The sequence below is a fragment of the Zingiber officinale genome, chromosome 1B (assembly GCF_018446385.1).
Source record: "Zingiber officinale cultivar Zhangliang chromosome 1B, Zo_v1.1, whole genome shotgun sequence".
Classification (NCBI taxonomy): Eukaryota; Viridiplantae; Streptophyta; class Magnoliopsida; order Zingiberales; family Zingiberaceae; genus Zingiber; species Zingiber officinale.
Genome location: NC_055986.1, coordinates 116,168,182 through 116,240,270, shown reverse-complemented (window position 1 = coordinate 116,240,270; position 72,089 = coordinate 116,168,182). Strand labels below are relative to the sequence as shown.

General features: G+C 39.9%; 2 protein-coding genes, 1 long non-coding RNA gene and 1 pseudogene across 4 annotated transcripts; 1 reads left to right on the top strand and 3 right to left on the bottom strand.

Moving 5' to 3' along the window:
• Window positions 1–11,908: 11,908 nt before the first annotated feature.
• Window positions 11,909–13,220, bottom strand: LOC121989360 (40S ribosomal protein S25-4-like). Its single transcript, XM_042543394.1, has 4 exons — window positions 13,106–13,220; window positions 12,943–13,017; window positions 12,709–12,843; window positions 11,909–12,146 (listed from the first exon to the last, which is right to left on the bottom strand). Exons 1-4 carry the CDS (start codon window positions 13,106–13,108, stop codon window positions 12,033–12,035), a joined length of 327 nt encoding a protein of 108 aa, XP_042399328.1. The 5' UTR covers window positions 13,109–13,220; the 3' UTR covers window positions 11,909–12,032.
• Window positions 13,221–33,054: 19,834 nt separating this feature from the next.
• Window positions 33,055–58,564, bottom strand: LOC122041164 (annotated as a pseudogene).
• Window positions 45,209–46,326, top strand: LOC121974798. The gene is made up of 4 exons (XR_006110094.1): window positions 45,209–45,257; window positions 45,405–45,762; window positions 45,854–46,073; window positions 46,268–46,326. It is a non-coding gene; the product is annotated as an uncharacterized LOC121974798 (long non-coding RNA).
• Window positions 58,565–59,169: 605 nt separating the features above from the next.
• On the bottom strand, window positions 59,170–64,989 carry LOC121974784 (DIS3-like exonuclease 2). 2 transcript variants are annotated; one of them, XM_042526015.1, is made up of 7 exons: window positions 64,493–64,989; window positions 64,063–64,379; window positions 63,916–63,969; window positions 63,756–63,824; window positions 60,710–62,956; window positions 60,115–60,186; window positions 59,170–60,033 (listed from the first exon to the last, which is right to left on the bottom strand). In XM_042526015.1, exons 1-7 carry the CDS (start codon window positions 64,611–64,613, stop codon window positions 59,653–59,655), a joined length of 3,261 nt encoding a protein of 1,086 aa, XP_042381949.1. In that variant the 5' UTR covers window positions 64,614–64,989; the 3' UTR covers window positions 59,170–59,652. The 2 variants fall into 2 exon arrangements, with proteins under 2 accessions (XP_042381949.1, XP_042381957.1); XM_042526023.1 differs by having other exon boundaries at window positions 64,063–64,373.
• Window positions 64,990–72,089: the final 7,100 nt, after the last annotated feature.

Genomic DNA, 72,089 nt, shown 5'->3' with positions numbered 1-72,089 from the left:
AAGAACTCGATAATATAATCGAGAAATACCTCATTTTTCGAGCATGTGTTTCTATATAAGATCCGAGAGAATGCTAACTTCCCAAATGGACATATGAAACACAAGACAACGAAGATAATGATGAACTAGTTGTTGGGGTCATTGGGCCGATTAGAAGGGGGGTTGAATAGTCCTGCACAAAATAAAATAGAAAATACTCTTCTCGGGCTTAAATGAACACTTGCATAAAATAATTAGAATAAACAAAAACAGAGACTCAAGAGATTTATTTGGTTACAACCGGGGAGGTTGTTAATCCAAGAAAGTGAAGCGTACTAAATACTCCTTCAAGCGGAGAAGCCTCTTACAGCAGTGAAAGCACAGAAAGATGAAGCTAAACTAACAAATAGAAGCGTGCAAGTGTTGTAAATGAAATTGCTTGTTATTGTAGCTTCTTGGACCAAGGCTATCTAGACGCCTGGAGGGGGATAAAACTTTATCCCCTTGCAACGGATCGTGGTCAAACACAATCTTGATATAATCGAGTTTTGGGCGCCCAGACTGGTCCGGGCCCTCTGCTCCAGTGCTGCTCGCCTCGGTCCGAGTCTTCCGCTCCGGCTCAGCTCACTTGGGTGATTTAGGCCAACCGAAATAAGACTCACCTGAACCCAATTTCGGCCTTCTCCTCGAGCAGGTTTTCGCTCCGGCTTCTCGTCCCTCGGATGTCTCTCACGTTCTTCTAATCCACTGGTGTACTCTTCTGCGGCATCTCGTCCCTCAGACGCACCAAGTCCGTCGACTCTCTCTCGTGCCGTCCTTTTCGCTAGCCGCGTCTTCCGCTCGACTTCCTATGCTCCTAAGCTCTTGCACACTTAGACACAGGGATCAAAAACAATAGGACCTAACTTAACTTGTTTGATCACATTAAAACAACCTTAGGGTTCCAACAATCTTCCCTTTTTTGATATGAACAACCCAAGTTAAGATAGAGTAAACAAACATAAAGTAAAGTAAAAAATAAATTTTACAATAAAGCGCAAAAAATAGGGAATTTAATTTTAAGTTTAATTTTAAGGTACCTCCCCTAAACTTTATCTTTTTCTTCTCCCCCTTTGATCATTTAAAAAATGGGATTTAATACAAATCTAAGGGTAACTTTTATAAAATTCTGAATTTTCAAAAAAAAAAATTTAAAAATTTCTAAGTAAACTCTGATTTTGAAAATATAATTTTGGAAATATTTTCTAAGTAACAAAAATGAAAAATTTCCTAAAGAAAATTTTCAAGAATTAATTTTTTTATAAATTTTGGTAGAGTAAAATTTTTTTTTTAAAATTCTAAGTAAAATTCATTTTTTAAAAAAAAACTTAAAAGAGAATTTTTTTTAAAAATAATTTCTAAAGAAGTTAAGGAGATTCATAAAAAAAAATTTAGAATTTTAAAAAATTGAATAACTATTCAAAGCATTATCTAATTTTAATTTTAATACTTTATCAGTTAATCAATTAAACTTTTTATTTCAATATTTGACTTCCAGGCTGTAGCGAGACACTAAGCCTTCTTGGTTATTGGATCATCAACCACTTATAGACAAAGCTGCATAAGGAAATTAAACATTTAATTTTCTCGCTGAAAACTTAAAGTCTAAATTAAGTTCAAGTTAGGCAAGACTTGGGAACCTAATATAGCTTCCAGCCAACTGGATTGATTAGATATTTCCTAGGGACATATTTCTTTGAAATATTTCTAATTTGTCATTTGTGATATCTAAAATACCAATTTAGGTTATTGAATTTTCTAAAACTTATGTTATATGAGCATGCATTATTTTTCAAGTTACTTATTTCTTTTTGCAAAATATCATTTTCCAGTTTAATTTTGTCAAATTCTATTTTGATTTTATCAAAATCTTCTAATTGAGAGGCTGTAGTAAGAGTACCTTTTAATTCCGTATTTTCTTTTAATAATTTTTTATTCTCTATTTCTAATTTGCAAGACTCTTTCGACAATATTTTTATAAATTTAAACAATTGATCAGGAGGTAGAGACCGTACCTGACTTATCTTGTCGATTTTTGATACTCCCCTGTAGAGCTACTTTCCTCCATCGTTGCTCCCCCTTCATCGATGCTTTCGATGTTCATTGAGGAATAGTTGATTTCGTCTTCTGGTAGGTACTCGGCAATGCGAGTTGTTTCGATAATTTCCTCGTTTTCAGCTTCTGATGACGACTCGGTGTCCATCGAGGAGTTGGACTCAACTTCAACTGGTTCCTCATAGAGTTTCAAGAACTTTTCCCAAAGTTCTTTTGCACTTTGGTAGTTACCGATTCTGTCGAGATCTTCAGCCGGTAGAACACTTATTAAATGATATTCGACCTTACCGTTTGACATGAAATCGTCGCATTGCTTTTTGGTCCAGAGGTGTTCTTCAATTTCTTCTCTGTTTGTGTCCTTTGAAGCTTTATAACCCTATTTCATTATTAATAAAATATTAAAATCTGTTTTAAGAAATACCTCCATTCGCTGCTTCCAAAAAGCGAATTCCCCCTCGAATGTTGGTGGATATATGTTAGCTCCGGCCATCTCGTTGCTTCAGTCGGCGGTTAGTCCTTCTGAGGTGTCCAGGCTCTGATACCATTTGTTGGGACCGTTGGATCAGCTAGAAGGGGGGCTGAATAGCCCTGCACAAAATAAAACAGAAAATATCCTTCTCAGACTTAAATGAACACTTGCATAAAATAATTAAAATAAACAAAAATAGAGGCTTAAGGGATTTACTTGGTTACAACCGGGGAGGTTGTTAATTCAAGGAAGTGAAGTGTACTAAATACTCCTTTAGGCGGAGAAGCCTCTTACAGCAGTGAAGGCACAGAAAGATGAAGCTAAATTAACAAATAGAAGTGCACAAATGTTATAAATGAAATTGCTTGTTATTGTAGCTTCTTGGACAAAAGCTATATTTATAACCTTGGTCGGGGCACCTGGAAGGGTTCCAGGCGCCTGAAGAGGGATAAAACTTTATCCCCTCTACAACGGATCGCGATCAAACGTGATCTGGATAGAATCAGGTTCTGGGCGCCCGGAATCACTCCAAGCGCGCTCGGAATGGGTTCAGGCGTTCGGACCCTTAAAGTCAACACGGTTGACTTTTTCAGTCCGGGCCCTCTTCTCCAATACTGCTCGCCTCGGTCCAAGCCTTCCGCTCTGGCTCCGCTCACTTGGGTGATTTCGGCCAATCGAAATAAGGCTCACTCGAATCCAATTTCGACCTTCTCCTCGAGCAGGCTTCCGTTATGGCTTATCGTCCCTTGAACGTCGCACACATTCTTCTCGTTCATCGGTGTACTCTTCCGTGGTGCCTCATCCCTCAGACGTACGGAGCCCGTCGGCTCTCTTCTGTATCGTCCTTCTCGCTAGCCACGTCTTCCACTCGACTTCCTGTGCTCCTAAGCTCCTGCACACTTAGACATAGGGATCAAAAACCGCAGGACCTAACTTAACTTGTTTGATCACATTAAAATAACTTTGGGGTTCCAACACTAGTTGAGATTGAGCTTAGATAGAGCAAAAGCGCTCAGGTAGAAAAATCTTACGGATCGGATTTTATCATTTTCATGTTAGAAAGTGAGCCCCGAAGTTACTCAGAAGTAGTAAGCTCTTCTGATGGATCTCAATGGAGAGAGACAATTACATCTGAAATAAAGTCTATCTTGCAAAATCACACTTGGGAACTTGTGGATCTTCCTCCGAAAAGTCAACTACTAGGGTGCAAGTGGATCTTCAAGAAGAAAATAAAATCAGATGACACAATTGATAAGTACAAGGCCAGATTGGTAATCAAAGGATACAGACAATGATAATGCCTTGATTACTTTGATACATATTCTCTGATGTCGAGAATAACTTCCATAAGAGTATTGTTGGCTATAGTTGCTCTATGGAATCTCGAAATACATCAGATGGATGTAAAGACAATCTTTCTAAACGGAGATTTAGAAGAGGAAATCTACATAGAGTAACCTGAGGGGTTTTCTATGCCAGGACAAAAAAACAATGTTTGTAGATTGGTGAAGTTGTTATACGGCTTAAAACAAGCACCAAAGCAGTGACATAAGAAATTTGACAATGTCATAAGGAATGTGGATTCAAAATTAATAAATGTGATAAATGTGTCTACATGAAAGCCACAAAGAATGACTATGTCATCTTATATATATATGTAGATGACATACTTATCATTGGGAGTAATGATAAGATAATCAAATCTACTAAAAATATGTTGAACTCAAAATTTGACATGAAAAACATGAGGCTAGCTGATGTGATTCTAGGAATTAAAATTCTTAGAACTACATAATGACTTGTTCTTAGTTAGTTTTATTACATGGACAAAATTCTTAAGAAATTCACCAAGGGTGATACTGTGTTGGCACGAACGTCGATAGATATGAGTCAACATCTATCGAAAAAGATAGAGTACTCTCGAGTGATTGAAAGTCTGATGTACCTGATGAGTTGTATACGACTAGACTTGGCCTACTTAGTAAGTAAATTGAGTAAATACACGAGTAATCCTAGTGTTGAGTATTGAAAAGGGATAACAAGAGTACTGAGGTACTTAAGGTATGCTTAAGAATATGGACTGCACTATATGAGATATCCTGTTGTGATCAAAGGATACAACGATGCGAGTTGGATATCTGACATAAAAGATTCTAAGTTTACGAGTGGATATGTATTCACTCTTGGAGGTGTAGCCATATCCTGGAAATCTTCTAAGCAAATGGTAATAACCAGATTCATGATGAAATATGAGTTTGTAGCTCTTGACAAATGTGATAAAGAGGCTGAATGACTACGACAATTCTTAGAAGATATTCTGAGATGACTGAAACTTGTGTCGATAATTTGCATACATTGCGATAGTCAATCGGCAATCTGTCGGGCATAGAGTCATCTATATAATGGTAAGTCTAGGCATATACGTCGCAGACATAATATCATTAGACAATTATTCTCAACGGGAGTTATCACTGTTGACTATGTGAAGTCAAAGGATAACCTAACAAATCCACTAATCAAGGGGTTAAACATAGAATTAGTTGTAAACTCATCGCGAGGGATGAGCTTGATGTCGTTGTCAGCAATCAGTACAGAAGACACCCAACATATACTAACTGGAGATCCCAAGAACTAAGTTCAAAGGGATAACTAATCTGCACTGACTAGATACACTGTGAGGGAAAGTCCAATAAAATAGTGACCGGACCAGAGTAAGCCGATGGGTTATTAATGATCAAGAAGAGTAGATGACTACTCTCGAGGGATCACCTATGTGAGAAAGAAGTAGGGTTGCTTCGTACAGAATTGGAGGCACAATTCTTAGAGCTTCTCACAGAACCAAGCGTGTTTATGACCAAGAACAAACACATTCATAAGAACTGAGTTATATCAAGAAGAGTCTTGGGTGAGATATGTAAATGCTTACACAGATGACAGAATAGTTCAAGGACATCGTGTCTATTATCAGCTAGTAATCAAACAGATCAACACAAGGGAAGGTTCAAAGGGTAAAACCTATCTGTCATATACTGAACTCAACTGTTGAATGCTATCAAATACCCTATCTCCATTCATGTGGGGGATTATTAGATATAAGTGATGTGAATAGAGAAGAGGTGGAAGAAGAAAGAGACTCCATTGTGAATGAAACTTTAGTCCCATATTGGAAGTTTCAAGGCATATTGGTTGATTTATATTGATTTACATGCATTGATAATGTGAACAAATGTATTGGAAGAGGCTCTCTCTCACGCGTGAGTACGCAGGGGGTACAAATCCAAGGCCCGAATTGTACTAAATCATGTTGACTCGTGTGCGAGCACAACGCGCACAAAATACTGAACTAGTCGGGGTAAAATTTGCCCGAGTGGAACAACTAACATTTTACCACGTAAACCTTTTTGCTGCTTGTGTAACGGATGCACTAAAGTAAGATTAATGCATAATCAAAATGGTTAAGTGAAACACTGTCGTTTCATAGCTCGATGAGTAATGATCATTTATCGATCATTAACGTTGTCGTTGATCTGAGCTCCTATATAAGGAGGCTGCGATTATAGATAAAGAGGCACACAAAAAAGCAGCAGAAGTTCTCCACCTACGTTCCCTCTTTCTCTGTTGTGTAAACTTCTGCTCAACGAAGTGCCTGTGATAGCAGTCGGGTACCACTCAGTTTATCGTGACCACCAGTACTTAGTATGCGCCACAGTTAACCGTTGTATCCTGAGAAACATACGACCCGAGAAAACTTCAAAGCATAGCCGAAGGTGGGATGAATCTGTTTCAAGAAAACTGCGACTCTTGCAAGCCTCGGTCCATTCGCCCGTTTGGATTCTTCGACCGCTCGATTTCTCTACTCACTCGGTTGCCTGGCTCGCCTGGTCAGACGCTCAGCTTCTCCACCCGATCGGCTACTTGGCTGCTTCACTCGGCCTCACTACCAGGCCAGTCACACGCTCGCTCGGCCTCTACGTCCGTTCGGTCACTTGCCCGATCGGCCTCTCCGTTCATCCGGTCGGTCTCTCTGTCGGCCTGGTCGACCTCTCTATCCGCCCGATCGGCCTCTCTGTCCACCCAGTCGACCTTTCTGCCTGCTCGATCACACTGCTCGGTCGACCTCTCTGATTGGACGGTTACTCTACCCGATCAGACTCTGTACTCTATCTGTGACTTGATCATACTGCTCATTCGATCACTCAGCTCCACACTCACTTAACCGTACTGCTCGATCGGCCGCTCAACTTGCTCGGTCGCTCCGCTGCTCTGTCCTATCGACCACTTGGTTGCTCGATCGCTCGACCCGATCAACCGCTCTAACAGTCCGGCTGATCTTCTTGCACGATCTTTCTGCTTGACCGACCTACCCGCCTGACATCTCAGCCCTCTCCGCCGCCACTGTGCAGACTGCCTTCAGCACTTCGTAGAAACTAGCCCCTGCTAACTGTTAGAGTGTATACTGAAAGCCTAAGCTTTTGTAAACATTTATTTTGAATAAAGAATCACATTTGGTCAAATTATCTACATTTGTTTGTAGTTGTTCAATTAATTTATATTATAGATAACATAGTATGTGGTGTCACATACAGAAGATAATGTTATCAGTACCTTATAAATTATAAACAGTAGCTCACGACCAAAATGAAAAGGAACAAACCATTGGAAGGTCGTAGTGTAATTAGGTATTAGTTTATCTTAACTATATAATTACACTAGTACACTTAGAGTGTATTGAGTAGGACCATCAGAGATCGTTTCTTTTATACTGACTTTATAAAGGAACAATACCTCAGTTATTATGGAAGTGAGTGCTCTTTATCCTAATATAATAACAAGCACATATATTTGATATTTATTTCTTTAATTTATCAATGGGTGAGATTTAGTTCGATAAATCAATAAGCCTGATAAGTTGGGAAATGATATCACTTATAGTGTGTGTTGTTGATTATAGAAGGAAACTGTGTCCTAGTGATCTAGGTTGATAATGTCCCCAAGAGGAGCTCATAAGGATTGTTATGTTAAACTCTGCAGGTGGACTTAGTCCGACATGACGATAAAGTTGAGTGGTACTATTCTTGGACTAAGATATTAATTAAATGAGTTGTCAGTAACTCACTTAATTAGTGGACATTCGACATCTTAAACACAGGGAGACTAACACACTCATAATAAGAAGGAGCCCAAAAATGTAATTTGGGATTGGTGCGATAGTTCAATAATAGTTCTTTAGTGGAATGAATTATTGTTGATAAAATTAAGTTGTGTGTTCGGGGCGAACACGGGATGCTTAATTTTATCGGGAGACCAAAACCAATTCCTCCTCTCGGTCCCTATCGTAGCCTCTTATTTATAGAGTACTATACCCACCTATACCACCTTCATACCCATGTTGTAGGGGCCAGCCAAGCTAGCTTGAGGACCAAACTAGGGCCGACCAAACCTTGGTCCATGGGTGGTCGGCCTAGCTGAACCCAAGCTTAGGTGGCACCATTAAATTAGAAAAGAATTTTAATTTTAAATTTTTCTTATGTGGAAGATATAATTTATTGGAGAGATTAAAAATTAAAATATCTCTTTTATAAGTTTCTACAAAATATTAAAGAAAGAGATTAAATCTCTTTCCTTATTTATAGATTGGAAGGATATTTTATTTTTCTTCTTTGTAAATTATTCACATGTTGAAAAATTAAAATTATAGAAATTTCTTTTTATCAACCGTGAAGGGATTTTAAAGGGAAATTTTATTTTTTAAAATTTTCGAAGACAAATAAGGAATTTTAATTGTTGATTGAAAATTACCTTGTTTGCTCTCCATGAGGTGGCCGGCCATGACATGAACAATTAGGAAATTTTGTTTAATTTTTCTTAATTAATTCGTGTCAAGGAAACTTAAGGAAATTTTATTGTAATTAAATTTCCTTATTTGTCAAAGCTAAGGATTATAAAAAAAGGGGTTTTGGGAGCCTTCAAGGGTAACAACCTCTATTATTTTTCTCCCTCTTTTCTTCCTTGGTGTGGCTGGCTCTTCCTTTTCTCTTCTCTCCATCCTTGTGGCCGAAACTCTCTTCCCTCTTGGAGATCAAGTGGTGGCCGGATTCTAGCTTGGAGAAGAAGGAGAGAAAGCTTGCATCCCTTGGAGCATTGGTGGTGGTCGAATCTCTTCATCCTTGGAGGTGCTCTTGTTGTGGCCGAACCTTTCAAGGAGGAGAAGAAGGTGCTTTGGTGGTTTCTCATCTCGGAAGATCGTTACCCACGCAACGTCCGAGGTTAGAAGAGGAATACGGTAGAAGACCTAAAGGTTTTTGCTTGCAAAAGAAAAGGTATACTAGTATTTAATTTCCGCATCATACTAGTTTTATTTCTTTATAAAAATACCAAATACAAGAAGCATGCGATTCTAGTTTTTCGAATTAGTTTTCGATGTTGTGTTCTTTTATTTTTCTTTTCCTTGTGAATCGATTGTTCTTTTTGGTTAACCTAGAGTTATTTAAGGAAATTAAATATTAGCTTTCCTTAAAAGGCTTTGTCTAAGCGGTGGTGGCTGTTCCCATATCCAAGAAGGTCATGTGCCTCGCCATGCAGTCCTATAAGTCAATTTTGGAAATTAATATTTAATGGAATTAATAACCTAGGTGATTTGGATTGAACGTGTTAAGTTCCGTAGGAGATCCAAGTCAAAACCTAAAAGAACAAATAAATTAAACTTAGGATCAAACGTGTTAAGTTCCGCAGGCGATCCGAGTTTAATTTAAAAGAACACTTGGTAGTTAAGAAAATGTTCAGACCTTTGTACAAAATTTTTGTACAGTGGAACCATTAGGTTTTCCGAGTAACAACCAACACTAACAGCCTGAGATTATCTGCTCAGATCATTTTGACAGATAAATGAATTTAATTTAGTGTAATTTAAATTCAGCTAATACTCTATAAATCTTCGACAACAGATTGTCTTTCTAACAACCCTATCCCCGAGACTAGTAGTAGTAATAACAATGGTAATAAAAAAAAGTGGAATCCTGTATCCCAGTGGTCTCACACAATCAACCTTATGATCATCTATGATAACATAAATCGAAAAATTATAATTAATCAATATGGAGAGAGTTTTTCTTTTAAGATTTACCAAGATTCAAACTCTTATTCTAAGATAATAATTTTATCCCGTATTAATCAACTCAATCCTGCCCGAGGCCAGCAGCAGTAATAACAATAACTGTATGTTTATGCTAATTTCATGCATCATATATAGTGATGTAAATGAGCCAAGCCGCTCGTGAGCTATTCGAAGCTCGATTCAATAAAAGCTCATTTGAGCTCGTTTAATGAGGCTCTTTAAGATAAACAAACCAAGCTCAAGCTTCACAATATTCGGCTCGTTAGCTCGTGAACATGTTCGTTAAGCTCATAAATCAACTTTTAAAAAAAAATAATAATAGTTTTGATATTGAATTTATAGATTTTACACTCTACTTATGAAAAATATATTAAATTTATTTATTAGAATAAAATTATAAATTTTAACAAGAATATTATAATTATTTTAAAATATATAATTTAATTTTTAATGAATATTTAAATTTATAATTTATATTTATTAAGCTCGATAAAAACTCGAATAAGCTCGTGAGCAATGAATATATTCGTTAAATAAAACTCGAGCTCGGCTCGATTATAAACGAGCCAAACTCAAACATCCAAGAGTTCGGCTCGGCTCGGCTCGATTACACCTCTAATCATATAATGATAAATTTGATGGTCTCGAAATACATGTAATGTTTGGTTAATGTACGAATCCATTTATTTCGAGAGCAGATCTCTTGGATCACTTTTTATGGTCCAGGGGATGTGCCACTCGTATTTGCAGTTGAATCGTGACCATGATCCAACCGCAATTGGTTGCGATCTCTTCCTGCGTTCACCGTCCCCACCAGGTTTTGGTTCGGAGCAAACGGTCGAAGGTCGTTCGAAGGCCTCCGGTGGTGGATAAGTGATCAGGTTACTGGGCGCCGAGCGAGGGTATCCTCTGGGCGGCCTCTGACCGCTCGCTCCGAACCCAACTATAATCTTATGGAGACGATCAACGCAGAAAAGGATCGCAATCAATTACGATCAGATTACGATCACGATCCAACTGTAAATATGAATGATACATCTTTTGAACTATAAAAAATGGTCAAGAAGATCCTGCCTCATTTATTTCGGTTTCAGTCAGTTTATGTTAATGTAGGGCTCGTCATTTAATATGCCATGTCGTTAGGAGTTCAACCCGGCATATTAAATGTCGTTATGTTAATGTGTCGCTGGGACATATGCCGGTGAGCCCAATACAAAGACTAACTGAGCCCCATTAACCAACCCAACGTCCGTCCATTTTTGTTGCCTCTGTAGAGCCATTTAGAGGGGCATGGGAGGCACATGTAAGAGGCTCAACAAGAGCCTACACGAGCTGCACTTCGTATCGTAATGGGCTCAGCCAGGCCTGCTTATGAGTTGTCCAGAGATTGTATTTACTTTGATGGATTGTTACGTGATCTTCAGGCCGTAACATAGTTAGAGATGCATGGTTTTATGAGCAAGAGGTCCAGGATTCGATCCTCGGGGTATTATGGTATGGGATGTAATTTCAACTATGTATCTGTATTTACCTCCCTCTATATTAATGGGACCGATTCTAGGAAGACCGTTGATGTGATAATTTCATATATTTTTTTAATGGATTGCTATGCCCCTAAACGTAGGTTAAAGTAATAGATCTATCTTTGTTTTTTAATGGATCCTTTGGGCGGCTAATTGTCTCTTAAATACCGTTATCGGTCTCGCCAACAGTCATGAATGGGCCACTCATGTGCAATGCTGGGCCAATAATGGGACGTGCTGGTGAAGATTAATGGGCTTAAAATTGGAGGCCCTGGGCTTGTTAAGTAGACTAAGCAAGGGATCTCTTATCGGACCTTGTTAGGCTTTTAGTGGACCGAAATAGACTACTACCGGATCTAACTACAATGGACCTAAAATAATGGGCCACTAACGGTATCTACTACGCTAACACTTGACAACACTATTATTAATGAGCCACTGACTTCTATGGGCTTTACTGGATAGAATATCTATTGGGCCACTGACTACGCTTCTAGATCACCGATCCTATGCAAAATTAATGGGCCATGCGGGCTTATAACTGTCCGCAATAGACTAGACTAATGATTAATTCTGAGAATCTATTACGCTGCATTAGTAGGCCAAACTAAGGGCCCACTGTCGGCCTGATAGTGCGTAAATGTGCTATGTCGTTGCAAATTCACCAAAAAAAAAAAAGAAAGAATCACCATCAAATTATAGTAGCAATTGCTACTCGCGAAATTGAAATAATTTTTAAAAGCCATTTTCTATTTTAATTATCGCAACTGAGCAACTAAAAAATCAGCATACCTGCAGAATTGTAATACACATAGTGAGCAAATATATAATAAAACACGCAGCAATTTAGCACTCAAGTATTGGTGGCTCTGGTGTAGATTTGTTGGCTTGAATGAGCAGATACCATTCTAATGGCACCCCTGGCCATCAGGTCCTTTATTGCCCTCCTTGCAAGGGATCCATTAATCTGTAGAGAAATATCATTTTTCAATTTCTACAAACGTTCTGTAAAATATGCCCACATCTCTGGGAGAAAAAGAAAAACTAAGAACAGTGAGGAAACTATTTCCTTTTTTTCCTAAATTGATTGATAATCTATTCATGTAATTCTATCAATCTATAATAGATTACTATAGCTTAGCTATGAGAACAGAAGCAAAAGAACACAAGATAACGAGGATCTTCGATGAAACAAAATAAAATGCCGTGAAGGTGCTACGAAAGAATCGATTTCGGAGCACTGATTAAATGATCATCAATAATATGCAACGAAGAACAATCGTCAGTCAAACAAAGTTACCATATCTAAGTTCGATAAGAGCCAAACTAATGGAATAAACTGTAATGCGATGGTAGATCCACAGTTTGCAAGAGTAGATGGCATGATAGACCAAACAAACGCATGATCAGATTGCCGTAGAAACATTCATCCAAGAGAAATAAACTAAACTCCAAAATAGGTGCGAATGAAGTCTCATTTGGATTCCATCGCAGATAAAAGAAAACACTAAAAAGGTGAGAGCATTTACCCGTAGTCTCTCGGACAGCACGGAAGGCGTGATCTGCTTGTATTTGGGGACTTCGGAGAGCATTTTGTCGTAGTTCGCCTGGTCAAATAGAACTGCATTATTCACTTTCTCCTTCTGCTTTCCCTTGCTCCACTTCTGCGATCACACACACAAGGGCACAAATCAATTAAACCAAGATTGTAACAAAACACACACACAAGGGCCCTATGTTTAACCCTAGAAAAGGTGCCGCACCTTCTTCTTCTGTTTGCCACCGCCAGATTTTACCGGCTTCGAAGACGGAGGCGGAGCCTTGTCCTTCTTCGGCGCCTGACGCATAGATGGAAGAACCCATTCGTAAATCGAATAGCCGGAGCATCGAAACAGTAGAAAGGAAGAGGAGAAGGGCATAGCTTACCATTTTCTCGATCGTCTATGCGGCGCTTGAGTAAGGCAATCGCTACGAACTGGCAATAGGTCGGCGGACTCGCTGGTCCGCCTTTTATAGGAACTAGGGTTCGTCACACAACGTTATAATGCACTATCAGGCCTCCTTCCAAAAGAGAAGCCCATTTGCAATCATGGCCGCTAATCCGTCCCTAATTTAATATAGTAGAGTTAAATTTCCTTAAGTTAATATGAGGAGTTAAATTATGAGTAATTATTAATTATTAATATAGATGGTCAAGACATGGAGGAAAGTTTATTCAGACACGTCGAGTTTGGAACCTAAGACCTAATGTGACTGTTGATGCAATCGATATCCAGAGTTTTAATATCCAATAAATATGTTTAATAGAGCTTAATCAAGGGAAAGAGAGAAGTTTACCGAATAACAAATTCTAACATGCAAGCAAAATTCTAAAGAGTGAGTGTTAGGCAAGGAATATCTTAGCCACGACTAGGCAAGAAAAATCTCAGCAGATCGTGAAAACTAGATAAAAAGATTCGATAGGTTTGGAGGACCCGATATCGAATCCCTGGCGGACTGATTCGATGCTGAGTCCTGGTGAGTAAAGCCAAGTGGAAAAAAATTCTAGGGAGAGGCAACCTTAGGTCATGGTGAGTGAAGCGAGAAAATCTTAGAGGAAGGTAACTCTAGGTTCTGGTGAGTGAAGCCAGATACAGAAAATCATAAGGGGGGTAACCTTAGATAACGAGAAGTCTTAGAGGAGTGAATGCGGTCGACCGGACCAACGGATCTTGGTAAATCTAAGTTTAGTTTAACCATAGTATTTTGCATTACTATTATTACTGCTGATTAATGTAGTATTGCAGGAAAAGTCTTAATGGATCAGATATCTGGCACTGAGCAGAGAAAGTTCAAACAGGCTTGGAGGACCAATGCTTGGCAAGTAGGTTGAGATAAATAACTAGAGAAGAGTGACGGTGAGGTCGTGTTCTAGAAAGGATCAACCTTAGGTCACTGATCCAACTGAAGAAATCAGGAAGATTTCTAAGTTGAGATCAAGACAATTTTACTATCAATTACTACCCATACATATTACTACTCATGTATCATATATTATCACTGTGCTAACTTTATTTTGCAGGAATATATGTTTAACTCTACTTTGTAGGAATCGGTCTAATTGATCGACCGAACCAGACTGATACAGAACAGAGATAAGATCGCGCCAAAGCAAATATGGAAGCAAGGCGATCTGTCGATTGAACCGAGGGTTCGATTGACTGAATGATTAATGCATTAATGAAGAATTAATGACGAATCTCGGCAAATAGGGAAACTACACGGTTCGATCGACCGAACAAGATGATCGGTCAGCCGATCAATTAATGCTCATAAGTGTGCGGAGATCGGATCTCAGCGAAGAAGGAAAGCATGAGGTTCAATCGACCTATAGGAGGATCAGTCGACCGAATGACTTTTCAACCGACCAAATGAGACTTATAAAAGGGGTGCTCGAGGTTTGAGCCGAAAAAACTCTGCCATCTGTTCTGAATCAGTTCGCTCCTGCTATTATGCGCTCCATCTTCATAAGCAAGCTGCTCCATCAAGAAGTGCTGATGAGCTTCATTTCTTATTATTTGTCGGTATATTTTTTATTAGCTTGCATTGCTTTAATTTCAACAAGATAGTGTGTGTATTACTATCTTCTAGTTGCATTGTACAAATTATTTTTTTCCAAAGATTTCGGAAAGAAAAGTTATAGTGAATTGTCCAACGGTGCGATCAATGATCGTTGGTCTTGGAATAGGAGTCGACATATGCTCTGAAATAAGTAACTACCTAAGTCACTTGTTTTTCTTTTGATATCTTATTTTTGTTAGGACCTTCGGATGCGGCTAGAGAGGGGGGGTGTGAATAGCCGACCCCAAATTCACGTTTCTTCCTACAATTTTAGTTAGAGCAGCGGAAATAAAAGATAGAAACGAAACAGGAGAATATCAAACCTCAAACGCGACTGATCCGGTGGTAAGAGCCCGGACACCCCCTAACGAGGGGTCAACGCCACGTGGAGGCCAAATGGCCATGTAGCCCGCCGGAGAAGGGTGAGCCAACCGGACTTGGAAGAAATGGATAAGGCCGATCGGCCGACCAATGGACATTCGGTAGTAAAAGGCGCCCTGACCGGGTCGGGGTTCCGACGCTCAATGAAACAATGTCTTAGAGCCGAGAGGAAGTCACTCGCCTGGAGGTCTCCCCGGCATCGCAGCACAAGCGACAGGCGAGATATGAGGGGCGTGCCGTCCGACCGGCGCAGGGGATGAAGGTCGTCCGGACGATGTGCTCCATCCAGCCGGCCGGACATACGTCCCGTCCCGGCCGGCGGTAAAGGAGAACAGGAACATCTCCTGATAGCCGTCAAGTCACATGACTAAGCCATACTCTTATTCTGACAACGGGGTGTCTTGTTGTCCCATCGAAGGCGCGATGGGACTGTTGCAGTATGGCGTCAGGTAAGTTTTCTGACAGGCACACACCGAGGCATGGGCTGAGGATACGCACGCGCCTCGATAGGCGTGTAGGAGCTTTTTCATCGCCCTATATAAAGAACCGTAGACTTCGCCGGAGGTACGCATTCTACAAGTTTGGGAGCTCCTTTTTCCACTACTTACCTGACTTGAGCGTCGGAGGGTCGCCGCCGGGAACACCTTCCCGGCCCGACTTCTGTGCAGGAACGCCGGAGCTTCGGAGGCCTGTGCCATTGACTAGGAGAGCGCCGCGTGCCCAGCGTCCCTTGGTTCGGCGACTCGGACAGGATCAATTTGGCGCTGTCTGTGGGAACGCTCCTGCATCCGATCGGAAGCAATGAATGAAGCTGGATGACCACACATGGTGATGCTCTCCATGGAGAAACCCGACGGTCTGATAGAGGCAAGAGTAGCTAGGCTCGTGGAGCAACAGGAGCAGAAGGCTCAAGTAAAAGGATAACGCATCAGGCTGCCTCCACCTCTGGGGGGGGGGGGGGGCCGAGCGGCCATGGAGGACCGACCGGGAAGTTTCGCCATCCTCCTGGCCTTGATAAAGTTCGACGAGTACATTGTATCCACCTCACTCCACGGGTATTCGGGAGTTGAGAAATTGAGTTAGATCTTATGCTAATCGGCAGGTTAGTTTTTCGGATATAGTTTCTTTCGGGCATAGAATTCATCGTAACTTTCCGAAAGAAGGCCCGGCCGGGCGTATATCATCGGAGCCAAAGGCTCGACGAAGAAGGCCACGAGCCGATCGGCCGGAGGTATAATAACCGAGCCATGCGCTCGACGAAGAAGGCCACGAGCCGATCGGCCGGAGGTATAATAACCGAGCCATGCGATCGACGAAGAAGGCCCCGAGCCGCTCGGCCGGAGGTATAATGTTCGAGCTAAACGCTTGATGAGGAAGACCCCGCGCCGTTCGGCCTGGAGTACGTTATCCGAGCTGGGTGAAAGGTGCGCTAAATGTAAATTTATATACATGTCGGTCGCCTATGTCCTTGTAATACAGGAAGCAAAATTAATTCAAAGGATGGTCAATGGGTTTGCCGAACGGCTTAATGCGTGAAGACCCCGTGCCGTTCGGCCGGGGCATATAAATGTACGAGCCGCACGCTCGTTAACGAAGACCCCTCGCCCCTCGGCAGGGCGTATATAATCAGTTAGCCGTAAAGACCGTCGAGCTCCGACGTTAAATATCGAGAGACGAGCCGGCGTCTATAAACCTTCCGAGCGGAAGACCGTCGAGCTCCGACGTTAAATATCGAGAGACGAGCCGGCGTCTATAAACCTTCCGAGCAGAATACCGTCGAGCTCCGACGTTAAATATCGAGAGACGAGCCGGCGTCTATAAACCTTCCGAGCGGAAGACCGTCGAGCTCCGACGTTAAATATCGAGAGACGAGCCGACTTCTATAAGCCCGAAGGCGAAGACCGTCGAGCTCGGCGTTAAATATCGAGATGACGAGGCGTCTATAAGCCGGCGAAGGAAGACCGTCGAGCTCACGTTAAATATCGAGGCGAGCTGCGTTATAAGCGTCCGGCGGAAGACCGTCGAGCTCGCGTTAAATATCGAGACGAGCCGCGTCTATAAACCTTCCGAAGGAATACCGCCGAGCTCGCGTTAAATATCGAGAGCGAGGCGGCGTCTATAAGCGTCCGGCGGAAGACCGCCGAGCTCCGGCGTTAAATATCGAGGCGAGCTGCCGTCTATAAACCTTCCGAGTGGAAGACCGTCGAGCTCGACGTTAAATATCGAGAGACGAGCCGGCGTATAAACCTTCGAGCGGAAGACCGTCGAGCTCCGGCATTAAATATCGAGGAGCCGACGCGTCTATAAACCTTCCGGCGGAATACCGTCGAGCTCGGCGTTAAATATCGAGAGCGAGCGGCCTATAAACCTTCCGGCGGAAGACCGCTCGAGCTCGCGTTAAATATCGAGAGCGAGCCGGCGTCATAAACCTTCGGCGGAAGACCGTCGAGCTCCGGCGTTAAATATCGAGAACGAGCCGGCGTCTATAAACCTTCCGAGCGGAATACCGTCGAGCTCCGGCGTTAAATATCGAGAGACGAGCGGGCGTCTAAACCCTCCGGGCGGAATACCGTCGAGCTCCGGCGTTAAATATCGAGAGACGAGCCGGCGTCTATAAACCTTGAATGAGCCGCAGACTCGACGTTAAATATCGAGAGAGGCCGGCGTCTATAAACCTTCCGAGCGGAAGACCATCGAGCTCCGGCGTTAAATATCGAGAGACGGCGTCTATAAACGTCCGGCGGAAGACCGTCGACTCCGGCGTTAAATATCGAGAGGAGCGGCGTCTATAAGCGTCCGGCGGATAGCGATCACATGATGCAATCAACGATAGCCTGGTCATACAGCTGAGCGGTTCGCTTATCAAAAATGTATGGAAAAACCCTTTGGGGGTAAGGCACAAAGAAAAAGTGGGTCAGTGGAAGTTAGGGATATTAGCATGTAAATGCCGAGCGTTTACGTTCGAAAGCCTAGCAGCTGCGCGGTCGCATGATAGATGTCATTAAGACGATCGAATTGAGCCGGACAGAAGCGTGGTTCCGAGCGGAAAGGATATAAAGAACACTTTGGCGTGATGACGGAAAAACGCCTTGCTAAAACAGAAGTGAAAGGAGCAGAAGGTCATCTATTACTCATTAGGTAAATCAAATAAGTCATTACAGAGATAAGTTGGGCCGAACGGAGGGAATACAAAAAAGTTCATAAAAATGCTCCTCACACATCAAAATCAAAAAGAGCGTCGGGGATGGCGTCCATCACGCTCGCGAGGTCCTCGGGGGGGATGGTCAGCTCGGCAGGCAGGTGACCTTTGGTCTTCAGATAGCCCACCGCCGCCTTGATCGCCTCCTCGAAAGTGAGGGATATCTTGTCGGTAAACTTCTCTCCGAAGTCTTCCGAGCGGAGGAACGCCTTCCTCACTTCTTCGGAGCGAGCCGACTCCCCCTCTTTATATTCTTTGAGCGCGGCGTGGGCAGCGTCGCTGGCGGCCTGAAGATCCTTCAAATCTCCATCAAATCTTTGGAGATCGGCCGAGCGGCTTTCCTTCTCGGTGGCCAGCAGGGCGTCCAAATCTTTGATGCGTTGTTCCAGCCCCCTGATCTCCACCTTCATGTGGTCCATATCATTGATGACCTGTTGCTTCCAAGTGGTCGCCGTTTTGATCTCTTTATCTCGTTGCTTGATCATCGTTTCACGCCGAACGACCTTGCTCGCCAGATCGGAAGCCCTTTTCCGTTCGGCATCCAGTAGTTTTTTGGCCTTCTCCAGAGCGGCCGTCGACGGCCCGGCACCCCCCGCAGCTTTTTGTTTTTTCAACTCGTCCTCCAGTTCGGCCAATCGATCGCTAATGGCGATCTGCTCCACCCAGTTCTGCTAGCAAATGGGGACAGGTTAAAAACATAATTTAAATACGTAAAAAGCAGAGCATACCCTGGTGGTAGATTCTTGTCGCCGAAGCCGGAGTCATCTTGGCTATTCGGCCGGCCCACCCAAGCTTGGGCGAGGGCTGTCAGTGTAATCTGCGCTCGGGACCACAGCCGATCAGCGGCGGCCATATCGCCTCGAAGGAAGGCGCGAGAACCGATTTTAATTAAGTTTTGGCGCTCGGCTCGCTCTCGGGAAGCGTCGGCCTTCGGACGGCCCACCGGTGGACGAGGAGGAAGCTTCAAGCGCTGACATCGGCGCAAAGTTCTTGAAGGGGGGGCGACACCTCGGCGGCCCTCGGAGAACCATGAGGAGTCGGAGTACTCTCGAGGGAAACCGTCCCGGACAGCACCGGCGCATCCGCGCCCCGCTCGGGCTGTGGCTCATCAAGTGTAGTCGAGGCAGATGCGAATTCCGGTCGTCGGCGTTTCCGAGCGCGTAGCGGCACATCATCGGCCGAACGACCCTCCACCTCGGCTTCGGTAGGAGGTGCTATGTCACCCGCGGCCTCATCGTGAGAGGCAGGGGTGTCTGAGGCTTCGGGGATAGTTGGTGTCCCCTCACCTTCTTCGTCGGCCGGGTCAGTTGGAGCAAGGCCCCGTTCGGCGGCCTCCTTGTTCGTCACCGCCTCAATCTGAGCGGCCTTCAGTTTGAGCTTCTCGGTAGCTTTGGCGCGCCACATGACTTCAGCTGCAGGAGCAAAAAATAAATCAGTTAGAACAAAACAAATGTGAAGATAAGGAAACTTACTCATGCTGTAGGGCAGATCGGCTGTGGTAGAGGACAAGCCGAATATGTGCATTACTCCCGGGAGGAGTAGCTTGTCAATATGATAGTGTTGGCCAACTAGCCGTTCGGCTGCATGAAGGTAGGCCGCGTCACCTCTAAATTTGCCGAGCTCCGGTTGCGATGGCATCGCCGTCTGCCACTTGGTGCGAAAAGTTGGCCGCTCGGGAAAACGTATATAGAAAAAATGCTCCTTCCAATGTTTGTTGGAGCTCGGCATATTATCAAAAAGGACGAAGCATATCCTAGACTGGAAAACAAAGGTGCCCCACTCGGCTTGCTTGGGATAAAAAAAGTAGTGGAAAATTTTTGGTTCTAAGGGGATGTCGTTCAGTTTGAATAAAACTATCACTCCGCTCAGCAACCTAATAGAGTTGAGAACTACCTGGCCGAGCGGAATGCGGAAATAATTGCAAACTTCTAAGAAAAACTTGTGGGGTGGAAAACGCAGTCCGGCCAGAAATTGGTCTCGGAAGAAAACAACAGTGCGGGGCAGCGGATCGTGAGGCCGATCGACCGGTGTGGCTAACACTATTTGGTGGTCGATCGGCAGGTCATAGGCTCGAGTGAGGCGCAAGGCGTCCTCCTCGTCGAACCGGCTTTCCATGTTCGAGTACCAAAGACCCGGAGCACCGCCGGTCGGCTGCGAGGTGCTAGTCATGGTCGACAAACAAGGATACGGGACCAAAAGGGAAGGTTCAAGCTTGAATGGATGAAAACCGACTGAAGAAAGCGATTAACAGAAAGAAGAAAACGTTGGGAACGAGAAGGAGGGTCTTACGAGCAAGAAAGATGATCGACGGGGGCCTGGGGGTTGCCGAAGAATTGAGGGGCGAGGTCGCCGGAGAAAAAAAACGAGCAGAGGAGCGTCGGAGGAAGATGCAGCAACTGTTGGAGTGTATACTAAAAGCCTAGCTTTTGGTATAAACATTTATCTAGAAATAAGAATCACATTGGTCAAATGTCTACATTTATGATAAATGTAGTTGTTCAATTAATTTATATTGTAGATGACATGGTGTGTGGTGTCACACACAGAAGATCATGTTATCAGTACCTTATAAATTATAAACAGTAGCTCACGACCATGATGGAAAGGAACAAACCATTGGAAGGTCATAGTGTAATTAGGTATTAGTTTATCTTGACTATATAATTACACTAGTACACTCAGAGTGTATTGAGTAGGACCATTTGAGGTCGTTTCTTTTATACTGACTTTATAAAGAAACAAAGACCTCGGTTATTATGGAAGTGTGTGCTCTTAATCCTAATGTAATAACAAGCACATATATTTGATATTTATTTCTTTAATTTACAATGGGTGAGATTTAGTTCGTTGAATCAATAAACCTGATAAGTTGGGAAATGGTATCACTTATAGTGTGTGTTGTTGATTATAGAAGGAAACTGTGTCCTAGAGATACTAGGTTGATAATGTCCTCAAGAGGAGCTCATAAAGATTGTCATGTTAAACCCTGCAGGTGGACTTAGTCCGACATGATAATAAGGTTGAGTGGTACTACTCTTGGACTTAGATATTAATTAAATGAGTTGCCAGTAACTCACTTAATTAGTGGACATTTGATATCTTAAACACAGGGAGACTAACACACTCATAATAAGAAGGAGCCCAAAAAATGTAATTTGGGATTGGTGCGGTAGTTCAATGATAGTTCTCTAGTGGAATGAATTATCATTGATAAAATTAAGTTGTGTTCGGGGCGAACGGGATGCTTAATTTTATCGGAGACCAAAACCAATTCCTCCTCTCGGTCCCTATCATAGCCTCTTATTTATAGAGTTCTATACCCACTATACCCACCTTCATACCCACCTGTAGGCGGCCAAGCTAGCTTGGGATCAAGCTAGGCCGGCCTAGGTATGATTGGGTGGCCGGCCTAGCTAGAACCCAAGCTAGTAGGGCCGCCAAAATAAATAAAAAGAAATTTAATTTTAATTTTATTATTATGTGGAAGATATATTTTAAAGAGAATTAAAATTAAAATATCTCTCTTGTAAAAGATCTACAAAGATTAAAGAAAGATTAGATCTCTTTCCTTATTTATAGATTGGAGAGATGTTTTTTTTTCTTTAAAATTATTCACATGTTGATAAAATTAAAATTATAGAAATTTCCTTTTATCAACCATGAAGAGATTTTAAAGAAATTTTATTTTTAAAATTTCCGGAAACAAATTAGGAAGTTTTAATTGTTGATTAAAACTTGTCCTCTTTGTTTTCCAATAATGTGGCCGACCACTTGAAATTAATTGGGAAATTTTATTTTATTTCTCTCAATTAAATCATGTCAAGAAATTAAGGAAAATTTATTGTATTTAAATTTCCTAATTTGCCTAGGCCATATAAAAGAAGGGGTGATGGTGCCTTCACAAGTCACAACATCTATTATTCCTCTCCTCTTTTGTTCCTTGGTGTGGCGGCCAACCTCTCCTCTCTTCCTCTTGTGGTGGCGAACCCTACCCTTCTATTGGAGTTCTTGTGGTGGCGGATACTACTGGAGAAGAAGAAGAAGGAGAGAAAGCTAGCATCTCTTGGAGCTTGGTTAGTATTTTGTTTTCTTCCTTGGTGAAGCTTCCTCTTTGTTGGCCGAACCTAGCTAGGAGGAGAAGAAGGTGATTGGTGGTTTCTCGTCTCGGAAGATCGTTGCCCACACAACGTCCGAGGTTAGAAGAGGAATACGGTAGAAGATCAAGAGGTTTTTCTACAAGGTATAACTAGTAATTTCTATTTCCGCATCATGCTAGTTATTTATGGAAATAATACCAAATACAAGAGACTTACGTTCTAGAATTTCGAATATGTTTTTCGAAGTTGTGTTCTTTTGTTTCTTTCTTTTCCTTGTGATTTGATTGTTCCTTTTGGTTAACCTAAAGTTGTTTTAGGAAATTAAATATTAGCTTTCTATTAAAGGTTTTGTCTAGTCGGTGGTGGTTGCTCTCATATCCAAGAAGGCCATGTGCCTCGCCACGTCAGTACTGGGAACCTTTTATGGAAATTAATATTTAATGGAATTAATAACTTAAGGTGACTTGGGTCGAACGTGTTAAGTTCCGCAGGAGATCCAAGTCAAAACCTAAAAGAACAAATAGATTAAGTTTTGGATCAAACGTGTTAAGTTCCGTAGGCGATCCAAAATTTAATTTAAAAGAACACATGGTAGCTAGGAAAAGGTTCAGACCTTTGTACAAAATTTTTGTACAGTGGAACCTATAGGTTTTCCGAGTAGCAACCAACAGCAACAAGGCGGCGGAAACGGAGTCGCGGGCTTTATATCGCCGCCCGGGAGCAACCTCCACCGTCCGATCCAGGTCGTCGATAACGAGGTCATCATCCAGCCGTCCATTTCAAACGACGGCTGTCCCATCGGAAGTGACGCCACCGCCATACTCTGACAAACGCATGATCGCCACGTGTCAGCTGGATACTGGCCGCATTTAATGAGCTCCCCTTACCGTGCGCAGTGCACGTGATGAATAGTAGGGGAGAGCATAGGACATGGAGTCCAAGAGACCACAAGGCACGGACCAGATATCGCCGAACGGGCGAGCATCATTAGACCTGGCCGAGCGGCCCAATACAATTATCGTTGTTCTGTCAGATCGGCAGTCCAGTCAGTCGGACTTCCCCTCCTTTGACTAGACTCGAGGGGAAGGCAAGTGAACCGGTGGTAAGAGCCCGGACACCCCCTAACGAGGGGTCAATGCCACGTGGAGGCCAAATGGGCATGTAGCCCGCCGGAGAAGGGTGAGCCGACCGGACTTGGAAGAAATGGATAAGGCTGATCGGCCGACCAATAGACATTCGGTAGTAAAAGGCGCCCTGACCGGGTCGGGGTTCTGACGCTCAATGAAACAATGTCTCAGAGCCGAGAGGAAGTCACTCGCCTGGAGGTCTCCCCGGCATCGCAGCACAAGCGACAGGCGAGATATGAGGGGCGTGCCGTCCGGCCGGCGCAGGGGATGAAGGCCGTCCGGATGATGTGCTCCATCCAGCCGGCCGGACGTACGTCCCATCCCGGCCGGCGGTAAAGGAGAACAGGAACATCTCCTGATAGCCGTCAAGTCACATGACTAAGCCATACTCTTATTCTGACAACGGGGTGTCTTGTTGTCCCATCGAAGGCGCGATGGGACTGTTGCAATATGGCGTCAGGTAAGTTTTCTGACAGGCACACACCGAGGCATGGGCTGAGGATACGCTGCCTCGATAGGCGTGTAGGAGCTTTTCATCGCCCTATATAAAGAACCGTAGACTTCACGGGGCGCATTCTACAAGCTTGGGAGCTCCTTTTCCCACTACTTCGACTTGAGCGTCGGAGGGTCGCCGGGAACACCTTCCGGCCCACAGGTTCGCCGGAGCCCTCGAGGCTCTAGCGAGGAGGCGCCACGTGCCCAGCGTCCTTGGTTGGTGACTCGGACGGGATCGTGACGATATAACGAGGTTCGAGATGATACTCCTACCCTCGGCATGTCCGTAAGGTGGGCGAATCCTATCAATCCGTCGGTGGATGAGACCCGGAAAATCGGCTAATAAAAACTCCTTCGGGTGGAGACAATCTCTCTTGCAACAGCAAGATCGGAGTACAAAGATAAAGCAAAAGCCAAGAACAATATGAATGTAAAACACTAGTTTGCTTGCCTTCTCGTCGATGGTGATGAAACAACCACTTCATGGATGCCAACAACAGCAGCAGCTGAGTCCAGCAGAGGAAGCTCACACGAAGCTTCAGTGGAGAGCTCAAGAAAGCTCGGATCGGGAGCAAGAAGAAGTCAACCTCACTTTTTTTAGAGGCCCTCCACCTCTTGATTTATATGAACTGCGAAGAAGACAGAAATCTAGCGTTGTGACTCAGCGGCTGAACTGGACTGATCGGGCTCCACCGATCGATCCGAGATGGATCGATCGGTGGGACTGATCGGGCCCTGATCGGTCCCACACGATCCCAACTCTCAGAGAGTTGGTTTAGAAGCCTGATCGGTCTGTGGATCAGTGTATCACTCGATCGGTCCCAGACCGATCCCAACTCTCACAGAGAGTTGGTTGCGAGCCCTGATCGGGACCGATCAGCCAGTGGATCGGTCAGATCGATCCTCCTATTCCTTCTCCCAATCTGTTTGGTTCGATCGGTTGCACCGATCGATGATGAGAATCGATGTATCCTTTGGATCGGTCGTGACGATCCGGATACCATAATATCCTGGATCGGTCGTGAGACCGATCAACCTTAAACCTAAAGCCTTCACGATCTAGAGAACGAGCTACCGAGACCTCTATGACCTAGTCCGGAGAGCGAGCCACCGAGCCCTCTCCGACTTCCACCTTCGGTCCGAGCGAGCTGAGGCCCTCTCGGCCTAGTCCGAAGCGAGCCACCGGCCTCTCCGACTTCCACGTGCGGTCCAGAGAACGAGCTCACGAGCCCTCTGGGACCTAGTTCAGAGAACGAGCCACCGAGCCCTCTCCGACTTCCACGTCGGTCCGGAGAACGAGCTACCGAGCCCTCTCGACCTAGTCCGGAGAACGAGCTACCGAGCCCTCTCCGACTCCGTCCGGTCCGAGAGCGAGCTACGAGCCCTCTCGGACCTAGTCGGAGAATGAGCTACCGAGCCCTCTCCGACTTCGTCCGGTCCAGAACGAGCTACCGAGCCCTCTCCTAATCCAGAGAACGAGCACCGAGCCCTCTCGACCTAGTCCAGAGAACTACTGAGCCCTCTCCGACCCAATCCGGAGAACGAGCTACCGAGCCCTCTCTGACCTCCCATGCCAAGCTTCCATACTTGGACTTTTCCCGTGCCAAGCTCCCTGCTTGGACTTTTCCGTGCCAAGTCTCCATACTTGGACTTTTCCCGAATCAGGTTAACTCAAGTCGGGTCAACCAGGTCAACCTTGACCAAAGGTTGCACCCACAATCCCCCAAGTTCCTAAACATCAAAATACAACTTCTCTATTCTTGTCAAACATCAAAATATACCTCGAGTCAGGTCAACTCGAGTCGGGTCACCCAGGTCAACCTTGACCTAAGGTTGCACCAACAATTTTCTGCTGTTTTATTTTGATATTTGCTTTACAAATCAATACGAAAAGAAAAAAAATTTAACGAGCGATATTCACTCCCCTCTATCATTTCATTTTAATCCATCAATGATAACACCCTATGTCTTAATCATCGTATCGTCACTTGGCATAAGGAGAAAAGTCCCAGTGAGTCAAATGATTGACCGAACACTTGGTGAAGAAGTCCCAGTAAGTCAAAGTTGACCGGATGCTCGGCATGAGAAGCTCCAATAGGTCACGGTTGACTGGATGTTGGATTTGGGTGTTGGTTGCTACTCGGTAAACCTAATGGTTCCACTGTACAAAAATTTTGTACAAAGCTCTGAACCTTTACCTAGCTACCATGTGTTCTTTTAAATTAAACTTAGATCACCTGCGGAACTTAACACGCTTGATCCAAAGTTTAATCTATTTGTTCTTTTAGGTTTAGACTCGGATCTCCTGCGGAACTTAACACGTTCGATCCAAATTACCTAGGTTATTAATTTCATTAAATATTAGTTTCCAAAATTGGCTCCCAGTACTGACGTGGCGAGGCACATGACCTTCTTGGATATGGGAACAACCACCACCGACTAGACAAAGCCTTTTAAGGAAAGTTAATATTTAATTTTCTTAAATAAATTTAGGTCAACTGAAAAGAACAATCAAATCACAAGGAAAAGAAAAAAAAAAGAACACAACATCGAAAACAAATTCGAAATACTAGAATCGTATGCCTCTTGTATTTGGTATTATTTCCAAAAATAACTAGTATGATGCGGAAAGGAAAAATACTAGTTATACCTTTTAGAAAGACCTCTTGATCTTCTACCGTATTCCTCTTCTAACCTCGAACGTTGTGTGGGCAACGATCTTCCAAGATGAGAACCACCTAGCACCTTCTTCTTCTTCCTTCAAGTTTCGGCCAAGCACCAAAAATCCAAGGATGAAGAACTTTTTCCACCAACCAAGCTCCAAGGGATGCAAGTTTTCTCTCCTCCTCCTTCTTCTTCTCCAAGTAGTATCCGGCCACCACAAAAGCTCCAAGCAATGGAAGAGTTTCGGCCACCACAAAGAGGAAGAGAGGGAGAGAGGATGACCGGCCACAACACCAAGGAAAAGAGGGAGAGAATAATAGAAGTTATGTCTCATGAAGGCACCCCAACCCCCTCTTTTATATTCCTTAGCTTTGGTAAATAAGGAAATTTAATTACAATAAAATTTCCTTAACTTTCCTTGACATGAATTAATTAAGAAAAATTAAACAAAATTTCTTAAAACTCCATGTCTTGGTCGGCCACATCATCAAGACCAAACAAAGCAATTTCAATCAACAATTAAAATTCCTTATTTGTCTTCGGAAATTTTTAAAAAATAAAATTCCCTTTTAAAATCCCTTCATGGTTGATAAAAAGAAATTTCTATAATTTTAATTATTCTACATGTGAATAATTTATAAAGAAGAAAAATAAAATATCTTTCTAATCTACAAATAAGGAAAGAGATCTAATCTCTTTCTTTAATCTTTTGTAGATCCTTTAAAAGAGATATTTTAATTTTTAATCTCTCCAATAAATTATATCTTTCACATAAGAAATATTTAAAATTAAAATTCCTTTTAATTTAATAGGGGCCGGCCACCTAAGCTTGGGTTCAAGCTAGGGTCGGCCACCCATGAATCAAGGCTTGGCCGACCCTAGCTTGATCCACAAGCTAGCTTGGCCGACCCCTACATCATGGGTACGAAGGTGGGTATAGTACTCTATAAATAAGCGGTTACAATAGGGACCGAGAGGAGGAATTAGTTTTGGTCTCTCGATAAAATTAAGCATCCCGTGTTCGCCCCGAACACACAACTTAATTTTATCAATAATAATTCATTCCACTAGAGAACTATTATTGAACTACCGCACCAATCCCAAATTACATTTTTGGGCTCCTTCTTATTATGAGTGTGTTAGTCTCCCTGTGTTTAAGATGTCAAATGTCCACTAATTAAGTAAGTTACTGACAACTCATTTAATTAATATCTTAGTCCAAGAATAGTACCACTCAACCTTATCGTCATGTCGGACTAAGTCCATCTGCAGGGTTTAACATGACAATCCTTATGAGCTCATCTTGGGGACATTATCAACCTAGATTACTAGGACACAGTTTCCTTCTATAATCAACAATACACACTATAAGTGATGTCATTTCCTAACTTATCGGGCTTATTGATTTATCGAACTAAATCTCACCCATTGATAAATTAAAGAAATAAATATCAAATATATGTGCTCGTTATTATATTAGGATTAAGAGCACATACTTCCATAATAACTGAGGTATTTGTTTCTTTATAAAATCAGTATAAAAGAAACAACCTCAAATGGTCCTATTCGATACACTCTAAGTGTACTAGTATAATTATATAGTTAAGATAAACTAATTCCTAATTACACTACAAGCTAGAGACAGTGACACTGATAACTAGCCACAAACTTGATGGCTGAATTCAACGAAGTGACACTGATAAGCCCAGATTCAACGAGTGGACAGTGAAATTTAACTACAAATTCAACAAGCAGGCAAGCAGCAGCATAGCTGATGGCCAAAGGTGGTTCCCAACTGGTGGAGACGTTCTTGAAGAGGTGAAGAAAATATAATTTATTATTTCTCCCTGTTTTAAAGTTCTCAAAAAATATATATATATATATGATTCAACAAGTGGACAGTGAAATTTAACTACAAATTCAACAAGCAGGCAAGCAGGCAGCATAGCTGATGGCCAAAGGAGGTTCCCAACTGGTGGAGACGTTCTTGAAGAGGTGAAGAAAATATAATTTATCATTTCTCACTGTTTTAAAGTTCACAATATATATATATATATATATATATATATATATATATATCTTGTCGGAAATGTGAATGGAATAAAGAGGTGGAGACGAAGAGACTCTATTATGCATGAGTTTAGTCCCACATTAGAAGTCTCTTGCCTTTATTGTTGATTTGAATTATGACACATGCATTGTAAACATATACATAGGGAGAGACTCTCTCACGCGTGAGTGCGCAGGGGTGGGTGCAAATTCAGAGTCCGGATTGTACTGAACCAAGGTTGACTCGTGCACGAGCACAACTTGCGCATGTCGAATACCGGACCGGTTGAGGTAAAATTTACTCAAAAGAATGAACCAACATATTGCCACTTGAATCTTGCTCAAGGGTGTAATGGAAGCATTAATGTGAAATTAATGTTGATTCCGTAATGTCTCGACATTAATGGCGGCATTAAACTCATTAATGGTGATTGTCTCGACATTAATGGCGACATTAAAGTAATTAATGGTGATTTCATAACGTCTCAGTCATTAATAATGATTCTGTAACGTCTCGACATTAATGAAGATATTAAACCCATTAATGACGAAATTAAAATTAGCATTAAATGATCATAATTTGATCATTTATTGCAGGCAAGATGAGAGCTCCTATATAAGGAGGCTGGATCTTGAGCAAAGAAAAGCGAAGAAGCGAAAGCGAAGCAAAAGTAAGATAATTCCTCCACATTCGTTCCCCGATTCTTTTCTCTCAGTCGTGCATCCGCTCGGCTAAATTACTTGTGATAGCACTCAGGTGCATTCTCAGTTCGCCACGAACAACCAGTGCTTGGTTGCGTTCGTGGTTTTGCCGTTGTATCCTGGGAAACAGACGATCCGAGAAAACCTCGAAGCACAGCCGGAGGTGGGACGAATCTGTTTGTCCGCTCGGTTGGACTCTTAATCTGTTGGGTCGGCCACTCGCCCTTCTGATCTGCCCGACCGGTTTCCCGCTCTACCTGTCTATCCTTCAGTTTGCTCGGACGCTTTGATTGCTCAGACTCTGAGGTCAGAAAACCAGCCCCTGCTGATAGCTTGAGATTATTTACTCAGGTCATCTTAACTGTGAGTTGAATTTAATTTGAGTATTTAGATTCAGTTAATTTCCTGTAAATCTCGGACTACATATTGTTTGGTTTCCATATATATATATAGTATTTATTTGTTGAAATTAAAATCATATAATTTTAAAGTCTTGTTATTTAATTAACAGGTCGTATAATATCAACATTAATAAATATCCATTTAAGATATTTCTTATAATTTAATTATATATAAAAAAAATCATACAGAATCAGCCGACCGTCATATAATTATCGACATACAATACATATCAATTAATCAATGGTCTCAATATGAAGTGAACAACTAAGTCATATACATACTAATTAACAGTCCCTCACCGATAGAACACATATAATAAACAATATTATGCATGGACAAACATATTATCATATAGAAAAATAATATTCTTAAAGAAAAATCTTAAAAAAAACTCTTAAGAGTAGATGTATTAAGAGTAGATGCATAAATAATGGGACCTATAAAAAGTAAAATGATGAGTTCCATCTTTAAAAATTTTCTTTGAAATTTTTCCTTGAATGTGTGGACAGTCAGATGCTTGGGAATTGGGATCATGGGCGAACACTATCTTATGTGGCAAAATATATCGGTGGTCTAGTATATATATATAAGGCTATACTTTAAAATTCTATTTTATTCATTTATTGCAATTATTTAATTTTTTTTATCTGATCGATTAGTCAAAATGATCGATTCAAGTCAACTTTACGGTGGATCCTGTTAGTTTACTAAGGTATCGTAGTAAAATTTACAAGTAAAAGTTATACCATATAAAAATACAAATACCAACAATATAGAATATCAACAGTAGAACATATCAACCAATCTAGAAGACAGTAATTTACAATATTTATTTAATTTTTTAAAATAAAATTTCACATCTTAATCTCTATATAAATAACATGTAAATAAAAAATAATATCAATCATTTATCCATCAATAATTTAATTATTTTAAATCTTTATTTCATTATTTTAAATATCATTTAAATTCTCGTTTACAAAATTATATAAACATATACATATAATTAATTTCTTTATTTATTCATAAAAAAATATAATTATTTAAGAGTCAAAGTATAGATATATCCATTTTTATATATAGCTAAAGTTTTATGTGCCCAAAGCATCCTTAAAATGATGTAATAGTTGAAGTATGAAATATTATCATATAAGATTTTGACGTTGAAATTCAGTACGTCAAAGCATAATTCTTCTTATATCTTAGTTACTTGTACTAATAGTTAATAGTCATTCTTGATTTATCTCTTTCATATTAATTTAAAAACGATAAAAACAGACGACAAACCCAAAGATGGAGCTAGGTTTTATTATACTCGGGCTTTAATCGGGGTCCACTCAAATACCACATTACTTTATTAATTATTCCTCCATATTTTTTTAATTTTTAAGCAAATTACACACTATTAGCTCGAGTCCAATATCGCCATCACATCAGCCCATAGTCTTTGTATCCCAAGTAGAACTTAATTTCTAGTTCTGTCATTGCACGTGCCATCAGATCACCAGGCTCAACCCGAATTAATATCTAAAATATAATAGAATAATAACTTAAATAATCAAAATACTAACCATGTATAAAATCCAACATTACTGTCGCTAATTATAAGAAATAGGGGAGCAACTAGGTGCTGCTGGTTGTGGGCCGGAAAAAGGGCAGCTCCTAGGTGCTGCTGTTGGAGCTGTTGGAGAAGAAAACAGAGGCAGCAATGGACTGCTTTTGTTGTTGCTCCTTAATGGAGAAGAGGAAGATGGAGCAGAGAACTACTATGCTTAAGAAGGGGAGGGCTCTTACACTTCTATTTTTTTTTTTCTTTTTTTACCAATGGATAATATAGGAGGTTATGGGTATCCGAGTACAAAGTGATAGTTAAAATCAAAATAATATGACAGTCAAAGTCAAAAAAAAGATGACAACCAATATATCACTCTCCACAGAACTTTGCTCTTCGCCCAATACTAAGGCTTTTAGTACGAGGACAACTAGCCCATGAGCCGGTCGTACCTAGGGGGCATAATGTCTTATTCTTGTATTAAGACATCTATTATATATCTGATCATTCGATAGTCGACTGAGTTTAAGGGATAACTGACCTACCACAAAGCCGGTTGATCATACGTCCGACTGAAATAAGGGGATTCTGCTTCCCACTCTCAATACAAGTCTTTTATCATATGACCGGTCGACTCTACTGTCAGTAGACCTATGGATTTTCTCACATGTCAGTCCTCCTTCATATAGTCGGTCGGTAATAACTCCAGTTAGATTTATACAGCTCAGCATGTCCATTGCTTATGCAAACAGAAGATAAATGTAAAGCAATTTTTCTTATAAACTCGGTCGGACTTCTAGATCTTATATGGACGATTAACTTAAAGTACCGATCAAATATCTTGGGATTCAATTCTTCATTTCTCAAAGGCAAGTATTCCAGTATATGACTAGTTGATCATAGAATCTATTGGACCTAGGGGACTTAACTTCATATTACTTCAATAGCAAATCCCCAACATCACCTAATGTATAACCGAGCGACTTAAGGGAAGGACGGTTATATAGTCAACTGGTTTAAAGATCCGGTCGAGATACACTCAGTAGACAACATGATCAAAGAATCATAACAACCTGTCAAAGTAACAACTAATTGTCAAAAAATATTTCTATATTGTAATATGAGCATTAACTGGAATCTTCTTCGAAGGTAACTTTACACTTTTCATTAGCTGGCATATTATGACAATATATTCCTTCAACCACCCTATTAATGACGTAAGTTATAAAAGAGGGGTACATATGGGTACTAGAAGATTTCCTCGGGCGATGACTGTATATCTCCCAAGCTGTACGTCTTCCCTTACCCGACAACCTCTGACATTCGACATTCTTTACCACCTCATGATTATGGAGGTTATGAGAGGTGATATATAAAGATAATCCTCTCCATTGGCGAGGTGCAAGTCTTACTGCAATCTTATTTACGCACACATTTTAATACTCATCTCTCCATTTTTTCCGCTCAGACACCGTACTGACTTGAACGCCGAAGAGCTCATGCTAAGGAACCCTCTCCTGGTTTTGGCACTGATGTTTTGTCTACTCTCTTTGGTGTGTATAGAGAAGAAAAAGAAGTCCCTTTTTTCTCCGACTCACGGTCTTTCCCTAGTCAACCATACAGTCATCTACCCAACGCATCATCACTCCAACTTTTAGATAAGATAAATGGAGAAAGAGGAGAGGAGGAATGTGGGAGAAACCAATCTTATCGAGTGCTTTCTTCCCCCTTTCACTTCCGTCAATAAATGATCCAAACCAAAAGGATCATTTTCTTCATGCCTATCGAACTCCACTGGCCCTTCTCTCTTGCTACCAGATAACCTCTCAGAAGCACCCGTGAATGCCTTGTCAGGCTTGAATCTTTCAGTCTTCAGGACCTTCTCAAGCAGCTTATCTGCACCTCCATACATATCTGCATCAGCGTCTTTTTTGGGTCTGCGTAGAAAGCGTGGGTTGTGCAGTAAAGACACTCTTATCGTAAACGTTGTACTGATAACCATACGCAAACCTAGAATCTATTCCTTTATCTCTGATCATACATGACCTCCTTGGTACGTCCAGTACCGTTATTAGCCGTGTCAAGTGCAACCTGTTCACTAATATCATGGTCCCTGTACCTAGTGATCGTATTCTTTTTCCCCATTGCAGCATCCCTTCTTTCGCGCTCCCTCTCACGCCTCCGCTCTTCACGAATCTTATCACGCTGCAGCCGTTCTTCTCTTTCCTCCCTAGTTTCCCTCCGTTGTTCTTGAGGTTCTCCCATTTCAACATCATCCAACATAGCCTTCTCCGTAGACAAAGGAGCAGCAGGTGCTGGAGTAATACCGACTTTCTCTGAGCTGGTGCAGCCCTTGTCTTTTGCGCCAAGGCACGAAGCTCTTGCTCGTTTCTTTTCTTCTCTTTCTTGTGTTGGGAGTAAACCCGTTATAATCTGTGTGATCGTCTCAGAAGCTCTTTTCCACGCTTCTGAGTGCGTACCAGAGTCACAAGAACTTACAATCAAGTAGGTTTGAGCAGATAATCTCAAACTGTCGACTCTAGCGAGCCGAGCCACGTGCCGAGTAGATGAGTCGTGGACACCGTGAGTTGTCGAGCGGCGCCACGTTGTTGCGGAGAATTGCTGACAGGATGTCGAGAGCTGCAACACAAACTCAGAGTGGATGCCGAGTTCAGCAGAGCGCTGTCTCCTTAAAACAGATTCGGCCCCTCCGCGGTGCTCAGAGGATTAGATGGACGTCTGTTTCCCAGGATAAAATGGCAAGATCACGAGCACAACCGAGCACTGGTTGTCGTGACGATCTGAACTAGATCCGAAAACTATTACTATTTCTGTTGAGCAAAAGAAGTGCACAACAGAAGGGAAGAAAATATGGGGATTCAAGGAGGAAGAGAAGCACGTGCATGCTTACTTGTGCTCTTCTCACACAAAGCTCACTTAAGTTTTCTCAATCAAAGATCACTTGAGTTGTTCTCTTCATCTGCTTCAATCCTCTCACTGGTCTTATATAGACCTCAGCCTTTGTTCTGCTTTCAAGCACAACGAGCAAAGCAAGCCACGTTGTGGCTTGCATGCTTGCCAACAAGCAAGCAAGCCACAACGTGGCTTGCATGCAAGTTGTGGCTTGCTTGCAAGCTTGCCACGTGTTGTGGCTTGCTTGCAAGCTTGCCACGTGGTGAGCAGGCAAGCTTACCACGTGGCGTGCAGGCAAGCTGACGACCTTCCTTGTCTTGTATGCTGACCAACAAGTTATTTTACGCAGACATATCATGTCTTGACTGATTGTACAAGCAATGGGTTCACAAAAAGACACCTCGGGTTGATGTCATCCGGGCCCTGGATTCTCACCCCCTTTGTTCCGAATCAGCCGGAAGGCTTCACTTTCTTTGTGGGACTGAAACCCACATGTCGTATTTCCATTCAAGTTTTTCCAACAATCCCCCACATGAATGGAAACAAGGATGTGTGATAGTGTTCAACAGTTGAGTCGAGTATAGGATAGGTAGGTGTTAACCTTTGAACCTTCCCTTGTAAACTCTGTTTGCTCACTTGCTGATTAGTAGACGTGAGGTCTTTGAACTGTTCGGCCGTTGGTGTGAGCATGGACAGAGGTGTATGATAATGCCTAAAATCTGTCACATCCGCTAATCAAATTGTACAAATGTATTTTCTACTGAACCCCTTAATTAAACAATAATGTCGTAGTAACGAGCCCAGGATCGATCTCGAGGAACCAACGATAGAATGTAATTTAGGATTGTCTTTATTTCCTATTTTTGGGATTTTAGTATGAAAATGGGGGAGTTTACGCTTGAATCTAAATCTACAAAAGTAAAGCACAGCAAATAAAAACTAATCTAATGCAAGAGTGAAACCTAACTATGTGCCAATGAACACTTGTGTGCCAACAATCAAACCCAAACACATTGTCACTCTACGTTTTGATTAAATTATTAACACACACTTAAACTAGAAATGAAATACAAAAACACAAGTAAATCTGATCTACAGCAAAATGTAAACCCTAACTTAACACTTAAACACTAAACAATTAACCAAACATCAAATTAAAATTAAACTAAGCTTCAACAAGGAAAGAAATGCTAACTACTTGCATAAAAATATAACAAAACATAAAAGTAATCTGTTCTAAGCTGTAAAAACAATAACAAAACGAAATAAACCCTAACCAATCCAACTCGCAACCAATCTCACCAAACTTCACACTCAAGCCGTCACACAAGAGGCCAAAATCGAGACCACCCAATTTCGGACCTCAGTGGAGCATCTAAGCGGCGTATCAATTCAAGGAGTGCTCAACAACGCCGACGGACCACCCTCGGCGAGCTAAGAACAACCCGAACCCAAGAAAATATCGAAAATGTTGGAAATCTGCTACTGGAGCTCTCTGAATCTGGATGGAAGTCGTGGATTGCAGATGGGCATCGGATGAAGCTAAATAACGCCGGCGGACCACCTCCAAGTGTCACTGATGGGAATCGGAGCGCAGATTTGGAAGACCACCTTCAAATTTGGAGAAAACAGAGAACTCGCCGTGAGCAGATTTTCCGCCGGAGTGAACACTCGCCGGTGCTCCAGATGATCGGGATGAGCTGCTAAGAAGTCTTCCACCAAGGTAGAAGCTCGGGAGGATGATCGGAGAAGGAATGGGGCCGAAATCCGGAAGATGCCGCGCCGCGGGACGAAGAACAGCGCAGGGGATCGACGAAGAAGCTGGGTACTGTAGCTTCTCATTTAAATCAGATCTGGATCTGGAATGGACGGTTGAGATGATTCCGGGCTAAATCAACGGTGAAAAGTCATCCAAAATCTGATCCGAAGGTACTGATGTTGATCTAGGGTCTGGATCTATCCTCCCGTAGGTCGGATCGATCAGATCATCACTGGATGACCCAGATCTGCCCTGTCTTCAATGAACGGTCCAGATTAATTCGGGATGGATCAATGGCTAGATGAACTCAGATCTGGATTAAAACTTCTGGATCTTCATCAATGGCTCAGATCTGCTTCCCATTAGGTTGGATTGGCCAGATCTTCAACGGATGGTTCAGATCTCTCCTATTCTTGATAAACGACCCATAATGCTTCAAAGCTTGATCTTCTCGTTTGAACTCCGATTCGAGCCCAATTTTGGTCCAAATAGATCCAAATCCAAGATCCTTTGATGCCTACAAAATAAGAATCAAATATTAGCATCAAATAACACAAAAATATAATAATTTGTAATTAGGTACAAAATAGATACAATGCACAAAATATGATGTAACCATGATTTAAACCTATAAAATCAAAATCAAACCATGCATATATGAATCAAAATAATGCAATGAAATCATGGTTATCAAATCCCCCACACTTAGCCTTGAACGTCTCGTGAAAGTAAAGAAAACTAAAAATCATCTCCACAAAAATTCTCTAGCAATACCTAGAAGATAGTAAAAGAATTTAACTAAGATCATCTAAATATCACTAACAATCATGAATACAATCCAAACAATAATCAGTAGGTATGGTAGTTTCAATCCAATTGAAAAATTAAGCAAGTTGCAAACTCACAAGGTATTTACCTATTCTAGCTCTCACACTCAAACATGCGTATAAGTGGAGCTCACTCAATGCAACTCACAACATTTCACTACCATAAGTTTGCTCATTTTCTAATTCTCCACCACTATAAACATAGCATACATGAATCAAAAGGAATTTATCATCAAGAATTGAAATGGAAGCAAGAAGAACAATTAAAGTGAATGAAATGGCAAAAGAAAAGAATTCAATGAAAAATTGAAGATGATGAGAGTATTGGAGGAATATACTTGATGAGTTGACCAATTTGATGTGAAAAGAGTTGTATATCATTTGTCATTACCAATTCAAAGTATCAAACTAACCTCTCCTTCAATTTGATGGCAAACAAAGAATCTTGATACTCTATCTTCCATTTGATACTCTCTTGATGTGCCAAAAAAAAAATTTCTCACTGTTTTTGCTCTTTTCCCACTTCAATTCCAGCATTTGAAACTCAAATAATTTCAAATCAACTTATGAATAAGAACTTCCTCCCCCACACTTAAATTGTTGGCCGTCTCGGACAATGCAACACCATGCTTTCCAATTCTTAACACACTTTAAAAACCACCGTTAATCTTCTTTCTTCAATCTGCAGAATTTTCTGTTTCTTCCTTTCTCTGTTTCTAATTTTTCAGATTCAAATTCCAGCAACATCCAGCAATTTAAGCACTCAAATTTTTTTTTCAGCAGCATACAAACAATTACAAGGAAGAAATTAACCACAACATTTGATTCCTCATCAGCATTTATCAACACAATTTCTCTTGCTTCACACTTGTATCACCTGTGACATCTGAATTTTTGCAACTTCAGAACTCTGATTTCCATGCACTGCAGTTATGTTACAACAATCCAACAGCTAACTAAAAACCAATAACGGCATTCTTCCAAGATTCTGAGTATATAACATCAAATAACATTTCAAATTAGACACTTAACTTGGATTAGTCAATGTTCAGGAAGTTTGTAAGAGAAGTTGGCACAAAATAGGGTTGAGATGCCAAGTTCAGATTCTAAATTCTGCACTTCAAAATTTTGATTATGGAAAATCCAGATTTCTTGAATGCTAGAAAAGTAACCTAAAATTCCAGCTAAATTAATGACAGCAACAAAATTCCAGAATCATTTCTTTTAGATTCTGCAATTTCCAACACTCCAAACTCACTGCAAGGGCCACCAGACTTGAGGTTCATTTTCTGAAAATTTCAGAAACTATAGATTTCGTTTTCAGATTCAGAAATATGATTCCAGCAGGATGCTTTTCAGGTTTAGTATCAAGACTTTGATTTCTTACAGCCTCAAAGTTTTGCACACAAGAGACTTGAAAAAGGTAGAGAATCAAATGGCAATCAAAGACCATCATCTTCACAGATCAATTTCAGAATGCATTACTGGATTCTGAAATCTATAGCTCAGTTTCAGAACCAGGAGTTCAAAATTCACCTTGCTCCTGATGCAGTTCATCAATTCCAGAAATGTACAACACAGCATTCAAAATTCAGATTCAGAGTTTCAGATGTAGCATTTACATTATGAATTTCAGAATCAATGAATCCCCACCTCTGAATTTTGATAATTATCCAACTCTAGTTTTAGAACTTGCTTGACTTTCAATTCCAATTCTGCAACTCATAAATTAGATTTAACAATCAGACTTGACCAGAAATCTCTGATTCTACAGAAATTTTTCAGTTTGGATTCTGGATTATGGAATTCAGCAACTTAGAATTTAATTCCAGCAGAATTCAGCTACACTTGAATTTTTTAATTATCCAGGATTAGATTAAAACATCAAGTTCAATGCAATTCAAAATTCCAGAGATCAGATTCATTAAAGCTTAACCAATTGAGCTATCTCAAGTTTTCAAAATTTCAGAAGAACATTTCAATTGAATTTAACAGATCAAAATCTGTTGTGCAGATTTAGCTCCAGAATTCCACCAAGTCAAGCTTAATTGAACACATTTTAAGTTCCAGAAAACAATTCTCAGAGAACTTCAGGTTAAGACTTGAAGGGTTTACCTTAGGAAAGAGTATCATTTGGCAGTGCAACAATTCTGAAGAAATCACTAATTCATTTCACTGGATCAGTTTCAATGAAGTTATAGAATCCTGATTCTAAGAAATTTCCAAGCTTGAATTACCAGTATCTTCCAGAGAGAAGCATAACAATTAGCATTGAATAGATAGGAGAATCAACTAAATGAGTTGCATGGTTAGAAACAACATCAAGTTTCTGCATTTCTGTAGAATTTCAGACTTAAATCTTTGATTCCAGAATTAAGATCTAGACCCTTAAAGAGTGCTATTCAGGAACATTCTCAGCATTAGCATATAAACACTTAACTTACATCTTTGAATCTAATTGCTTTGCCATGTTTCTATATCCTTGAGTCTTGAGAATTCTGTTGAATCTCAAGTTTTGAAACTGAATTACACTTCTGAACTTGTTTTTCTGAATTCATATTCAGATTCATATTCATATTTCTGAACTTGTTTAAGTGTGGGGAATTCAGCTGAACAAAGGTTTCATCTATGACTACTCAAGTGTTCTCCCAAGATTCTTACTGATTAGGAATTTACAATTTAAGTTTGACACACAACAATTCAACATCACTTGCAATTTTGTAGACCAGCAGAAATCAGAATCAGAGTTCTGATTGCAGACATCAGTTTCAACAACAAAATTTGGCACACTAGCATTTCACACACTGCTGCATCTTCCTAACATTTGGAATCTGAATTTGTATACTATCAGTTTTGATACGTCACTGCTTCTACATTCTGAAATTGTTCCTCTTCTTGATTCTGCAACTTCTTAAGCTTCCATTACTGAATAGCCAGATTGTATTCACAGGAATTATAGAAAAGCTAAAACAATGAGGTCAAGGATGGTAAATTTCCAGATTTCGTGTCAACTAATCATCATTTAGCCATCAAAAATTTCAATTCTTCTTCGTCTTGTTTCTTAAGACCTCTATCAATGCATACTCAAATGCTTTCCAGGTTCTAGCAGTTCTAGCAGTTCTAGCTCATTCAAATTCAATTCCCAAATTGGCACAAAAATGGCCCAATTCATTTCTGCATAATTCAGAAATTTGATGCTAATAGAATTCTTCCAGCAGATTTATAAAGAATGCTATCATGGTGTAAACAACAATTTCTGCTAGAATTTCAAAAAGCTTCAATTACTTCTCAAAAACATCACGGGCTGATAATGATGAATTTGTTTCTGAATTCTGTTTCCAGCATTTGTTCAGAATCCAGTAGAGTTTCTGAATTCTTCTTCTCTTATCTTGCATATGTTATGAAGAGTAATCATTCCATTTGTTTCCAACACATTCTTAAAATTCAATTAAGCTTCCCTCATTTAGACATTGCATTCCAAATCTTGATTCAAATTTGATACAGTATTTTCAGCCCTGCACAGAATAAATTCCTGCAGCAGTTCTGTTTCTTTTTTTCTGATTCTGACTTCTCTTTTCGCTTGATTCAGAACCTCAAATCCAGAGGAAGCCAATTTTATCACTTAGCTCTTCACAATTCAATCCAATTTGGCACAAAAACTGCTACATTCTTCATTCTGCAGAACTCTGCACTTTGTTTATTTCTGTTCATGCAACTAGCATTCATTTTCAGAAATCCAATTTCAGCAGGGGTCCTCCAGAATTCAGATTCTGCCACTCCCATGAATTGATACACCTCTTTAAGCCACACTTCTTTTAAATCTACAGGTTTTTGACAATTAATGGATACTTGGTACACAACATTTTAAATTGATGCACAAATCAAACCTTCTCAGATAGCTGGTATTTAGTTTCAGAAATCATATTCCTCGTTCTGACAGATTTTTAATCACAAGAATTGCAGAATTATTTCCATTGGTTGCACACCTCAACCCGATTGTCTATTGCTGCAAATCATGTAGCTGTACAGATTTGAATTCGAATGTACAGTCTAATAGCAGAGTATCAGTTTCAGTTTCGATTTCCTGTTCTTGTTCTAATTCCAATTCAGGATCTCTCTTACAATTTGCTGCAGCTGATAACTCACTTCTTAAATAAGAATGAAGAGTTAAACATGGTTATGTCATGGCTTGGATCTCCTTAATAGCAACATCAACTCATTAATTCTACTTCCAGCAGCTTGATTTAGCTGTAGTTCCCAAATTTCAGTCTCACAATTCTGTTTTATAATTAGAATTCTGTCCAATCTAATCCCAGGAAAATCATGGAATGAAAAGAACACCATATGTTACTGATAAGGAGCATCAACATATTTTGTATATGCAATCCTGCAAAATTCCAGCACTTCTTCAATTCAAATCTGGATTCTTGATTCTGGAATTCAATTATAATTTGATTCTGGAATTATGCAAATTGATTGTTGTAGTATCTAAATTCTGGCCTCTTAGAAAGTTTTCAACTTCCAAATTAGAAAGTATCAAAAGCCACTAGTGTTACAGGTGCAGTATCAAGAACTCACACGTGCAGCAATTCAGCAACTCTTCCTTCTTCCATTAAGTTTGCTTAACTCCAGCATACGAATGGGAAATTAATAAGAGTATTCAGCTATCCACAGCTCCTGCACCTTTGGTTTAATACATCAAACTTCTGAACCAACAGAACTAAAATACAGAATTTTCAAATTCCTGCCTTAATTACTGCACATTTTACACATCAAGCATCAATAGGAAAACATTGAGTCATCCGAAACCTTCCATACCTCTGATTTCATCCAAATCCTTGCATTTCAAATAAACAGTTATAGCAGAAAAGTCTAATTCCAGAAATTAGATTCTACAACAAATGATTTCACAATTCCATAATTTCCAATCAACTTGTATTAGGAACCTCCATGACCTCATAACAATGTATCTTCCCCCACACTTAAATCTTTGTTCATCTAGTCAAGCTAACTCATCAAGCAATTAATCCAAATCGCTCAACGAAGTTAAAGAAATATGACAAGCAAAGAGAATTATGAATTAGAATGCTAGATGAGAATATTTCAAGAAAATTGTGAGGAAAGGAATTGGAAAGTATGAAGGGGAACAAAATTGACAAAATCCTCAATTTCCATGCATACCAATGTTATTGTGACTTTGAAAAGAAACTAAGCAAGTTCTAGAGTTCAATTACTATGAGTGCATGTCACACAAAAATAAAATAGTGTTTAGGCTTAAAGTGGACCTCACTAGGTATTTACATGCAATCTAGCTTCATCAATCAAATTGGAATTCACTACCATTTTAACCAATACCATGTAAGAAAAGCATCCAATCATGCCAAGTGACTTAAAATTGATGATCAAATTTAAGAAACTTTTACCATCTTAAAAATATTACTAGAAAAATTCCATAAAGAATTTTATTCAAATGACATGCTATGTATACTAACAAATTGCAAAGTATGAAAGTAAAATGCAAAATAAAATGCAAAATGTAAAAACAAAGTGCAAATGCAAAGTATGAAACCAAAGAAATGTATAACGAATTTATTAGAGAAAAACTAAACACAAAGCATGATTCAAAATGCAAGAGAAAGCAAAATTGGAACTAACTCCTCTTTAATTCCCGGTGGTTGAAGAAGGTTTAGAAGTAGTAGCCACCCCGGAAAATGAGTAATTGTGGTTCCACTTAAATTCTTTTTATTAATCATTTTTCCTTTCAAAATTCTTTCTGGAGGTCGAAGGCGGTTCAGTGTAAGCATCCTTCGGAAGCTTATGTTCTCCTACCACATCAATAAAAGAAAACACCTCCCATACACATGTGGGATAAAAAGAAAATAGGAGAATATTAGTGTGAGTAGAAAATGTATCAAACAATGAATCGCACCTAATAAAATCGATAAATGGTACCTCTATGAAATTTTTTGAAAAATCACAAAGAATACTCACCTTGTCATCTTGAAAGGTACCTAGAGTGGTGATTATTACCTCTTTCTCATTAAGTAAATGCTTAGACTCTAGTTCTGGAGATTGTACATCTTCATGTAGTGATTCTTGGGTGCTTGGCTCTACAGCACAAGTCCCTACACATACATACTCTATTCTTGGTGATCCTTGAGGTAATGCTTCCAGTAAGCATTCCCCTACACATAAATCATCTTCTGCAACAAGACCTGCATCACTCACATCATCTAAAGCAACATCATTAGTAGAATAAAAAATTTGAACAACTACATCATCATCACAAATAATTCTAGAAAATTCTTGCGAATAAATGGAAGTAGGGTCAGGCCTGACAAGCGCTCCACAATCCATCTCCTCACTGGAGTTTTGCATTTGTAACTGATTGATGGATGATGCAACACTACAACAAAAACCCTCATAGACATCAGTGGAACAACAACGGTTTTAAGTAAAAACCGATGTCTTTGAGTATTTTACACCGGTTTTTCCAAAAACCGGTGTCTATGAGCGCAGATTTTCGCTCATAGACATCGGTTTTTTAGGCGATGTCTATGAGCGTCCGTTTTTTCATTAATAGACACCGATTTTAACATCGGTTTTTAAAATCTGATGTCTATGATAATTTTCCCACCAATACTTAACTAAAATTTTCAACTCTAACCTAACCCTATATGATGCCGTCCACGGGAGGCAGAGAGAGAGAGCCGTCTTCGGGCGACTCACCTTCTCCGCCTCTATCTTCTCCTCCCCTCCCATCGCCGACCCAATCCCGACCTCCTTTATTCTCCCAATTCGAAGCAGACAGAAACAGAGATCGGAGATCTATGCTTCCGATTCACCGCTCGATCCGCCAAGATGCAGATAGGTTCCGAGAAGGCGTCGTCCCTTGATCTCTTGTCGGTCGTCGTCGCCTCCCTCTCCGACGGATATGGGCTCGATTCCAGCACCGGGGATGCGTTCGTGGAGAACCGGATGCTGATCGCCGTCCTAAGCATAGTCATCGCCGTGCTTGTCGGTTGCGTGGCAATCTTCTTCGTCCGGCGATCGAGCGGAAGGAAGCCCGCCAAGCCGCCGAAGCCGCTAGTGGTGAAGACCCAGATGGATACAGAGGAGGACCAAGGGAAGAAGAAGGTCACCGTCTTCTTCAGGACGCAAACCAGGACGGCTGAGGGGTTCGCGAAGGTTAGGGTTTTTATCCGAATAGTTCATTTTTTGAATTTTTCTCCCATGATCTTAGATTTTCCCCCCTTCTAGGCGCTGGCTGAGGAGGCAAAAGCATGGTACCCTAATGCCATATTTAAAGTCATGGATATCGTAAGATTATCTTCCTTCTGTTTCAGATCATTGGAAATACTACTGATTAATTGACTGATCTGTAGTTAGTTTCCTCAATTATAGGACGAATATGCTACTGAGGATGATGAGTACGAGGAGAACCTGAAAAAGGAGAGCTTGGCTTTGTTCTTCTTGGCTACGTAAGTTGAAAGCCAGGAATTTTTTGTTTTTATAAACGATCAGTTTCCTCAAAGTTCGAGCTGATCCCTTTGTTTTCTTTAGGTATGGAGATGGCGAGCCTACTCATAATGCTGCCTGGTTCTACAAATGGTTTACAGAGGTTCTGGAAACATGCACATTTAGTTAATCTATTCTACCAATAATCCTTTTGCCTTGATCGATTGCTGATTATTAGTTTTTATAGGGGAAAGAGAGAGGAACCTGGTTGGAAAATCTTCAATTTGGTGTGTTTAGTTTGGGCAATCAGCAATATGAACATTTTAATAAGGTTTGGCATGATGAAATTGTCAGTATTCTTTTTGTGGGAATTGCTTGGCTAATATATTTGTGTATTGTGTCCTTGCAAAGGTTGCTGTGGTGGTCGATGAACTGCTTTATGAGCAAGGTATATAGTTGGTTTATTTAGTTTGTGATTTGACTAAGTCACATATGCTCCTAAAGCTGATTTTAAATCCTATCTTCAGTTGCAAGCTCAAAGTTCATGCATTTCATTTTTCTAGAGAATTTAACTTGTTTTGTAGACTAATTGTTACTCTAAAAACTTGTAAAGTCAACATGGTATGAGGAGTTACTAAGAAACAGTTGAGTAGTCATGTTATCTGTGAGTTTCATACATACAACTGTAATGTAGTAGTCATGTGCAAGTTTGTAGATGTGTTTAATGAATTTAAGCATCATTCGTACTTGGATATTCTTCAATATTTTTTTTCCTCTGCATAGGCGCCAAGCACATTGTCCAAGTGGGGTTAGGAGATGATGATCAGGGTATTGAGGATGACTTCTCTGCATGGTATGTAGTATCAGCAAACTTTTATGCATGCCATCCAAATTTCAATGTCGGCTACTGCTATTTTTTAGTTTTCTATTTTTTTTCTCTTTTGCCCATCATTATCTCATTACTCCTGTGTGGAATATGAAATATCAACTGTACTTTCAGGAGGGAGCTTCTTTGGCCGGAGTTGGATAAGTTACTTCAGGATGAAAATGAGACAGGTGCATCTACTCCTTATACAGCTGCCATTCCTGAATACCGGGTTGTATTTGTCAAGCTTGAAGAAGTTCCATATCTGGAAAAAAGTTTGAATTTTGCAAATGGCCATGCTATTCATGACATACAACATCCATGCAGGTAGAGATGCTCTTTACAAAGACAAATCTGTTGGGTTACTCTACAAGCCTTTGTTGTCATTGCTAGTCTTTTGACATCCTTTGGTATTCATGCTAGCCTCTTGGTTCATCTTCAAGTCAGATGTATATGAATGCTTACTCTGTGATGCCAAAATTTGACTGTCTTGGTAATAATGCTAAAAGAATATAGCTTTACAACTCCATTTTGCTTCATCATGCTTTAGTTATTCAGATGGTATAGCTAATTTACTCCTTCAGCACACAGTTTTATGGAAGGTGGCTGGAAAACTAATCATGCCAAAACCAAAGGGCTTAACATCTGAGATTAAAAAAGCTCCGTCATCTGGACTTAAGTGGTCCTTTTCTCCTGGGACTAACCTGCTATCAGGTGGTGCTGCAAAACTTGAAAAAGAGTCTAGGCAAAAACTAAATGAGTTTTCCAAGGAACTTAGAACATTCAGAAGTGTTGACTTGTCAGGTTAGCACACTAAACTTGTTAGAATGTATCTACAGCAAGTGATTACAATTGTTCACTCTATAACTGATTATTTCTAAATCTAATATCTGGTAATGAATATGCTGAGATAACTTTTTCAGGGGATTAAACTTACATTTACTTTACCAAGGTAATGGAATACTTGTAGATATTTAACAAATTCATGATTCTATTAGGTCGTAACTTTGGTGATGATGGTCTGTTTTTTCTTGCTAAAAGCCTTGGTTACAACATGTTAGTTCTTTTCCTTCCTTTTCCATAACCTTACTTTTTTTCTTGTTCCTACTTGTAAACTATTACTGAACCAGACTCTTAAAGGTATGACATTACTAAAGCAAGACATTTAAGCATAACTTTTTTTTGTGTCGTTTAGCATCTCATTAGTTTTTTTCCAAGTCTCAGGCAGCAGAGGAAGTTGATTTTTCTGGCAATGGGATTACAGCAGTTGGCCTAAAGGCACTTTATGGTGTTCTTCAGACGAATACCATGCTTAAAACTCTGAACCTATCAGGAAATAATATTGGCGATGAAGGAGCTAAGGTAAGTCCATTTTTTAATTTTAATTTTACTAATTTTTATGTTTGCGCCTATTCATCTGGAAATAAGCAATTTGATTCTGCTGGAAGTACAGTAGTGTATTGGAATACAAGAAAAATTAAAGTTCATTATCACCATTAATTGATAATTTGATATTAGATGATTTCTTTGACGGTAAATGACAAAATTCTTTAATGGTATCAGAAAATATGCCTTTTTGTTTTTTTTTCTCAAAAGGTCTCATTCTTCTTGAAGATTTATTTCACATTTTATATGGTTTTAGTATTTGTTATCTACTCTAGAATGTTAATTGTTACATGGATAATTAGACCTTTGATGAGGTATTGACATCATATCGTGTCAGCTATAAAATGTATGTATATATGTCATGGATATCCTTTACACAAGACTCTATTTTTATTATTCTTTGTGTGGGTTTAGCAGTCAGTAGAGGCACTGTACTATCAATAATCTTTTCAATTTTGGTGAATGTTGAAGTTTACACCTGCTTTCTTTTTCAGGAGAATGTGGATATTAAAATTTTAACAAATCATGATGTTCTAGGTGATGCAATACCTTATGATCAGCAAGATGCAATGCGCCACCTCTGTTACCAATTCCTTGATTTAATGCCGCCTACGGTATGGATACTTCACCTTGTAATAGTTGTTATTTCTTTCAATTATATTATCCACATTAAATGGTCATTAAATAATACTACATCTGTAATAGGAAGTTGCTACAATTACACTAGAATTTTAGATCATAAGCTCTACTTTTTTTTCCTTCTTCTAGCACCTCTTGATTTATGATTCAGTTTTTTCTCAGTTTGCCACTTTTCTTTTATGGTCTTTCTTTATGAATTTTATTTTTCAAACCTTTATGAATCTGTTATACATAATCAGTCAGGGAGCCTCTGTTATTTATTGATTCACAAGTACCTGTTATTTTGGTAACTAATATAGTTATACTTTAGATCCAGCCCTACTAAAATTTTCAATTAACAGTCACATTTTCACAATGCGATTTGGTCTTATTTGCTGTGGTTTTATTTGATCGTATTAACTCATTTATATTTTATTTCTTATTATTTCTCTGTTTCTTATTCTTGGTTATTAGGGAAGAACAAACCCACAATTTCCTGGTTCACATCCAGTTTATCTTAACAGGTGTGTCTTTATCCTTGTCAATATATATATATATATATATATATATATATATATATATATATATATATGTGTGTGTGTGTGTATATATATACATACCTTATTTATTTAACATCTTTAGCCTGACGTGAAAGACAGCTAGTAGTTCATTGTGTTTCAATGTTCAAATCTGCAAAATTATGAATGTATATTTGGATTTTTGGAACAAACAATCTATTGGTTTACATATATTGTGTTTCCATCTAATATTGTGTTTCCATCTTAAATTCCCATGTAACCATGTTTTGGCTGGTTTGCATTTTAGAATGAGCAACCAAAAGCTTTTATCATTCCTTCCCTTTGAAACATTGATGTAAAAGATGTATTTTAAAACATCTCCAGATGTCTATAACTTTGTGTATTACTATATTTTGCTATGACCTTACTGTTCTAGCCTATGACCTATTTAGTTATCATCTAGTCTCGTGCCATACAGTTTTCATTTTTATCCTTCTCTACCAGCTCAAATCCTATTCTTTTCTAGTGATTACAATTTCAATACATGTCTGTGTCATGAATTTCCACTGTATATGCTAAGTGTGTCAAGAGTTATCTCATGTTGCTTTTTCTGGGTGGTGTAGTTGCCGTTTTCTGAAAGGTGGAAACTACTTGAAGAAGAAGTAATTCGACCAAGGAATTATGAGAGAAAGCAATTAGAATCTGACAGCAAGGGACATCCCATTTATAGATATGATATGGAGCCATTTTCGGTATGTAGATGTCAAGATACATGAGTTAATTAGTATGGCATGTTATAGATATTAATTAGTATGGCATGAGTTAATTAGTATGGCATTTTCAGTAATAAGTTGGGAATTTTAGGCAGGATCATGTTTTGGGTGTTGGAGGATTTGGTAGAGTTTACAAAGGTTTGATCAGTGAAGATCTCAGGGATGGGCTACAACCCCTTCAAGTAGCAGTGAAAGTCCATGATGGTGATAACAGTCATCAAGGTCATAGGGAATGGCTGGTATCCATCTCCAATAACTCAATTGTTGGTTCTGTCTCATCACTTCCGATTCCTTCGTCAAGGTAAAAGCATCGCACTCTCGGTTCCGGTTCCTGCTTTAATCTCTTTTAGTCTTGATTTTGATCATTTACTTGCATTGAAATCATTAAACTATTCGTGAATTATCGATCTGCTGTAGTAATGCTGGTGAACTTGATGAAGGACTTGTTTTTATGAGGTCTTGTTAAGTGATGAAACCTTCTACAATGCTTTAAATGCAAGCAGTTGGTTGATTATTCAATTAGTGCCCTGTAATTTGTATACGGTTCATTAGTACCACAATGATTATGCGAGCATAAAAATGAAACAATAACATATTTTCCAACTTGTCCAATAATTTTTCATTCTTTAATTTGTTGGATACAAGTTCAATTGTTAATTAACTTCCATAATAGGGGAACAAATGGCCATCTTTTGGATTTGCAACTCTGTTTGACGTCAGCTATCATATTACTAAACTTTCATTCTGATAATGCCAAGGCGCAAAACTTCCAGATTGCTAGTTTTTTGTTTTCTCTCTATATATTTTTTTCATGGATCATGAGTTACCTTGGACTTTTGTTATCAATAAACTCTTGCAATCTCCTCAAATACTCCTTATTATGTTGTTATGTATGTAGAAATATGAGCGGACAACAGGAGAACATTGCAGCTCCAAAGTTGAATGAAAGGATATTGTCGTCATTGTCCAAGAGATCAGTGGCTGCCCATCCTTGGCATGATCTTGAAACAGGTAACCGAAAACGAAAGAAACAGTTCCACTAATATTTACACATCTATTAATTTGATTTGTCTCAGTATCTGTTTCTGAACATGAATTTGTCTCCAGGTAAAGAGGCCCCTGTTGTGTTCAATGTGGTAAGTGTACTTTTTTCCTTTTAACTGATAAAATGTACAAAATAAAGTATCAGAAGTGATATTGTTTTTTACAAATGCAAACTAATTTTGAGTAAATCATCTTTTTGCTCGTTTATCAAATTAGATTGCCTCCCAAAAGGATGCAAGGGTTAGATTTGAACTTGTTATTCATAGATCTATCACTATATGATGTGGTTGAGATAATTGATGAATGTTTATCTTTTTAAGCATTCCAATTAGTCATCTTGTTACCTGGTGCTCTTATTGCATTTTCAACTATGATCTTTGGTCTTGGTTTACTAATATATTATTTATGTGTTTTTACAGTTTACAAATCTCAAGTACTCCAGAGTTGAAATTGATGAAGTGCGGTTCGAGTGGGTTGAATGCATGCTAGATTACATTTGAAGTGCGGTTCTACCTTGATGTGTTAAAGGAATGTTCTACCTTGATTTTGATATCTATTAGCTAGCTTTTGATGTAAAAAGAATGTTTGAGTATTTTATGGATACTGTTGTAAGAAGATTATTTATATAATTTGTGAATATTTGTGTATTTTATGGATATTGTTGAATGAAGAATATTTGTGAATATTTGTGTTTTTTTTATTATTGTCGGTTTTTCATTGTTTCGGAAATCAAATTTGTGCTGTTAAAAATATACATATTACATCGGTTTTCCACCGCTGCAAAACCGATGTTATTAACTAATATTACATCGGTTATTTACCGCTGCCAAAACTGGTGTTATTAACATACAATATTACATCGGTTTTACACCGTTGATGAAACAGTGTCGTTAAGTGATACTACACCGGTTAATAATCGATTCGAAGACCGGTGTCGTTAAGTGATACTACACCGGTTTTAACCCGATGTCTAAAATGGCAGACTTTTAACATCGGCTTCATAGACATCGGTCGAAAATGAAATAGACACCGGTGGAAAACCGATGTCTATGAGGATTTTTGTTGTAGTGCAATCTGATCCAATTGACTCTGAATATTCTGTATCCTTGCAAATTGTTGCTCTTGATGCTCACTCATTTGATGGATAACTTCATTGAATTTCCGCATTGATTCTGTAAATTGTTCTTGTACTTCCTCATACCTATTCCGCTGCTCCATAGATAGATCATACTGATATCCAAGTTGGTAGAACTGAGTCTGAGAGTAACAACTTTCCCTCCAATCTCCAAAATACTGATAAAATGGATCCATGGTAGAAAGAATTTCCTGTTCTTACACTGAAACACTAGCAAATAAAATTAGAAGACTCAGGAACAAATAAAATCAGACACATGGATATATAAACATGAAAACATTCAAAACAATCCTAAAATTACCAAACATTGCATATTGTGTCCCCGGCAACGGCGCCAAAATTTGGTAAGCGAATCTGTCACATCCGCTAATCAAATTGTACAAATGTATATTTCACTGAACCCCTTAACTAAATGATAATGTTGTAGTAACGAGCCCAAGATCGAACCTCGAGGAACTAACGGTAGAATGTAATTTAGGATTATCTTTATTTCCTATTTTTGGGGTTTTAGTATGAAAATGGGGGAGTTTAAGCTTGAATCTAAATCTACAAAAGTAAAGCAAAACAAATAAAAACTAATCTAATGCAAGAGTGAAACCTAACTATGTGCCAATGAACACTTGTGTGCCAACAATCAAACCCAAACGCATTGTCACTCTACGTTTTGATTAAATTATTAACACACACTTAAACTAGAAATGAAATACAAAAACACAAGTAAATCTGATCTACAGCAAAATGTAAACCCTAACTTAACACTTAAACACTAAACAATTGACCAAACATCAAATTAAAATTAAACTAAGCTTCAACAAGGAAAGAAATGCTAACTACTTGCATAAAAATATAACAAAACATAAAAGTAATCTGTTCTAAGCTGTAAAAACAATAACAAAACGAAATAAACCCTAACCAATCCAACTCGCAACCAATCTCACCAAACTTCACACTCAAGCCGTCACACAAGAGGCCAAAATCGAGACCACCCAATTTCGGACCTCAGTGGAGCATCTAAGCGGCGTACAATTCAAGGAGTGCTCAACAACACCGACGGACCACCCCCGGCGAGCTAAGAACAATCCGAACCCAAGAAAATGCTGAAAATGCTGGAAATCTGCTACCGGAGCTCTCTGAATCTGGATGGAAGTCGTGGATTGCAGATGGGCATCGGATGAAGCTCAATAACGCCGGCGGACCACCTCCAAGCGTCACTGATGGGAATCTGAGCGCAGATTTGGAAGATCACCTCCAAATCTGGAGAAAACAGAGAACTCGCCGTGAGCAGATTTTTCGCCGGAGAGAACACTCGCCGGTGCTCCAGATGATCGGGATGAGCTGCTAAGAAGTCTTCCACCAAGGTAGAAGCTCGGGAGGATGATCGGAGAAGGAATGGGGCCGAAATCCGGAAGATGCCGCGCCGCGGGACGAAGAACAGCGCAGGGGATCGACGAAGAAGCTGGGTACTGTAGCTTCTCATTTAAATCAGATCTGGATCTGGAATGGACGGTTGAGATGATTCCGGGCTAAATCAACGGTGAAAAGTCATCCAAAATCTGATCTGAAGGTACTGATGTTGATCTAGGGTCTGGATCTATCCTCCCGTAGGTCGGATCGATCAGATCATCACTGGATGGCCCAGATCTGCCCTGTCTTCAATGAACGGTCCAGATTAATTCGGGATGGATCAATGGCTAGATGAACTCAGATCTGGATCAAAACTTCTGGATCTTCATCAATGGCTCAGATATGCTCCCCATTATGTTGGATTGGCTAGATCTTCAACGAATGGTTCAGATCTCTTATATTCTTGATAAACGACCCATAATGCTTCAAAGCTTGATCTTCTCGTTTGAACTCCGATTCGAGCCCAATTTTGGTCCAAATAGATCCAAATCCAAGATCCTTTGATGCCTACAAAATAAGAATCAAATATTAGCATCAAATAACACAAAATACAATAATTTGTAATTAGGTCCAAAATAGATACAATGCACAAAATATGATGTAGCCATGATTTAAACCTATAAAATCAACATCAACCATGCATATATGAATCAAAATAATGCAATGAAATCATGGTTATCAGTGTACCCATGACTCTCCTTGATATAGCTTAGGTCTTATGAGTGTATTCGTTCTTGGCCATGAACACGCCTGATTCTGTAAGAAGTTCTAAGAATTGTGCCTTCAATTCTTTTCGAAGCAGCCTCACTTCTTTCGCACATAGGTGATCCCTCAAGAGTTACACTTTACTCTTCTTGATCATTAAAAGTCTATCGGCTTACCCTGGTCTGGTCACTGTTTCATTGGGTAACCCCCCACAGTGTGTCTAGTCAGTACAGATTAGGTGTCCCTTTGAACCTAGTTCTTGGGATCTCCAGTCAGCATAGGTTGGGTGTCCTCTTCACTGATCGCTGACAACGGCATCAAGCCCATTCCCTGTGATGAGCTTGCAACTAACTCTCGATTTAACCCCTTGGTTAGTGGATCCGCTAAGTTATCCTTTGACTTCACATAGTCAACAGTGATAACACCAGTTGAGAGTAGTTGTCTAATGGTATTATGTCTACGACGTATATGTCTAGACTTACCATTATACAGATGGTTTTGTGCCCGACCGATTGCTGATCGACTATCGCAATGTATGCAAATCCCCCGCATAGGTTTTAGCCAATATGGAATATCTTCTAAGAATTGTCGTAGTCATTCAGCCTTTTCACCACATTTGTCAAGAGCTACAAACTCAGATTCCATCGTGGATCTGGTTATTACGGTTTGCTTAGAAGATTTCCAGGAAATGGCTGCACCAGCTAGAGTGAAGACATATCCACTCGTAGACTTAGAGTTTTGTATATTAGATATCCAACTTGCATCGCTGTATCTTTCGATCACAGCAGGATATCTTGTATAGTGCAGTCCATATTCACGAGTGTACTTTAAGTACCTCAGTACTCTTGTTATCCCTTTCCAGTGCTCAATACCGGGATTACTCGTGTATCTGCTCAGTCTGCTTACTGCGTAGGCTAAGTCTGGTCGTGTACAATTCATCAAGTACATCAGATTTCCAATCACTCGAGAGTACTCTATCTGCGAGATACTTTCACCTCGATTTTTCGATAGATGTTGACTCATATCTATCGGAGTTCGTGCCAACGCAGTATCACCCTTGGTAAATTTCTCAAGAATCTTGTCCACGTAATGAGACTGACTAAGAACAAGTCCTTCTATCGTTCTAAGAATCTTGATTCCTAGAATCACATCAGCTAGGCCCATGTCTTTCATGTCAAATCTTGAGTTCAACATATCTTTAGTGGATTCGATTATCTTATCATTACTCCCAATGATAAATATGTCATCTACATAGAGGCACAAGATGACATAGTCACACTCTGTGATTCTCATGTAGACACATTTATCACATTCATTGATCTTGAAGCCACATTTCTTCATGGCATTATCAAATGTCTTATGCCACTGCTTTGGTGCTTGTTTCAAACCATATAATGAGTTCATCAATCTACATACCTTGTTTTTCTGTCCTGACACAGAAAACCCCTCAGGTTGGTCCATATAAATTTCCTCTTCTAAATCCCCGTTTAGAAAGGTTGTCTTTACATCCATTTGATGTATTTCGAGATTCCATAGAATAGCGATAGTCAACAATACTCTAATGGAAGTTATTCTAGATACCAGAGAGTATGTATCGAAGTAATCAAGGCATTCTCATTGTCGGTATCCTTTGATTACCAATCTGGCCTTGTATTTATCGATTGTGCCATCTGCTTTCATTTTCTTCTTGAAGATCCACTTACATCCTAGTGGTTTACTTCCCGGAGGAAGATCCACAAGTTCCCAAGTGTGATTTTGCAAGATAGATTCTATCTCAGATGTAATTGCCTCTTTCCAGTGAGGTCCATCAAAAGAGCCTACAGCTTCTGAGTAACTTCGGGGCTCACTTTTCAACATGAATGTGATAAAATCCGATCCATAGGATTTTTCTACCGGAACTCTTTTACTCCGTCTAGGCTCAACCTCCACGGTTTCCTCGTCATCATCATCTTCTTCTTCGCCTAGTGTTTCGGTTGCCCGTTTTGAGGAGCTAGCATCCTCCCGGGTCTTATATGAAAACACATGCTCGAAGAACGAGGCATTTCTCGATTCGATTATCGAGTTCTTGTGTATCTCCGGTATGTGTGACTCATACACACAAAATCTATACGCAGTGTTGTTTTGTGCATAGCCAATGAAGATGCAATCAACAGTCTTTGGTCCTATCTTAATCCTTTTCGGATCAGGCACCAACACTTTGGCAAGACACCCCCACATTCATAAATATTTGTAAGACGGTTGTCTTCCATTCCACAACTCATAAGGACTCTTATCTATTTTCTTCCGGGGTACCTTATTTAAAAGGTAATTAGCTGTTAACATAGCTTCCCCCACATGAACTCTGGCAGTTCAGAGCTTAATAGAAGAGTATTCATCATCTCCTTTAGAGTTTGATTCTTTCGCTCAACAACTCCATTTTGCTGAGGAGTATAAGGAGCTGTTGTTTTTTGTCTGATCCCATGTTCAGAACACAACTCAGCGAATGGTGATACATATTCACCGCCTCTGTCACTTCGAACCACCTTAATCTTTCTATTACGCTGGTTTTCAACCTCATTTTTATAGAGAGCAAATTTCTCTATAGCTTCATCCTTACTTTTGAGAAGATACACATAACAATATTTTGTGTTATCATCTACAAAAGTGATGAAATATTTATTACCACCACGTGTTGGCGTACCTTTTAGGTCGCACACATCAGTGTGGATTAGGTCAAGTGGTTCATTACTTCTTTCAATATGTTGAAAGGATGACCTTGTCATTTTCGCTTCAACACAAATCTCACACTTGTGTTTTGGGTCAAGGTGGAATGTAGGTATGCTTTGCATGTTTATTAATCTACGTAATACATCGTAGTTAACATGTCCTAGTCTACCATGCTACAAACACGAAGACTCAAGCATATAAGTGGAAGAACTTTCATTTTTATTTATCTTGGGCCTAATGGCCATTACATTGAGTTTAAACAGTCCATCAGATACATAGCCTCTTCCTATAAATACTCCATTCTTGGACAGTACAACTCTGTCTGACTCAAAGACAATGCGAAAGCCATGCTTGCTTAACAGTGATCCGGATACTAGATTCTTTCGAATTTCCGGAACATACAGCACATTGTTCAGAGTGAGATCCTTGCCCGAGGTCATCTTCAGCACCACCTTTCCTTGGCCCATTATGTCCGAGGTTGCTGAGTTCCCCATGAACAGTTTGTCTCCAGTGACTTCTTCGAAGTTGTGGAGTAGCTCCTTGCTGCAGCACACATGTCTGGTGGCTCCAGTATCGATCCACCATTGTCGAGGATTGGAACCTATTAGGTTCACCTCAGAGATCACGGCGCAGAGATCCATATCCTGTTCTCCTGCCAGGTTGGTCTCAGGCTTTTTCTTCTTTGGCCTTTTACAGTCTGAAGCCTTGTGACCCATACGATCACAATTGTAGCATTTCCCTAAGAACTTCTTTTTCATGTTTTGTCCTTTGGGTTGCGTTGTGGAAGATTTTGGATGCTTCCGTTTTGAGCTTTGTCCGTGCTCAACAACATTGGCTTTTACAGTAGCCTGAGAGAACAGTTTTCTCTCCGAATTCTTGTTGTCTTCTTCTATACGAAGGCGAACAACAAGTTCCTCCAGGTTCATTTCCTTCCACTTGTGCTTCAGATAATTCTTAAAGTCCTTCCAGCCAGTTGGTAGCTTTTCGATGATAGCTGCCACATGGTAGGTTTCGCTCAGAGTCATATCTTCTGAGTGAATTTATTGTAAGAGTACTTGAAGCTCCTAGACTTGACTGATTACAAACTTCGAGTCACTCATCTTATAGTCCAGGAAACGACCAATAATAAACTTTTTGGCCCCAACATCCTTCGATTTATTTTTCTTGTCCAGAGATTCCCACAGTTCCTTTGCCGTTTTCATCTCACAATATACAAGATAGAGTGAGTCAGCAAGATTGTTAAGGATGTAGTTTCGACAGAGGAACTCAGAATTGTTCCATTTGTCGATCAGAAGGAGAGTGTTCACCTCATCTACACCCTTAACAACCTTGGGAGTTTCCTCGGTCAAGAAACGTGTCAGACCTAGCGTGGTTGAGTAGAAGAACATCTTCTGCTACCACCGCTTGAAATTCACTCCTGTGAATTTTTCTGGCTTTTCCCCATTTTTGATTAGCACATTTCCAATCAGGGCGGAGGAGGCCGGTACATGTTGAGCCTGTTGCATCTCAACATTTTCTGCCGCCATGGTAACAGAACAAATCTGTTTTAAGTTTTGTTGGGAGTAAACCCGTTACAATCTGTGTGATCGTCTCAGAAGCTCTTTTCCACGCTTCTGAGTGCGTACCAGAGTCACAAGAACTTACAATCAAGTAGGTTTGAGCAGATAATCTCAAACTGTCGACTCTAGTGAGCCGAGCCACGTGCCGAGTAGATGAGTTATGGACACCGTGAGTTGTCGAGCGGCGCCACGTTGCTGCGTAGAATTGCTGACAGGATGTCGAGAGCTGCAACACGAACTCAGAGTGGATGCCGAGTCCAGCAAAGCGCTGTCTCTTTAAAACATATTCGGCTCCTCCGCGGTGCTCAGAGGATTAGGTGGACATCTGTTTCACAGGATAAAACGGCAAGATCACGAGCACAACCGAGCACTGGTTGTCGTGACGATCTGAACTAGATCCGAAAACTATCACTATTTCTGTTGAGCAAAAGAAGTGCACAACAGAAGGGAAGAAAACATGAGGATTCAAGGACGAAGAGAAGCACGTGCTCACTTGTGCTCTTCTCACACAAAGCTCACTTAAGTTTTCTCAATCAAAGATCACTTGAGTTGTTCTCTTCATCTGCTTCAATCCTTTAACTGGTCTTATATAGACCTCAGCCTTTGTTCTGCTTTCAAGCACAACGAGCAAAGCAAGCCACGTTGTGGCTTGCATGCAAGCTGTGGCTTGCTTGCAAGCTTGCCACGTGTTGAGCAGGCAAGCTTGCCACGTGGCGAGCAGGTAAGCTGACGATCTTCCTTGTCTTGTATGCTGGCCAACAAGTTGTTTTACGCAGACATATCATGTCTTAACTGATTGTATAAGCAATGGGTTCACAAAAAGACCCCTCGGGTTGATATAATCCGGGCCCTGGATTCTCATCCCCTTTGTTCTAAATCAACCGAAAGACTTCACTTTCTTTGTGGAACTAAAACCCATACATGGTATTTCCATTCAAGTTTTTCCAACATCTTGCTCCTTTCTTTTCTTCTCTTTCAGCGTCAACTCCTTCTGGACTTTTGACCTCAGCTGCCTCTCTTGCCTTCTGCTCAGCTAGATACAAAGCCTTAGAATGCTTAGCAAAGTTGTCATTGATTTGAACGTCCTGAAGACCCCTACCATCCGCCGCCAACCGCTTGTCCAAAGGAATTGTATAACCTTTTGGGTTTTTCCAATTTGGGATGCAAGGAGGAATCTTCCAGTCCTGTTAATCCTTCACTGTGACAGGACGTGGTGGGGAATGAATCGCTGGATCTCAGGAGAGGCCAGTATTTGGGAGCCAGACTTCCGATCCTTCCTCCCCATGCCAAAAGGGCCAAAAGGATACTGAGCCACATGGATCTCAGGAAAGGCACCACCATCGCCAAAGTCCTCAGGCTTCCTTGGAACAAAACCCGCGATTTGGCTTGATCGACGCAGACAAGGTGGTTGGTATCCGACGAGGCGCTGTATCACTCCTTGAACCATGGATCATGAGTGGTCATAGTGAGAAATGCAGCTCGAATTTGATGGCGGAAGAAGATCCTTCCGAGAAGCCATGATGAAGACCAATCACAAACTGTTGCACTACAGTAAAGTAGCATCTTTGAGTACGAACAATCTTAACAATGTAAAAGGTAATGATTGAAGAAACTATAGGAAGGAAAATAACCACAGAAAACAAGAACAAATTAGGATTATCAGAAACATACGAGTATGCAATGAGAGTAAGCAAAGCCACAAGAGCAATCGATTCAGCAGGACGCTATTTCTGAACGATTCTTGGAGTTAACAACAATAAAGACAAGAAAAAGAGAAGAGAGTAATGAACTTTTTTTTTTTCCTTACATCTAACCAAAGAAAGAAAAAATCATCAATGTTTTCTTATAAAAAGATTTAGTGAAGAATGATTTATAAAAACAAACTTATTTATACAAAAAAAAAAAACCTATATAACGAATTGACCAACAAATGAAGCAAACATCCCACCAAAGAAGCGTAAAATAGCAGCAACTTGATCAGCACACTATCAAGTCACATCAAGCAGTAAATTTGCATCTTAACATAAAAGTACCACCATGCAACGTCTTGCCTGATCATGCAAACTTCCAAACTCTTGTGAAATAGAACAATTACATTAAAAGACCCACAAGGCCACAATAAAAAAAAAAAACACAAATGGACCACAAGTTGACTGCTTGAATCCTGGGGGAGAGAGAGAGGGGCCAGGAGCATCCCTGGTGGATCCTTGCCCAGCTTTTAAAAACATAGCATTAAGGCAAAATCCCAACTCCAGAAAGCAGCTTACTGATTAAAAATAGAGCAAAGCCACTTAAAATGCCCCAAGAGCAAAACTAACTCCTACCTCAATCCATGAACTAACAATTCCATAGCAAATTGTCAACAAGACAATCGATCTAGTCCACCTCCCTATGCTTACAATATTCCTAATATTGCTACTACTACACTTGGGTGCTATATCTATTGATAAGAGCCCTTTTTAACTTAATGGAGTATTGACGAAATCATGCCTCCACTTTGAGCTTATTCATTTATCTTCTGAGAGTAACCTAGCCTTACTTGAGGTATGAGCACATGTAAAGCCTTGGAGTGACATCTATGGGACCATCGTACCCCCCAACTGCATAGAGAGCCACCGGGATAGTGGAAAAAGTTTGAAGCACCAAAGGGAAGCACGAAGGAAAAATTTTGTTTTCTGTGGAGGAAGTACTAGAAGTTGCAGAGCCAAAAGTAGGGTGCTCATTATCTTCTTCTACTAGCACTAGCTCAGATGTGTTAAGCACTAATGCTACATCTTCCATGGCACGAGACTTCCCTGGAATACCCCTCCGTTGGAAAGGTTTAGTCTTCGATAGGTTGAGAACCAATGTGTTGGTAGCCTCTAGCCACTCGACAACCAATCCTTCAACTTCATCATAATATATCCGCTTCTCAATCTGTTAAAAAAAAGAGAGAGAGAGAGAACAATGAGAAAGTTTGGATAAGAAGTGCGGTATAGGTGAGGTTGGGATTCTTACAGCATAATTATTAATGTAAATTGTCATGAATCTGGGTCCTAATGCCAGAACCCTAGCACTGGAAAAGAGCACCTGCAATAATGATGGGAAAAAAGCTCAAACATAGATAGAAATGGAGAATAACTACTTATTAGTGTTTATATGTGAACATGGCCAATGATCTGCAAGAACTAATGTGAATCCCCACCAGTGTATGCAAAGATAGCAGAAGCACAATCATTTTGAACAATTTTAGATTATGAAAATCAAAAGGTATTGGTTAATATATAAAATTGAAAATATAATCAAAACTATGTGAAAGATTATATCACTGATAACATCTAATCTTTAAATTTTTACTAGATTTCGCTCTGATACCTACAACCCTAATACATCAACTTGTTCAAGACATGATTCCTTACTTGACTCTACATGAACCTTATCCCGCTTGAGTTTATGTCCCCAACATTTGTGACAAACACAGCTTGTTCCTGTGAGATGCAACATCTTATCCATATGCCTATCATTTCATAAATGGCTTATTCCCTAGTCGAAGCCTTTATCAATAAATGGTAATTACTAGGATACTAGTACATAAGAGCAAAATAGAAATTACCTCCCTCTTCTTCAGTAGAGTCCAAAGGTACAGCTCCACTCCAGCTCCCTCAGCATGCTTGCTAGCAAGCTGTCTCTCATTGCAATATGAAGCAATTTCTGCAAGCATTTCAGACCCTGGAACTTTATGTTTCAAAACAGCCAAGGATAAAGCTTTTCCACCTTGCTCAGATTCTGCAGCATCCTTATCAAAGTGAAGGCCGGTAAAGAATCCATAAGCAATTTTTTGCTCAGGTATTTGTTCATTGCTAGCCGTAACTGAAGTCTGTATTAGCTTCGCATAAATATTTTCAGCTTCAAGTATTGCTGATAAAGTTCTATGTACAACAATATCAGGATATCTTCGCAATGGAGAAGTGAAATGTGTGAAATGTGGAAATGATAGCCCATAATGAGCCCATTCATCTTCCTTGCCCCTGAAATCTCTAGAACAAACATAGGATGCAGTCTGCATAGCTTTTGACGCATAGGAGAGAACAATATCAAACAGAACTGGATCATTTCTTAGTTTCTCTTTGATTTTAGATAATGAGAGGTACAGTTTGCCAGAAGTTGAAGCATCCAAGTCAAAACCATGTTTTGCACAAAACACTTTGAACTCCTTAAGCTTCCTTAAATTGGGCTCAGGGTGCCTGCGAAGCAGAGCAGAATCTGGCAAAACCCTAGAGATAACCTCTGCAACTGATTTGTTAGCCAGCAACATAAACTCCTCAACAAGAGAACCAGATTCTTTCCTCTTGTCAAGAAAACTATCAGATGGAGATCCATTCTCATCAAACAAGATAGCAAGCTTAGGATTCTCAAGCTCGAGAGCTCCTCCTCTGAATCTAGATTCCCTCAGTTTCATAGAGATAACCTGAAGAATTCGAAGAGAGTCCACAACGTCCTTCCATTCAAAATGTCCATGCAATTCAGGAAATAATTTCTCAAAATGAATAAGTCTATCAATGCCAAATCCTATGTGCATGAGATCATCTACATTATCATAAGATAGTTTGCAGCAAGAACGAATCACAGATCGGCCAATCCAGTGTTGCATGATGCTGCCAGAATCATCAATTTCCCAAATAATTGAGAAGGCAAGCCTATCAAGACCCGGTAAAAGTGAGCACACTTCTTGAGAAAGTTTCGAAGGCAGCATTGACAGTTTACATTGTGGAATATACACACTGGTTGACCGCACTTGGGCTTCAGTATCTAATGCTGTATCTGGGAGAACAAAGTATGAAACATCTGCAATGTGAACACCAATTCTGAATGTTTTATCAGATAACTGTTCTACGGAAAATGCATCATCCAACTCCATTGCAGAAGAAGGGTCAATTGTAAATGTGCACATATTCCTAAGGTCCTTTCTTATTTTAAGTTCCTCCTCAGGGACCTTCCAAGGTAGATCTGGAAGACAAGCCAAAGATTCAGCAGAAAAGTCAAAATAGTTTATTCTATGTTTGAACAATATAGCACTCATTTGTGCCTCAGTTTCCCCACCTTGCCCCAACATACGAATAACTTGGGCTTTGGGGCAAAGACTTTCTTCATTCCAGTCATCTACTCGAGCAGCAATTAGTTCCCTTTCAATTGATAGATCGCCATTTTTAAGCCTGTCCTTTGCACAATCTGGAAGGCTTTCCACATTAACCACCATCTTTGGGAACTTGGAATCCAAAGGTATCAATTGTATATAGTCCAAACCAGCTAAGAGTACAGATTCCTTACTTTTCTTAAACAATTGGTCATTACTCTGCCTTCTGTTTTCTTCCCCTTCAGGAACCCATGGCTTCAAAGCAAGAAAACCAATCACTGCATCACGTCGAGGAGAGTTCCGGATGATGGACAATACCCTACCAGTAGGACGCTTTGACTGATTAGAACTAATCATTGCACATATTCTCTCTAAAGCTATAGCAGCTTCTCTGCGTTCCAATTCCCAATTTTTAACTGAATTTGACAGTTTATCACACATGACGGATCCATTTTCAAAATCACTAATAACAGCTTCAAATAAACCACTGTTTTCATGATTATAGTACCCATTGTCCGAAGGGAGAGTATTAGTACTGGGAATAGAAGATTTGCAGTAGAGATCAACTATTTCTTTATGTACATCATTATAGTCAATCACTTCTCTGGCCTCAGTTATATTGTCAACACCATCTGATGGAATAAGACTACTACGAACACTTACTCCTTTCAACTTTACCCAATTTGCAACAGGATCCAACACAATAGCAACAATATCACCTTCTATCTAAAAGAAGGATAACCATTAAAGATGAGTCTTTCCATGAATCTTGAAGGTAATATACACATGAGAGATTATTTAGTTATTCTATGTACAAAATACAACACACAAATCTGAGAAGATGATTCATCAATCAAGAAAAGAGCCTAGGGATGCACACAGAATTTAAATCAACAATTACAACTTCCGACTCTGCTTTGCAGGTTAAGATGTAAAGCAATTAATTGACAAAAGGTAGACATACAGGAAAAAAAACCATGCGCTTGCCAGATTTCTAAACAGGATTCAGTAACCTGTGAAGAATGAAATTGATGGGATGACCTTTTTAGATAAGTAAGTAAAAATACCGAACTTCTGTCATAAAAGGAACTGCATAACTTGAACATCTAACATCAGAAGCATATAAACAGCAATAAACGAAATCCTTAACAGATATAATGACTACCAACTAGATGCCTCTTAAAATTTTGTTTATGATTTGACAATTCACCAAAACAATCCATGACACAGACCAAAATTTGACTACTAATTGTCTTCTAACCAATCAGTTTAGGTTGGATAACCAAAATACACAATCGTTAAATACTTAAAAACATAACATTAGAGGGCATTAGAGGGAGGGATCCTATGAATCAACAAAGATGAACTAATAATCATTCACATAGCATATCCACATTGCTAAACTTCATTTTAATCTTTATCAGAGCTTCCAACTGATGGTGCAAAAATGGAAATCAAATGAAACAGAAGCCTCAATATTTAGGTTGTTGGTTGGAAACTGTGAAATGGTCTAAAATAAACATACCGCTCTATTTTGGGCTGGAACTCCGTTGATAAGAACATCCACAGGTAGGCCATCTATGGTACAGTAGGCCTAAAGCAAAGAGAAAATAATTTCCAATAATGAATCCCACGATGTTTGAAATTTTAGGGCAACTTTTCAAAAACAAGTGCCTGTTCATCACCTCAAGCCGATTGTGTGCATTGACACGAAATGTTGCTTTAAACGCTCGACCCTTCTGTGAAATTAAAATAACAAAGAAAAAACAAGCAATTGAGCACCATGCTTCTCACTTTAATTCTGATCCCACTTTACAAAGTCAAAAGTTTACCTTGATCGCTTCTTCAACAGACATATCCGACCAATGCGGATCAAAATATTTCTTTGAATTGCCCGATAAAGCTGGCCCTCCAGAAGGAACTTCCTCCACCGGAAAATAGAAACCTGGAAAAGGACAGGATTTTGAAATCTCCCCTCTGTCGGCAGCCCCGGATGCAATATCCAAGCCTAAAACACCGCCGGTGCCATTAAAATGCATCGTCGGCAGTGAATTGAAGGCGATTTCAGATGCGTTGTTAGGTGCAGAACCGATTATGCCACTCCACTTCTCCGACCCACAAGCTGCGTCCACCAAGCTGCATCCTGCACCTTCCCAACCACCCCAACTGGCATCAGACAAGAAGAAAATCGCCGACAAAATCCCGTCTTTAACTCACTAGGAAATAACTCTGGAGAAAAACCGATGATAAAAAGAAGCCAACCAGGTAGCATATCCAGGCTCGGCTTGGTGGGGCGCCGATTCTGCCGCCGCCGCCGTTGCTTCTTCTCCTTATCTACTTCCTTCGCAGCAGCAGCCGCCACCTGCTCGTCCAACGCTTTCATGCCTCGATTTGAATCTCACCAGAGAAAGGGCACCAAAAAAAACCCAAATAAAAGGACCGGAAAAGGGAGAGAGAAAAAAAACAAGAAGTTCAAGAAGGAGGACAAAGGCAACAAACCCTAGATCTAGAGATTGATGAGATCAGGTATAAGCCTTTCCGATAACGGGAAAAAAATACGGGTTATCGGAAAGGAAGATGGGTGCAGTCGAAGGAGAAGGAAGATTAGAAAGAAGCAAGGAAGGAGTAGGAAGCGATCGAAATCTCGAACTTCTTTCTAATCGCGAAGAAGGAGAGGAGGAAGCGATGAGATGATTGGTCGGCAAAGACAAATGCGCCGACTTCGCCTTCCGTCCTTTTCCTTTTCCTTTTCCTTTCCCTTTCCCTTTCTTTTCTGTTCTTTTCTCCCCTCCCCCTCCCCTCCTTCACACACGTCTCCCTCGCCTCTCGCGTCACGCAGAAGCTACCCTCAGATGGCCCCGACTTGGTTTTCCTTTCGTGTCATATAGCTATTGGTCATGTGTAAGGCTTGGGTACGATAAGAAAGTGGTGTATAGGAATCCCTATCGGCTAGAGAATTAGCGTGTGGCTGTACTTGTTGCTTGTACTACCGATTTTTTTTTTTTTTAAACCAAGGCCGGTCGAAGCTTGGGGTAATAATTACAGCAATAGCAAAGATTATTATTATAAATAAATTATCAATAAAATGTTGTCTTATAGCTGCATAATTTTCCAATAAAATCATAAAATTTAAAATTAACTATTTATATGGTGTCAGAATTTGTTGTTCTACCGCAACAATTTATAATGCTAAAGTTTATTTTCTCAAGTTCATATATAACTTTATCGTATATTTCTCATTAAAATTATGATATCTATTTTCCCGTCATTTCCTCCCTAAAAATATTAATCTTTTATTTAAATATAAATACTTGACCGAAAAAAAAAAGACTACATCGAAATCACTATCAACAAACACTTTGTTACATGCATTGATAAGGAATGTTATAGGCAATCTAAATATAATATGATAATTAAAGTAAAAATGATGAGGTAATTAAAGTCAAGAAAATATGATAGTCAAAATATTACTCTTAATCAGGCTTGGCTCCTTGTCTAGTCCTAAGATGCTCAATGTAAGGACGACCGACATATGTGTCGGTCGAACCAAAAGGGTTTATTGCTCCTCGTCTATATTAAGACACTTAGCATATATTCGGCCAACCATCATCCATATAGGTTTACGAATGGACTGGCCTACCATAAGGTCATTCGGGAATATATTCGTCCGAGTCTCAATGATCTAGCCTTTCACTCAAAGCACAATTTAATATATAGCTAGTCACACATATGGACTTTCACTATTCATTTCCTCATCCTCTTGTGTATAGGTGGACGGGTATATAGTTGACCAGAGTTACATGACTCTGTGTTCTCCCCGCAAGGTAAACATACAAGTCTCAGAAGAAACCCGATCGAGTTCATAAAGCTCAGGATATTGCTTTACCGACCAAGGATAGGCCTCCAGATATAAGGATAATCGTTGAAAGCACCAATCAGGTCTCTTGAGGTTTAATTCTCCATTATGTTGGTGCAGGACTGCAGGGTGTACTAGAATCGAACTTGAGTTTTGATGTTATCAAAGGTTTAAGTTAAGTCTTGTTGTGATCTAACAAGTTAAACTAAGTGTGTAGGATATTTACTCGACCGAGAATGTCTTAGTAAATCGTGGAAGCCAGGCAAAAGCCCAAGTGGATAGAAAAGATTTAACTCTTAGCAGGGAAACTCGATAGGTTTGGAGGACCAAAGATCGAGAGAAAGTCTTGGTGAGTCAATCCGATGCTAAGCGGCAAAGTCCAAACAGGTCTGGAGGACCAATGTTTGACAAGTAGGTTGAGGTAAGCAATTGTAGAGCAGCGACAGTGAGGTCGTGTTCCAGAAAGGAACAAGCCCTAGATCGCTGATCTAACTGAAGAAATCGGGAAGGTTTCTAAGTTAAGATTAAAACAGTTCTACTATATTTTACTACTCATGCCTCTTATATTACTGTCCTAACTTTGTTTTACAAGAATATTATGTTTAACACTGTTTTACAAGAACCAGCCAGATCGGTCGATCGAACCCAGAGATTAGTCGACCAAACCAAGTTGATACAAAGTAGAGATCAGCTTGAAAGCAAAGTTGGTAAGTTGATTGATCGGTCGACCGAACCAAGTCGACGTGGCACAAATCAAATCGATCAAAAGAAAAGTTAGAAGCCAGTCTGATCGGTCAACCGAACCCAGGGATTGGTCGACTGAACATTAAATGCAACTAAAGGCTCATTGATGGAGAATCTCGGCGAACAAGGAAACTGCACTGATCGGTCGACCTATCAAGGGGATCAATTGACCGAATATTAATTGCTTATAATTGCGCGAAGATCATATCTCGGCGAAGAAGGAAGTAAAGTAGTTTAGTTGATCGATTGGAGGTTTAGTCGACCAAACCTATCAGTCGACCGAACGGTTTATCAGTCGACCGATAAATACTTATATAAGCAGAGCTCGAGGTCTGAGATAAGGTATCAATTTTCAAGTCAACTGTGTTCAAAGCTCCTATTCATTCTGTTACTCTGTGCTTCATCTTCACAAGCAAGCTGATCCATCCAGAAGTACCGACCAAGCTTCATCTTCTACCTAGTATCGGTATAATTTTAGCTAAAGCTTACATTGTTTTAATTTCCAAAAGATAGTAGTGTATTGCTATCTTACATTCTTCATATTGTACGCATTGCTTCTTTCCAAAGGATTTCAGAAAGAAGAGTTATAGTGGATTACCCATTGATGCAATCAAGAATCGCGGGTCTTAGAGTAGGAGCCGACATAGGCTCCAAACCAAGTAGCCAACTTAGTCATCTGTATTGCTTTTACTTTTATATTCCGTTGCTGCTTTGATATTTGTTTTACGAATCGATATAAAAAGAAAAAGTTTTAACGAGTAATATTCATCCTCCCCTCTATCGCTTCACTTTGATCCTTCACATTATTTAGGAATAATATCCCTACATATGGTCGTTCGGTCAAATAACCGCTAGGATCTAGGGGACTTGGTTTTCTATTTTACTTCACAATTAAACCTCCTATGTCATGTGATATATATCAGGGCATCCTTAAAAGTCTAGTGTCCCTACGGGATCCAGTATCTCGCCTACATATCGATCTGCCGCTACAAAATGCAGTCAGTCAACTAAAAGACTAGTCGAACTGCCTTAACTCAAGCTATCTCAAAGGTAAGTATCCCAGTATGTGTCCAATTGGTCATGGAACTAACCGGACCTAAGGGACTGACCTTCATATTGCTTCACTAACAGAAAGGCAGTGCGATACAACACATGGTCGTCCGACTTATGGATCGGATGGTCCCTACTCTATCAATACATACCAGGACGGTTAAGCATTCGACCAAGATATACCCAGGAGTTAACAGTGGCAGAGAATCATAATGACTTGTCAAAGAATAACAACTGTTTGTTAGAGAATATTCTCCTATGTAATTTGAGTATCCATTAGAACCTTTTTCGAAGGTGATTATACCTCTTCTATCAGCTGACAGTATATTCCTTGAATCACCTCATTAATAGTGTCAGTTACAAAAAGGATGCACACGAGTAATAGAGGATTCCTCGGACGATGGTTATTTGCCTCTTAGGCTGTACATATTCTTTTACCCGACAACTTCTGACACTCGACATTCTTTACCACCTTATGCATGATTATAGAGGTTATGAGAGATAATATATAAAGGGGGGCCCTCTCTGTTGGGAAGGTACTCTTTTAGCACATATTTCACTACGCGTGAACTCTCGTTGTTCAACTACTATTGCTCTTCCTACTCGGACGCTATACTGACTTAAACATCAGAAGACCTTCGCCAAGGACTCCTTCCCTAGTTTTTGGCATTGACGTATGTCTGCTCGTTTTATTGTATGTAGAGAGGATTTTTCATTCCAGTGGGAAGGATATCATGTCCAATTTAAAGTCTTTGTCTACTCAACATTCAAGTCACTTGCCCAATGCATTATTTTCAACTTTCAGACATGATCATATTTGGCGATGTTTGTGGAAATCTTTGCTTGAATATAAAACTCAAAGATAGAGGAAGTTGGACGACTCACCATGGTTACCTTGACATAAGAGGAACTAGAAATATTAATCAACACCTGAGCGCAGAAACTAATGTGGCAACAACAACAAGTAGCAACTGGTGGTACTTTTCCTCACGACCCCGTTGCGTTGACAACCAGCCCTCATACTGAACGAGGGGCCTGGGTGGGAGGTTCAACGTGTTGGTTGCTACTCGGAATACCGTTCTAGTTCCCCTGTACAAAAATTTTGTACAAGCATAGAACTATCCTAGCTACCCATGTGCTCTACTGAAGTTAAATTTGGATTGCAAACAATGCTTAACATTATTAATCCAAATTGTCCTTCAGAAGTTAAACTTGGATTGGAAACGATACTTAATATTTTTACTCCAAGTTTAACCGATGTGATCTTCCTAAGTTAAACCATATTATAGAAGTCAATCAAATATCTATTTTAAAGATCAGCTTCCAGGTTAAACATGGCGAGGCACTAGGCCTTCTTGGGTATGAGATCATCCACCACTTCCTAGACAAAGCATTTCAAAGAAATCAGATATTTAACTTCTTACAGTAAACTAGGTTTAACTACAAAGAACTCAATAGAAACACAATATCGAAACATGAAATCGAAAAATAAAATCGATAACAAAACGATAACCTAAAACCGATAACATCTTGTGTTTGGTTTTTCAAGATCTATACAAAAGATGAACTAGTTATGATGCAAAAACTAATAACTAGTTATACCTTTTGTAGCTTATAGACCTCTTGATCTTCTGCTGTATTCCTCTCCTTTTCTTGGGCGTCGTGTGGGTGACGATCTTCCAAGATGAGATCCACCCAAACTTCTTCCTTTGCTTCCAAGATTCGGCCACCAACTAACCTCCAAGGGATGCTAGATAAGATAGTTTCCTTCTCCCCTTCTTCTCCTTCAAGCAACCGGCCACCAAGAGAAAGCAATGCTTGATGTCGCCGGCCTCCAAGAGAGAAACAAAAGGAGAAGAGAAAAGGATAAGGGTCGGCCACCAAAGGATTGGAAGAGAGGAATAGAAGATGTGTTATCTCATGAGGCACCCCCTCCATCTCTTTTATAATCCTTGGTCTTGGCAAAAAAAGAAAGTTTTAAACATAATTAAAACTTCCTTATTTTCCTTGCCAATGACTAAAAAGGAAAGTTTTAAAATAAAAAATTAAAACTTCCTTTTAATGCTTATCATGGTCGGCACTACACATGTGCTCCAAACAAGGAAAGTTTTAAACATAAAATTAAAACTTCCTTATTTGTTTCCGGTAAAAAAAATTTAATAAAAAATTTCTCTTTTAAATCCCTTGTTGGTTATAAAAGAAAAATTTTATAAATTAAAATCTCTCTTTTAAAACATGTTGATGGTTACAAAAAAGAAAAGTTTTATCAAAAAATTAAAACATTTCTTTTAACTACAAATAAGGAAAGATATCAAAACTCTCTCTTAATCCTTTGTAGAAAGCTATAAAAGGAAAGATTTTAAAATTTAAAAACTCTCTTTTAAAATCATGGCTTCTACAAAAGAAAATATTTTAAAATTTAAAATGCCCTTTTATATTTTATGTGGTCGGCCACCTAGCTTGGGCTCCAAGCTTGGCCGGCCACAACTTGGCTCCATCCTTTGGCTTGGTCGGCCCTAGCTTGGGCTCCAAGCTTGGCTTGGCCGGCCATAACAAGATGGGTAAGAAGCTTGACTTTAAGTGGATATAAGGCTTTATAAATAAAAGACTACAACAGGGACCGAGAGGAGGAATTGGTTTTGGTCTCCCGATGAGCTTGAACTTCCTGTGTTCGCCCTGAACACCCAACTCAAGTTCATCAATAATAACTCATACCACTAAAGAGTTATTATTGCACTACCGCACCAATCCCATATTACAATATGGACTCCTTCTTATCATGAGTACATTAGTCTCCCTGTATTTAAGATATCAAATGCTCACTAATTAAATGAGTTACTGACAACTCACTTAATTAATATCTAGCTCCAAAAGTAGTACCAATCTGTTGCAGTGTATACTAAAAGCCTAGCTTTTGTAAATATTTATTTTTAAAATAAAAGAATCACATTGGTCAATATCTGCATTTATTGTTAAATGTAATTGTTCAATTAATTTATATAGTAGACAACATAGAGTGTGGTGTCACACTCAGAAGATTATGTTGTCGGTTCTCTATAAATTATAAACTAGTTGCTCACGACTAAGATGGAAAGAAACAAACCATCAGAATAGTCATAGTGTAATTAAGTATTAGTTTATCTTGACTAATAAATTACACTGATACACTTTAAGTGTATTGAGTAGGACCATTTAAGTAAGTTCTTTTTGTACTGACTTAGTAAAAGAACTAGACCTTAGTTATTATGGAAGTGTGTGCTCTTAATCCTAATATAATAACAAGCACATATATTTAATATTTATTTCTTTGACTTATCAAAGGGTGAGGTTTAGCTCGATAAATCAATATGCCTGATAAGTTGGGAAATGATATTACTTATAGTGTGTGTTGTTGATCATAGAAGTAATCTGTGTCCTAGTTATCTAGGTTGAGAATGTCCCCAAGAGGAGCTCATAAGGATTGTCATGTTAAACCTTGTAGGTGGACTTAGTCCGATATGACAATAAAGTTGAGTGGTACTACTCTTGGAGCTAGATATTAATTAAGTAAGTTGTCAGTAACTTACTTAGTTAGTGGACATTCATAATCTTAAACACAGGGAGACTAACACACTCATAATAAGAAGGAGTCCATAATGTAATTTGGTATTGGTGCGGTAGTACGATAATAACTCTCTAGTGGAATGAGTTATTATCGATGAACTTGAGTTGTGTGTTCGAGGCGAACACGGGATACTCAAACTCATCGGAAGGCCAAAACCAATTTCTCCTCTAGGTCTCTGTCGTAGCCTCATTAGAGCCTCAAGTCCATCCAAAGAAAGGCCCATCTTGGTGTCCAAGAAGGGGGCCAGTCCATTGCTTGGTGACCAAGCAATGGCCGGCCACATCTCCTCTTAAAGGGTCGGCCCTATTGCTTGGTGACCAAGCTAGTAGGGGCCGGCCACAATATTCAAACAAGGAGGGTTGTTTTTGAATTTTTTAAAATCTTCTCTTTGTAGAAAACTATAAGTTTTAAAAGAGAGTTTTTAATTTTAAAAACTTTTCTTATTTGAATTTGGCCACATGTTTTAATAGAGAATTTTAAAAGTTTTAAAACTTTCCTTTTTTAACCATCCTCATGGTTTAATAAAAAAGGAGGAAGATAAGTTTTAAAATTAAAATTTTCTATCATCATGTTAAAAAAGGAAATTTTATAAGAGAAGTTTTAAA

What these genes read in the sequence shown, in the direction of transcription:
- LOC121989360 (XM_042543394.1), bottom strand. An exon ending in GTGGCAAACAGAAGAAGAAG is followed by an intron (nt 12,844 to 12,942) that starts GTGCGGCACCTT and finishes GTGTGATCGCAG; the next exon opens with AAGTGGAGCAAGGGAAAGCA. An exon ending in TGCTGTCCGAGAGACTACGG is followed by an intron (nt 12,147 to 12,708) that starts GTAAATGCTCTC and finishes ATTTCTCTACAG; the next exon opens with ATTAATGGATCCCTTGCAAG.
- LOC121974784 (XM_042526015.1), bottom strand. Translation starts at nt 64,613, where the DNA reads ATGAAAGCGTTGGACGAGCAGGTGGCGGCTGCTGCTGCGAAGGAAGTA. An exon ending in CTGTTGAAGAAGCGATCAAG is followed by an intron (nt 63,970 to 64,062) that starts GTAAACTTTTGA and finishes TTAATTTCACAG; the next exon opens with AAGGGTCGAGCGTTTAAAGC. An exon ending in TTCCAGCCCAAAATAGAGCG is followed by an intron (nt 62,957 to 63,755) that starts GTATGTTTATTT and finishes TCCTTCTTTTAG; the next exon opens with ATAGAAGGTGATATTGTTGC.